The sequence below is a fragment of the Triticum aestivum genome, chromosome 2D (assembly GCF_018294505.1).
Source record: "Triticum aestivum cultivar Chinese Spring chromosome 2D, IWGSC CS RefSeq v2.1, whole genome shotgun sequence".
Classification (NCBI taxonomy): Eukaryota; Viridiplantae; Streptophyta; class Magnoliopsida; order Poales; family Poaceae; genus Triticum; species Triticum aestivum.
In genome coordinates this window covers 592,324,078-592,396,166 of record NC_057799.1, presented here as the reverse complement: position 1 = coordinate 592,396,166, position 72,089 = coordinate 592,324,078, and positions in this window count along the sequence as shown.

Genomic DNA, 72,089 nt, shown 5'->3' with positions numbered 1-72,089 from the left:
CACTGTTTCCATCGACTTTCCTCATTGGCTATATATATATATATATATATATATATATATATGATTTTATGTCCTCTACAGCATTCACTTATGGCTAATTCTGCAAGTTGCTTTTTTCTGCTATGTGAATGTGATCGGACCCTTCCCCCTCTATGCTATACTCAACCCAATCTATTCACAAATTCTTCATGTGCGTTCTATTTGAAACTCGTTCAAAATCTTCACTGTGTCCTTGTCAGGGGCACGTTCGTCCAAAATCTTCGGGCGTACAGTTTTTCACCGTGGCTATAAATACCCCCTCCCCTTCCTCACTTCCTTTACTCCGCTCGACCTCTCTCCAGCTCGAGCTTCTCAAACCCTAGTGCCGCTGCTACTTCATCGTCGCCGGTGAGGAAGAGTTTCATTGCCTCGACCTCGTCGCCGTCGTACTCGCACTGGCCGCGGAAATCTTCACTCTGCCGCCGCCGTAGCTGTCTTCCTCCGCCGAGTTAGGGCATGGAAGATCTGCACAGATGAACTTCACTTCTCCACCTCACAGTTCGTCGTGTTCTTCGTTCAGGGTAATTAAAAGTTACTTTTACTGCCCTCTTTGATTCAAATGATTTCTGCAAAATCTTCAAAGGTGTTTATTCTTCAAATTCTTCACACACTAAACACCTCACATGTCATCTGTTCTTGATTCGTTTCTATAAGCAATAATTTTCCTCAAGATTCCTCAATTGTGTGGATCTTCGATCTATACAACTCTGGAACCTAAGACAAAGAACGCTTAGTGAACTTCTTCAAGACTCATCTGGTCAAATTCCTCAAACTTGTTCTTTTTGAAAAACCTTTTGAGAACGCATATGACCTCTCCAAATTCCTCGCAACTATACTCTGTTCATAGGTACTCATGTCCGCTGTTGAATCTCTAGGTTCTCATCAACTTAACTCATTTGCAGTGTTCCTCGAAGAAAAGTTGCATACTTCTTCAGAGAATTCAATTGTTCAAATTCCTCATCTGAAGAAAATGACTGATGGAAAGAAGCCACAGAAAGGAGGAAAGAGGCCTGAGGTCAACACTGCATTTGAAATCCCCGAGGACATCTATGCTGGGTACTGCACACCCCCTGAGGAAGATAAAAATCAGCGCAAGGTGCGCATTCAGAAGATAGAGAGGAGATGGGCAAGAGAGTGGAGGGAGTACAGGTATGTGACTCCCAAGTACATGAAGAAATTCGCACTCAATCCTCCATGCTCAAGACCTCCGTTGGCACCTGGCCAAGAAGCTGATCTCACCAGCCTCAAGCGTGGTGAGGATTATCCTGATGAATGGGCCAAGCGCCAGGCCAAGTTGGCTAGACAAGCCAGAGAAGCAGTGAGGAAATTCAATGAAGACTCTGCTGCTGCTGCTGCTGCTGAGGCCTCTGTCAAGCCAAAGAAATCCATGGCAAAGAAGCATGCGCGTAAGCCAAGTGCTTCACCTTCAATGCCCTCAAGGCCAAGTTCCTCAGAAATGCCCTCACGTCCAGATCAAAGCCCTCACGGTCAATTCCTCACGCCGCTCCTGCTCCGACAAAATCCTCAGCACCTGTGAATCTTGCCACGTGTCAAAGGACTACAGGCATCTCTATTGCCTCAGGAGCTTCAGCATATCCTCAGCTGCTCCAAATTCTTCAACAGGATCCTCTCTGCTGAAGACAAAGACCACTGCTGGACGAGGTTCTCGCCCAAGTCCTCACAAGAAGCAGGTCGCCTTCCAAGTGCCGTCTGAGGAAGATGAAGCTGATGATGAAGAACTTGCTGAAATCATCAAAGATAGGCAAGTCAGGGCCGCTAGAGCCAAGGGCACAAATGTGCCTCTTCTTTTGGATCCAAAGTTGATCCTCGATTACACTGATCTCTGGCACAAGGACCCAAACACTCCTATGCCTGACTTCAGCTGACTCCTGGCCAAAGTCATATGCTGACTTCCTTCATCCAAGAAGAGAAATGGAAATTTGAGAAGGCCAGGCAGATAAAAAAAGCGCAATACAGGAAGGAGAAATTCCTGAAGAACAACGTTGTCTCTATGACAACTGATGAACTTGTGAAGATCCAGTCTGAAATCAAAGTCCTCAACGATGATTTCAATGCTTACTATGCTGATTGGAATGGAGCCAAGGTCAGGTTTGTTAAACTGACTGAGAAGTTCACCTCAAATGTTGCAGCCCCATCGCAACAAGAAATTCCTCAGGCTGAAGCATCTGCTCAGCCAACTGAAGAACATGCCAGCACCGCTGATGATTTTCAGGCTGCTGAAGAAAATGTGAGTTCCAGGGCTGATGACTGCATTCCAGCCGCTGATGTAATTGCCAGGGCATCCACTAGTGGTGCGCCTGAAAAAATGAAGAGGTCAGGGCAACTGCATCAGTTGTGCCTGAAGAAAATCAACCACATTCCTCTGCTCCTCCTGCGCCTACCCCAACTCAAATTCTTCCATCTGCATCAGATGTGAAGAAGACCAAGGCTGCAGAGCGTGCAGCAGTGAAGAAAAGGAAAGCATTAGCTTCATCAGATTCTTCAGCTCTGAAGAAGATGAAGAAATTGACCAGCTCAGTTGCAAACCCCATTGATGTTGTTCGGATCTCAACCATGCCATCAAAGGACCTTGTTCCTTTTGATGAAGAATATGTGATCCCTAGCGGATCTGATGAAGATAATCCTACTGCTGCTTCATCAGAGCAGATGGATGAAGAAATTGAAGTGGATGAAATCCCTTCAACTCCAGCTGTTTCCTTGCCTATGCCTCAGTTTACTGCTGAAGAGGCCAGCGTTGAAGAAATAGAAGATGAAGACGTGGACATTGGCTGTACCACACCAGTGATGAATGATGACTTTTGGGAAAGTCAGCACCCCAACTCTCCACTCTTCACACCTTTACAACAAATTCCTCAGTCCCCTGCACATACTGTTCCATTGGGCTATGAAGAAACTCACCCCACTCCGTCTGTACATGAAGAAATTCCAGCCACTAGTGCTGAAGAAACTGCTACTGCTGAATCACTGAAGACACAGACTGCCACTGAAGAGGAACCAGAAATTCCTCAGCCTGAAGAACCTGAGATTGCGATTCCTGAGGTTGTAATGCAACTGACTGACACTCCTCTGCCCAAACCAAAGGATCCATTCTCAAGGAAGCAAAAATTCAAGGCTAATGATTTCTTCGGCGAGCACGTATTCTTCACTGATTACAACCCCTATGACTCTGCTCGCATTAGGAAGAGGCGTTTCTGGACTGCCAGCCAGGCAATTTTTTATTCCTCAGTGCTGTTCAACAAAGACAAAGTCTTCGATCATGAGCACATTCCCCATGTGGATATGGAATCTCTGCCGTGCTTCGTGCCAGTCCTCAGTGTTCTTCACGACGCTGGGCTGTTAAATTTCTGCACTGATATATGTGATTGGAATGTAGAGCTCATTCTTCAATTTTATGCAACTCTGCACATCACCGGAGACTCTGAAGATGTGAATTCATGGGTGCTGGACTGGATGTCTGAAAATACTCACTACAAGGCACCAGCTACTGAATTGCTTCGTGCTTTTTCTCTCAGTCCTCCCCTTGAAGCTGCTCGTTGCGTCTACAGTGAACCTGAGCTTACAGATCACTATATGCAAGTGCTGATGAAGCCATCGAAGCCAGGTCAGGCCCCAAGAACAAAATTCCTTGTGAAGGAATTGTTATATGTGCTTCGGACTGTCTATCGCATTCTGACGAAGACATTGAGTCCTATCAAGGGCCACGACTCGAATGAAGAAGAAGTCATTGGCATCATGAAGAATCTGCTTTTCAATATCATTCATGGCGTTCCCGTCAACTTCCATGATTTCTTCATGAGGACTCTGGCCAATGTCGCAATGTCACCGTTTGAGTTGAAGCCTTATGCTCCGTGGATTATGAGATTCATCAGAACAAGGTCTTCACTCAACTACAAAGCTGATACACTGAACCATTGCAGCTACTTGCCCCCGATTGAAGTCCTCAAACGGACATTTTCCTCAGCTAATGAAAAGGGCAAGGCTACTGCTGTTATTGATGAAGGCATTTGTCCATTGAATGGTCAATTTCGCAAGGCCGCATCCTACTCCACCAATGATGACTCTGCCACCCATGACTCTACCGCCAACGCAACCAAGCCAAATCCTCAAGGCACAACTCCCAGGGTGATGTCTGACCGTGAGCTTCTCCTCAGTCTTCACCAGAAGGTTGATCGCAATCACAAATGGGTCAAGCGTCAATTTGGTTCAATTCTCCAAACATGACTGCTACCCACAATGCAGTGAAGAAAAACCATTACTACCTCCATGAAACCTTCAACCGTACCTGGGCTGTTCTGTCTCACATTTATAGCGTGGAAGAACTGAAGAAAATGGGTCTCAAGGAAGATTTTGACTGGTCTGCTCCTCCACCGAAGAATTACAAGAAGGTCAAGGTTCCATCCTTGGTGGCCAGCTCCTATTCTTCATCGCGTGACACCGACAAGCATGAAGACTTGGATGACACTGCGGCAGGCCCTACATCAACAAACGACCCCAACAACGCTGGCGCTCCTTCATCAACTTGATATTCTTCAGGGGCGTTAGTCCTCATTTTCGAACCTTTTGGTCATTCGATGACAAAGGGGGAGAAATTTGAGTTAGTCTTCAAGCGGGTCTATCTTTTATGGGCGTTTTTTTAAGTTACAACTCTCGTTCTTCTTATGACTTTGTTGGATCGAGTTGTAAACTTAAAACTCTATGGTGGCCTGATACTTTTGCTGTTTCTTCTGCATGCTTATTCCTCGTTAATGTTATTGCACACATGCTGAATTACATCAGTCACCATATTTCATCATGCATTTCAAATTCTTCATATATTATGTCAAATGCGTGTATGAATTACAAGATATAGGGGGAGATCTCCATGATTCAACTCTTCAAGTGTGCATTGCTTCAAAAGAAAATTCCTCACTATGCACATCTTCAGGGGGAGTTCTTCTATATCTTGCAATCAAATTCCTCAATATCAGTATTTACACTTCATATGTTTATCCCCGTTGAAAACTTAACCTATATTGTCATCAATCACCAAAAAGGGGGAGATTGTAAGTGCATCTAGTGCCCCTTAATAATTTTGGTGTATTGAAGACTTATAGGTTAAGGGACTAATGTGTTTATGAGTGTCCACAGTTCTATAAGTCTATGAGGAGTTTGATATTTACAGAGAAAGTCGACCCCTAAAAATAAAGTTCTTCGACTGAAGACTTTGGATTTCCGAAGACTTTGAAAGTGAAGAAATTGGTGTGACCTTGAAGACTTGGTATTCATTTGAGGAACCTGAAGCGTGAAGACTTTTGTTTTCGTAGTTTCATTTTCTCTTTCTTGAGTCATAGGAAACACCGTACTGTTAAAGGGGGTCGAGGAAATACTAAGGAAAAATTTCCATGTGATGCTCAACTCAAAATCCTACACCTACCAATCCCTTCGAGTGAAGCCATTGGAAATCTCATATAGTTCAGTCATATTCTTCAGTGACAAAGACGAAGTTCTTCTGGTCTCTGAGGAATTTGTTCTGACTGAGGAGTTAGGAATTCGCCAGTGCGGATTGCCTACACAGTGAGGAACATGATAGCCCTGAGGAATTTGATACTCAAATTTCCGACCGTTGCTGTGCTATGCGCCAACTGTCCCAAAATATCTACCCACCTAACGGTCATATCATTGAAGGGCATTTATGTCTTATCATGTCAGGCTGCTCCCTAGGCTATAAATAGCCGCCCCCTACAACCACTAGCTGGTTGGTTGCTCCGAGAGAAACTGACACATTTTTCATTTGAGAGCATCCCATCCTCCGAGGACTTTGAGCGAAAATCATCAAGTGAGGAAAACCCAAACCCAAACACCTACAAACCCAAAGTGATTGAGCATCACCGAAGAGATTGATCCTGCGTGGATCCGACGGTTGTTACCTTTGAAGACTGTGCTTCTTCCAGACGGTTAGGCGTCATGGTCTAGAGCATCCAAGAGGAATTGTGGATCGCCGAGTGACCGAGTTTGTGAAGGTTCGGAAGTCACCTGAAGACTTACCACGAGTGATTGGACGAGGTCTGTGTGACCTTAGTTCAAGGAGAATACGGTGAGGACTGTGTGTCCTCAGGTTTAAATACCTAGCCGCTCCAACCAGATGTACAACTGAGACAGCAGTTGGAACTGGTCTACCAAATCATTGTCTTCACCAAGCTTACTGGTTCTATTTCCTCAACTCTTTCATTTCCTCATTACTGTGTTGTGTGCTTGTCATATCTGTGTTTGAAGACTTTGACTCAAGACTTTCTCAATTTCCTTAGTTCAATTTCCTCATTCTGTTTGTCTTCATCCTGTGTTATCCTGTGTTTACGCTTTCTGTACTCTGTGTTTGTCTTCATTTCATCATGATGACCATGCCTATGTTCTGCTATGCTTACTCTTGAGTACTTATTCCGCTGCAAGTAGTTCTTCGCTAAGGAATTTCTTCACCCGCAAATTCCTCAGTGAAGAATTCATAAAAATCGCCTATTCACCCCCCCTCTAGTCGATATAACGCACTTTCACCTAGGCCTTATCCTAGTAATTCCTCTAATAATTATGGTAATTCCTACAACAATTCTTATGGAAATTTCAAATAGATGCCCTCTGAATTTGAGACTAGTGTTAAGGAATTTATGAATTCGCAAAAGAATTTCAATGCTTTGCTTGAAGAAAAATTGCTTAAAGTTGATGAATTGGTTAGGAACGTTGATAGAATTTCTCTTGATGTTGATTACTTGAAACTTAGATCTATTCCACCTAAGCATGATATCAATGAGTCTCTCAAAGCCATGAGAATTTCCATTGATGAGTGCAAAGAAAGAACCGCTAGGATGCGTGCTAAGAAAGATTGCTTTATAAAAGCGTGTTCTTCCAATTTTTATGAAAACAAAGATGAAGATCTAAAAGTTATTGATGTGTCCCCTATTAAATCTTTGTTTTGCAATATGAATCTTGATAATGATGGGACTGAATATGATCCACCTTTACCTAGAAGGCGTTCCAGAAATTCGGAGTTTTTAGATCTTGATGCTAAAATTGATAAAAGAGGGATTGAAGAGATCAAAACATTAGATATTAATGAACCCGCTAATTTGGATTTCAAGGAATTTAATTATGATAGCTGCTCTTTGATAGATTATATTTCCTTGTTGCAATCCGTGCTCAATTCTCCTCATGCTTATAGTCAAAATAAAGCCTTTACCAAACATATCGTTGATGCTTTGATGCAATCTTACGAAGAAAAACTTGAGTTGGAAGTTTCTATCCCTAGAAAACTTTATGATGAGTGGGAACCTACTATAAAAATTAAGATTAGAGATCATGAATGCTATGCTTTGTGTGATTTGGGTGCTAGTGTTTCCACAATTCCAAAAACTTTGTGTGATTTGCTAGGTTTCCGTGATTTTGATGATTGCTCTTTAAACTTGCACCTTGCGGATTCCACTATTAAGAAACCTATGGGAAGAATTAATGATGTTCTTATTGTTGCAAATAGGAACTATGTGCCCGTAGATTTTATCGTTCTTGACATAGATTGCAATCCTTCATGTCCTATTATTCTTGGTAGACCTTTCCTTAGAATGATTGGTGCAATCATTGATATGAAGGAAGGGAATATTAGATTCCAATTTCCATTAAAGAAAGGCATGGAACACTTCCCTAGGAAGAAAATAAAATTACCATACGAATCTATTATGAGAGACACTTATGGATTGCCTACCAAAGATGGCAATACCTAGATCTATCCTTGTTATTATGCCTAGCTAAGGGTGTTAAACGATAGCGCTTGTTGGGAGGCAACCCAATTTTATTTTTAGTTTTTTTTGCTTTTTACTTCTGTTTAGGAATAAATATTTGTTCTAGCCTCTGGTTAGATGTGTTTTTATGTTTTAATTAGTGTTTGTGCCAAGTTAAACCTATAGGATCTTCTTGGATGATAGTTATTTGATCTTGCAGAAAATTCCAGAAACTTTCTGTTCACGAAAATAATTGTTAAAAATCACCAGAACGTGATAACATATTTATTCCAATTGCTGCTGATCAATAAACAAATTTTCTAGGTCTTCCTATTTTGGCTGATTTTTTGGAGTTCCATAAGTTTGCGTTAGTTACAGATTACTACAGACTGTTCTGTTTTTGACAGATTCTGTTTTTCGTGTGTTGTTTGCTTATTTTGATGAATCTATGGCTAGTAAAAGAGTTTATAAACCATAGAGAACTTGGAATACAGTAGGTTTAACACCAATATAAATAAAGAATGAGTTAATTACAGTACCTTGAAGTGGTCTTTTGTTTTCTTTCGCTAGCGGAGCTCACGAGATTTTCTGCTGAGTTTTGTGTTGTGAAGTTTTCAAGTTTTGGGTGAAAGATTTGATGGATTATGGAACAAGGAGTGGCAAGAGACTAAGCTTGGGGATGCCCATGGCACCCCCAAGATAATCTAAGGACACCTAAAAGCCAAAGCTTGGGGATGCCCCGGAAGGCATCCCCTCTTTCGTCTACTTCCATCGGTAACTTTAATTGGAGCTATATTTTTATTCACCACATGATATGTGTTTTGCTTGGAGTGTCTTGTATGATTTGAGTCTTTGCTTTTTAGTTTACCACAATCATCTTTGCTGTACACATCTTTTGAGAGAGACACACATGATTCGGAAATTATTAGAATACTCTATGTGCTTCACTTATATCTTTTGAGTTATATAGCTTTTGCTCTAGTACTTCACTTATATCTTTTAGAGCGCGGTGGTGGATTTGTTTTATAGAAACTATTGATCTCTCATGCTTCACTTAGATTATTTTGAGAGTCTTAAATAGCATGGTAATTGGCTTAAATAATCCTAATATGCTAGGTATTCAAGAATAGTAAAAACTTTCTTATGAGTGCGTTGAATACTAAGAGAAGTTTGATGCTTGATGATTGTTTTGAGACATGGAGGTAGTAATATTAAAGTTGTGCTATTCGAGTAGTTGTGAATTTGAGAAATACTTGTGTTGAAGTTTGCAAGTCCCGTAGCATGCACGTATGGTAAACGTTATGTAACAAATTTGAAACATGAGGTGTTCTTTGATTGTCCTCCTTATGAGTGGCGGTCGGGGATGAGCGATGGTCTTTTCCTACCAATCTATCCCCCTAGGAGCATGCGCGTAGTGCTTGGTTTTTGATGACTTGTAGATTTTTGCAATAAGTATGTGAGTTCTTTATGACTAATGTTGAGTCCATGGATTATACGCACTCTCACCTTTCCATCATTGCTAGCCTCTTCGGTACCGTGCATTGCCCTTTCTCACATTGAGAGTTGGTGCAAACTTCGCCAGTGCATCCAAACCCCGTGATATGATACACTCTTTCACACATGAACCTCCTTATATCTTCCTCAAAACAGCCACCATACCTACCTATTATGGCATTTCCATAGCCATTCCGAGATATATTGCCATGCAACTTTCCACCATTCCGTTTATCATGACACGTTCACCATTGTCATATTGCTTTGCATGATCATGTAGTTGACATAGTATTTGTGACAAAACCACCGTTCATAATTCTTTCATACATGTCACTCTTGGTTCATTGCCTATCCCGGTACACCGCCGAAGGCATTCATATAGAGTCATACTCTGTTCTAGTATCGAGTTGTAATCATTGAGTTGTAAATAAATAGAAGTGTGATGATCATCATTTTTTTAGAGCATTGTCCCAAGTGAGGAATAAAAAAAGAGAGAAAGGCCATAAAAAAAGAGAAGGCCCAAAAAATGAGAGAAAAAGAGAGAAGGGACAATGTTACTATCCTTTTACCACACTTGTGCTTCAAAGTAGCACCATGATCTTCATAATAGAGAGTCTCTTGTTTTGTCACTTTCATATACTAGTGGGAATTTTTCATTATAGAACTTGGCTTGTATATTCCAACAATGGGCCTCCTCAAGTGCCCTAGGTCTTCGTGAGCAAGCAAGTTGGATGCACACCCACTTAGTTTCTTTTGTTGAGCTTTCATATATTTATAGCTCTAGTGCATCCGTTGCATGGCAATCCCTACTCCTTGCATTAACATCAATTGATGGGCATCGCCATAGCTCATTGATTAGCCTCGTTGATGTGAGACTTTCTCCCTTTTTGTCTTCTCCACATGACCCCCATCATCATATTCTATTCCACCCATAGTGCTATATCCATAGCTCACGCTCATGTATTGCGTGAAGGTTGAAAAAGTTTGAGATTACTAAAGTATGAAACAATTGCTTGGCTTGTCATCGGGGTTGTGCATGATGAGAGCATTCTTGTGTGACGAAAATGGAGCATGACTAAACTATATGATTTTGTAGGGATGAACTTTCTTTGGCCATGTTATTTTGAGAGGACATAATTGTATAGTTAGTATGCTTGAAGTATTATTATTTTTATGTCAATATTAAACTTTTATCTTGAATCTTTCGGATATGTATATTCATACCACGATTAAGAAGAATTACATTGAAATTATGCCAAGTAGCATTCCACATCAAAAATTCTGTTTTTATCATTTACCTACTCGAGGACGAGCAGGAATTAAGCTTGGGGATGCTTGATACGTCTCCAACGTATCTATAATTTTTGATTGCTCCATGCAATATTATCTTCTGTTTTGGACATTATTGGGCTTTATTATACACTTTTATATTATTTTTTGGACTAACCTATTAACCGGAGGCCCAGCCCAGAATTGCTGTTTTTTTGCCTATTTAAGAGTTTCGCAGAAAAAGAATATCAAACGGAGTCCAAACGGAATGAAACCTTCGGGAACGTGATTTTCGGAACGAACGTGATCCAGAGGACTTGGACCCTACGTCAAGAAAGCTACCAGGAAGCCACGAAGTAGGGGGGCGCGCCCCTCCACCCTCGTGGGCCCCACGTTGCTCCACTGACGTACTCCTTCCTCCTATATATACCTACGTACCCCCAAACGACCAGAAACGGAGCCAAAAACCTAATTCCACCGCCGCAACCTTCTGTACCCGTGAGATCCCATCTTGGGGCCTGTTCCGGAGCTCCGCCGGAGGGGGCATCGATCACGGAGGGCTTCTACATCAACACCATAGCCTCTCCGATGAAGTGTGAGTAGTTTACCTCAGACCTTCGGGTCCATAGTTATTAGCTAGATGGCTTCCTCTCTCTTTTTGGATCTCAATACAATGTTCTCCCCCTCTCTTGTGGAGATCTATTCGATGTAATCTTCTTTTGCGGTGTGTTTGTTGAGACCGATGAATTGTGGGTTTATGATCAAGTTTATCTATGAACAATATTTGAATCTTCTGAATTTTTTTATGTATGATTGGTTATCTTTGCAAGTCTTTTCGAATTATCAGTTTGGTTTGGCCTACTAGATTGATCTTTCTTGCAATGGGAGAAGTGCTTAGCTTTGGGTTCAATCTTGCGGTGTCCTTTCCCAGTGACAGTAGGGGCAGCAAGGCACGTATTGTATTGTTGCCATCGAGGATAACAAGATGGGGTTTATATCATATTGCATGAGTTTATCCCTCTACATCATGTCATCTTGCTTAAAGCGTTACTCTGTTCTTATGAACTTAATACTCTAGATGCATGCTGGATAGCGGTCGATGTGTGGAGTAATAGTAGTAGATGCAGGTAGGAGTCGGTCTACTTGTCTCGGACGTAATGCCTATATACATGATCATACCTAGATTTTCTCATAACTATGCTCAATTCTGTCAATTGCTCAACAGTAATTTGTTCACCCACCGTAAATACTTATGCTCTCGAGAGAAGCCACTAGTGAAACCTATGCCCCCCGGGTCTAGTTTCCATCATATTAATCTTCCAACACTTAGCTATTTTCGTTGCCTTTTATTTTACTTTGCATCTTTATCACAAAAATACCAAAAATATTATCTTATCATATCTATCAGATCTCACTCTCGTAAGTGACCGTGTAGGGATTGACAACCCCTTATCGCGTTGGTTGCGAGGATTTATTTGTTTGTGTAGGTGCGAGGTACTCGTGTGTAGCCTCCTACTGGATTGATACCTTGGTTCTCAAAAACTGAGGAAATACTTACGCTACTTTGCTGCATCACCCTTTCCTCTTCAAGGGAAAACCAACGCAGTGCTCAAGAGGTAGCAAACTCAATCCTTAACCAATCGTCATTTTAACTTTGACAAGTTCAGGGTCTATGAGATTGACTTATCAAAGTTCGACGGGTCATGCCAGGTTTACCTGGACGGAGTGTCTTACTTAAGAAGGCAGGATAACCCGGGGTTTTAGGTGTATACACCAGGCTTCCAAGCCATGGCTTGATAGCCTATTACAAGTGTAGATTCATTGTTCATTGCGATAGCAAAGAATCCCCAAGCAATATTTTGAGCTGTGCTCAGTGGGTGCCTATGTTTGAGTTATTCTTTTGCAATACTCTCTTTGGCCCCTAAGTAGTTTTCTGGTGTAGCTATGGTTCGGACACGACCAAGCCCCCAAGTGATTTTTCTGGTGGCCTTGCGCCGATCAAGAGGTGTAGCTATGGTTCGATTATGACCAAGCCCCCAAGTGATTTCTCTGGTGGCCTTGCGCCGATCAAGAGGTGTAGCTATGGTTCGAATACGACCAAGCCCCCAAGTGATTATTGTGAGCTGTGCTCAAGGGGCACCTATGTTTGAGCTGTGCTTTTGCAACAGACTCTCTTTGGCCCCTGTAATTTTTACTGAGAACTCGAACTTGCGAGAGATTATTCTTTTTGAACCGGAAATTTTTAAACCAGATATTGAGAGCTTGAAAGCTTTGTGGGAGACAGCTTTCCCTTGAGTCAGATTTTAAACCGGAATCCTTTTTTTTAAGACGGAAAGTTTCTGACGGCCTTTAATCTTGCACCAATATGGCGGTTTAGGGTCCTGCATTAAATAACTTTGCAAGCTGCAGTAATTGCTCTTTTAAAGAAAACAATATGTAATATAAAAATACACTGGATGGATTTCACATGATATGTCAGGCCAGTTAATATCCACTGCAGGGTTGATGATCACCATGGTGAAGCTGAAATCAATCATGGCCGAGTCGGCCGCGGCAGCAGGCAGATGAGGCGGACACGACGTTTGTAAGGTATGTATCCATCAAGCATCACGACAGGAACAAGCACTAGTGCAAACGTGATGTTGGCGCGCACCCCTTACGCGACACATTTTTTGTAAGGAAGAATGGTCCTGTGGAAAATATTATAGACCAGAGTAATTGTTCTCAAACAATTTAATATGTACTAATAAAATACATAGAAAGGATAGCACCTGTTTCGTTTAAACGATGGATAATCCATATATAGCGCCATTTATAAGCCACTCTCTTCGTTTGAGGCAAAGCGGCAGCTGACTAGATACCGCAGAACCGGAGCTGGATGACTCTGAACAGATCCTTCGAGTTGTGTTGACCAATCCACGTTTTTTTCCAGTACTTTGTCCAGTTTGACTGTTCTGATGTCGTACTAGCACCCACCGGTCCTCCTTTGTCCTTTTTGTAATGAATGCATCAACAACCTCTATTGTTTTTCAGGTCAACTCCAAGGAAGTGGACCACCGCCACCACTGCTGTGTGTTAAATATGCGAGTACGTGCCCTGCTGTATTCTTTTTTCTCTCCTCAATGCTTTTTTGAAGGTTGCCTCTATATGTCTTCGTTAGTATTGAGCAAACTCACGATAGGTGCCACAACTTAAATATCATCAGCCTCATTATCTTTGCTTCAAAACAGCGGGCAAGTAATGTATGACAGTGTAGGAAACACAAAAAACTACAGTCTCGCTTGAACCTGCCTTGACAGTACTACTGAGATCATGCTGCTGCAGTATTCCGGCTTGTCAGATCAGTGAGGTATGGCTGCGGCGACTTGGCGGCGGATACGGGCGACTCGACACAGCGGCGGCAGAGGTGGAAACCGCGAGGGTAAGGTAGAGGCTTTGGGCGCAAACAATCCGGAACGACGGCTGAACCTGTAGCGACTCGTAGATGGTGGAACGAGACCGTGCCGGCGGCTCTAGTAGGGGCAGAGCGAGACGACTCTCGACGCGGCAACGGGTCAGAAACAGAGGCGGATCGAGGCCTAATCCGGACTGGAAATAAAGGGAGGCCAGACAGCTCTTGGCGCGGCGGCGACTTGGAAGCAGAGTCGAGCCAAAGAGGCCGACGAACTGAGGATGCATCCACGACCACAGCGCAGATGCATGCGTAGTAGATTAGAGCCAGTGACTTGGAAGCACGTCCGCAACGGCGAAACGGCTCAAGGCCATGCAGGTCGCGGACGAGGCGGACGGCGGGTCAAGGCACGCTCCAAAGAGATGAGCTATTGCTGTCGCGAGGTGATAAACCGGCGACGTCGACCACGGCCGTGGTGGCGGTTCATGGATTAAGGCCGGCGCGGCGGAGGTGATCCGGCCAGGGCGGCTCAGTGTGGCCACGGCGGAAGTGGGTTGACCCGAGGTGGTTTAAAAAACCCGTGGCCGCGGCGGTTTAGCGGCGCAGCGGCAGGTAGTGGAGCATGGCGGTAGGCGGCCGCGGCGACTTGCAGCAGAGGCGAGGAGACCTGGCGGCTGTCGATGATTGAATCAGCCCCGACGGCGGGAGCGGCGATTCGCAGGTGAGGCGGAACCCTTGGCGACTCACGGCAGTAGTTGGGCAGGCCGGGTCACGGCCTCTGTGAATCGACCGGGCCTCTCGAGGTGAAGGGCGGAGGCGAAACAGTGTTTGAGGTGCGTTATGCTCGACGGCAGCGGGGCCGTGGAGGCAGAGCTAAACCGGCGGGTCACTCGGTGGCGGTTCACTCACGAGATAGCGGCGACTTGCAGGGGCACAATGCCGGCGGAGGTAGCGGGCGGTTCAAAAACTGCCGGTTCAGAGGCGGAGTCACATGGCGGGAGGGCGGCTCGAGACAAGGCCGGGCGTGGCTCGGTGTTGACCCCGAGCGAGGGACGGCCTGAGGCGGCAGGGCCAGCTTAACCCGGCGGCGGAGAACGCCCGCGAAGTGAGGTCACAGCAGAGGTTGCTTCCAAATCGTAACCGGTTGAACAGACCGGGTCGTGGCCATGGCGGAGACGGCCGTGAAGCCGGACCAGCTTGAGATGCGGCGGGACAGGCCAACGCGAAGATGGCCGCGAGGCAGGGCCATCTTGAAGAGCATCGGCGCAAGCGGAGGGTCACTGGGCCCAGGCGGGCTTCGTAGAAGAAGCAAGGTGAAAGAGAACCTTACGGCGACTCGAGGCACAGCTACAACGGCAGGAGCCAGAACAAGTCACGGCATCGCCGTCTCAACGCGGCGGCGATTTAAAGGCGCGGGCCACGGCGAGTCTCAGTAGTAGCGGCGAGTTAACTTGGCGGTTTAACCAATCCGAGTTATTGACCACATCAGTTTCCGGGTTGTTCCTGTTTTCCGGGTCGCAGCCATATGTTTGCTGGACGGAGGCGACGGGCGGTTCAACAACAGCGAAGCTGGCGATTTGTGGCTCTTTATGATGTGAGCAGAAACAACTGCGGCTCTCCTGCAGAGATAACTCGGAGCAGAAACAACGGCTTGCTGATCGCGGCGATTTGCGGCCCGAGGTGCAGTGATCCAGAGATAGAGCGACTCAAATCCGGAGCGGCTCAGCAGGCGACGATTCGGATCCGAGCAGCAATTCCAGCGGCTCGTAGGCGGCTCGTGGCCATGGCTCGGGGTCAAACCCGCTGCAACTCGGCGACACGAATCCGGGTTGTGGCCGTGGTCGTTTTTTACCAAGTGACATCTGTGACTTCCTCCGGGTTGTGTCCCCTCTGTATATATTTTTTAAATTGCCTTCCTTTCCATTAATTCCCTTGACTCCGATTTGCAATCAGCACACAATGACTAGGCCAGGGTCAAACCTTCGGCTCCTTATACTTCAATTTGGTTTTACTGCAGATCGGATCGAACCGGTGACTTCTATTCCTCTTTCCGTAGATATGGCGACTTGACAGCCATGACAAACCTAGAAACAACTGTAGATCGTCCATGGCGACTTGACAATATTTCCCTGATTTCAAAATTGATGCCAATCCTTCCATGCTGAATCTTTTTCCACTTGAGAAATTACGAACTTCTCATCCGGAAGATTGTAAACTCTCGATCCCTAGGAGAGATCCCTCCAAGAACTCAACACCGCCGTGTGCAGGCCCCATGGTGGGCGCCAACTGTCGTGGAATTGTCACGGCAGATGTCCTAGTGTGAGGACTTAGTCATGAGGCCAACGCATCTATGTGGTAGCTTGAGAGGGGTTGAGCGGAATCGAGTGACGCAACACAAGACAAGGATTTAGACAGCTTCGGGCCCCGGGAAACATCATCCGGTAACAACCCTACATGCTGTTTGTGGCTAGGTCTCATTATCATCTCGAGGGAGTCGCCGTAAACCGGCTCTCCCAGTTATGTCTAGCCCTAAGATTTTTTTTCTTCCCCTCTTGGGGTGCCCTGCCCCTCCTTATATATGTTAAAGGGGCGGGTTACATGTAGAGTCCAACTCGGATTAAAACTTAAACTATTTTGACTTCTCTTCATGGGCTTTCTTAACGTCTTGGGCTTCATAACGTCTCGGGCTTCATAACTCCAGGCGACTCTATCTGCCGAGTTATGACTGTCAACCAGTTATCATTGTCTGTCGGGTTATGACTGTCAACCAGTTATCACTGTCTGCCGGTTTATGATTGTCCGCCCTGTTATGACTGTCAACCAGTTATCACTGTCTGCCGGTTTATGATGGTCTGCCGGTTTATGATGGTCTGCCGGTTTATGAACTGACTTAATATCTGCCGGGTTATCATCTGACTTAACACCTGCCGGGTTATCATCTGACTTAACTCCTGCCGGTTTACCACCAGCCGGTGTTTACCGTCTGTCTTAGCCATCTGTCTTAACTGTCTGTCTTAACTGTCCGCCGGTTTACCAAGTCCCAGCCGGGTTATAACTCCGACTGGGTCATACCGCGGGGTATATCCCCGACAGTTCTTGCTAAGCCCGTAGCAGCCACGTAATACTTGCAACAACAAAGTAGAGGACGTCTAACTTGTTTTTGCAGGGCATGTTGTGATGTGATATGGTCAAGATGTGATGATATATAAATTATTGTATGAGATGATCATGTTTTGTAAAAGTTATCGGCAACTGGCAGGAGCCTTATGGTTGTCGCTTTATTGTATGAAATGCAATCGCCGTGTAATTGCTTTACTTTATCACTAAGCGGTAGCGATAGTTGTAGAAGCAATAGTTGGCGAGACGACAACGATGCTTCGATGGATATCAAGGTGTCAAGCCGGTGACGATGGTGATCATGACGGTGCTTTGGAGATGGAGATCAAAGGCACAAGATGATGATGGCCATATCATATCACTTATATTGATTGCATGTGATGTTTATCCTTTATGCATCTTATTTTGCTTAGTACGGCGGTAGCATTATAAGATGATCTCTCACTAAATTTCAAGGTATAAGTGAGTATGCACCGTTGCGACAGTTCTTCGTGCTGAGACACCACGTGATGATCGGGTGTGATAAGCTCTACGTTCACATACAACGGGTGCAAGCCAGTTTTGCACACGCAGAATACTCGGGTTAAACTTGACGAGCCTAGCATATGCAGATATGGTCTCGGAACACTGAGACCGAAAGGTCGAGCGTGAATCATATAGTAGATATGATCAACATAGTGATGTTCACCATTGAAAACTACTCCATCTCACGTGATGATCGGACATGGTTTAGTTGATATGGATCACGTGATCATTTAGATGACTCGAGGGATGTCTATCTAAGTGGAGTTCTTAAGTAATATGATTAATTGAACTTTAGTTTATCATGAACTTAGTCCTGATAGTATTTGCATATCTATGTTGTAGATCAATAGCTCATGTTTAGCTCCCCTGTTTTATTTTTGATATGTTCCTAGAGAAAACTAAGTTGAAAGATGATAGTAGCAATGATGCGGACTGGGTCCGTGGTCTGAGGATTATCCTCATTGCTGCACAGAAAAATTATGTCCTTGATGCACCGTAGGTGACAGACCTATTCACTACAAAAAAAAGACACATCCGTGACATTTTGGGCCGAACGAATTTTTTTCTGTTATACATATGACACTTCTATGACGATAATTGTGACAAAACCCGGTATCATCATAGATGTGGTGGGCTCCTACTTCTATGACAAAAAATCATGACAGAAAATGGGCTTTTCATCCTGGGCGGGCCGGAGACGCAGCTGCATGACATTCTTTGGTCCGTCCATGACGGAAAAAACCGTGGTAGAAGCGAGGGAGAGGAAAATTTCGGGGAGTTCCCGGTTACGGTGAGAGGTCGGGGGCCGAGCGATGCGCGTTTCTCTCGTACACGTACGCGCGTGTGTGCGAGGCGTTGACTCTAACTGAACCCGAGCGAGGCGTTGGGATCTAACTGAACCCGAACGATTGCACTGCAGGCTACGCGTTACTAAACCCGAGCGATCGATCGATGGCTGTTAACTGAACCCGAGTGAGCGATTCCTTCACTACTGCTGCTAACTGAAGCCGATCGATGCTGCCTCTGGGATGAACAGTGAGCGTTGCGGGGGGGGGGGGCCTTTGGATGAACAGTGAGCGGTGGCATTGCCTCTGGATGAACAGGACCCCGTGGTGTGGTGGAGGGCTGGATGAACAGTAGACGGTGGAGGGGTGCCCGTGGAGGGGTGGTTGAATAGGACCCCGTGGTGTGGAGGGCTGGATGAACAGTAGACGGTGGAGGGGTGCCTGTGGAGAGGTGGTTGAACAGGACCCCGTGGTGTGGAGGGCTGGATGAACAGTAGACGGTGGAGATGAACAGTATCCCGTGGAGTCCCGTTTTGCGGTACGCCACACCCCTCCCGATGAACAGGACCCCCGTTTCGACCGTAGGAGGTCCGTTTCGTCCGTTTTGCGGTACGCCACACCCCTCCCGATCAACAGGACCCCCGTTTCGACCGTAGGAGGTCCGTTTCGTCCGTTTTGCGGTACGCCACACCCCTCCCGATCAACAGGACCCCGTTTCGACCGTAGGAGGTCCGTTTCCTTCGTTTTGCGGTACGCCACACCCCTCCCGATCAACAGGACCCCGTTCCGAACGTAGGAGGTCCGTTTCCTCCGTTGTGCGGTACGCCAGGCCTCGTTTCCATCGCCTGTTCCGTCCAAGCCCTCCCGATGAACACGACCACGCATTCCGTTCCGACCCAGCCGGTTGGCTCCCACGCGTTCCGTTGCCTCTCGATGAACACGACGCATTTCGTTGCCTCCCCATGAACACGACGCATTTCGTTGCCTCCCCATGAACACGACGATGACGCTGTTTCTCCGTTCCGACCCAGCCATGTCAATGAGCCCTCGCCATACGTATGCGCGAGTAGGCGTTCGAGACCCCGCCCGTATGTACACATACGTGGCCGTATTTTCTTTCTTGCACCCTGGCCGCTGTACGTACGTCTACATGCTACGTGCGCGCCTCTACTACGACACGTGCGCGCCTCTACATCCACCAGTATATATGTACGTACACGTTCGTGACCAGAATGACAACGCTACGTACGCTTCGACCAGGTGGGTCCCAACTGTCAGGCACTTCCTTGCGTGCGAAGATGTAGCTGGTGGGTCCCAGCAGTCAGGGGGGCGAATCGTTTTGTTTTCTTGCCCGGATGCACTTCCTTGCGTGCGAAGGTGTAACTGGTGGGTCCCAGCAATCAGGGGAAAACGTTTTTTTCGCGAAATACGGTGGCCCGTCCGGTAGGTCCCCGTTGTCAGGTGGAGGAATAATTATTTTGCACGTAATAAGGAGGCACTTCCTTGCTGCGGCCGTGGACCCAGCTTTCAGCGTCTCCACGCACAGTACTCTTCCGACGGAAGTCGGTCGTTGACCACATTGACCACGCCGTGCCGAGAGCACCACGGCGGTGGACGACGGCAAGGCCTAGGAAGGTGACGACACGGAGGTAGGGAAGACTCGGCAGTTGTTTCCCACGCGGAAGGGAGTACAACTGTACGAGGGTTTACTGGTTCGTCTGCCGTCGCCGGAGAATAACAGCAGGTGTGGGTGAGTAGAGGGATGGCTAGGCCAGCGATGGGAGTACGGTGGGGCGGTGAGGTCTGCGCGGCAGCACAGCCGGCCGCGGGGAGGAGGGAGCAGGCAGTCCCGCCGGCGCTTGTTTGAGCGGCTGGAGCAGGAAGAGCAGAGATTGAAGAAGCACGACGACCGTTGGATGGACATCCAACAGTCAGTGCTTGTGCGTCAACCCTTTTTTTAGAAAAGCCTCAAATCTGTGGAAAACAGCATACATCCCATCTGCCATTATTTCTAATAATTTACAGCCCATTTGCTAATTCTTAAGGTTTTTTTGGAGCCCATATTCTTTTTGTTAGCATTACAGCCCATATTGTGGCCACGGTTAGAAAATTATACGAAATTTTGCATATTTCGGTGCGGTCCAAACTGTTTTTAATCCCGAAATTTCGACTCACATTCAAACTGATTTTAAAAATAAATGTATATCAATATAAAATCCAACAAATTCTCCACGCATAAAAATTAATGTAATTTAAAATCTTGAAATGAAAAAAAGATATTTGAAACTAATTGCCGGTTTGATGTGTTTTAAAAATGTACAGCCCATTTCTCATTACTGATGGGCCATTTTCTCGGCCAGCCGAATGAAAGCTCTCCTCGTCTTGAAAGATTTGCAGCCCAACATGCCTGACAAAGCGACTTACTTGGCAAATCACAAAAAAACTAGGCTGTGGCCGTGGACCCAGCTGTCAGCCTCTCCACGTACAGTACTCTTCCGATGGAAGTCGTTCCTTGACCACGTTGACCACGCCGCGCGGAGAGCACCACGGCGGTGGACGACGGCAAGGCCTAGGAAGGGGACGACGTGGAGCCGGGGAAGACGCGGCAGTGGAAGCCCGCGTGGAGAGGAGTACGAGGGTTCACTGGTTCGGCTGCGGTGTGAGGCTGCCGTCGCCGCAGGGCCTGGCCAGCGGTGGGAATAGTAGGGGGCGGTGAGGCCTCTGTGGCAGCACAGCCGGCCACGGGAGGCAGGAGCATGCGGCACGACCGGCGCTGCTTTGGGCGGCTGGAGTAAGAAGACCAGAGGTTGAAGAAGCACTACGGCTGTTGGATGGACATCGTACGGTCACTGGAGCTAGAATCGTTCATATTGACTAAGCTGACAAAGCCCTTCGTCCCCGTCAACTTAGTAGGCCCACAAGTCAGCCTCCCACCAAGGTGGGTCCCAGCTAGCCGGGGGAGTATTCATTTTTTTGTGCGTAATAAGGAGGCACTTCCGGTGGGGCCGAGCTGACAGCGGGGGGGACGTTTTTTTTCGCGAAATACGGTGGCCCGTCCGGTGGGTCCTAGCACTGAGGGGGAAACGATTTTTTTCGCAAAATACTGGTGGCCCATCCGGTGGGTCCCCGCTGTCAGGTGGAGGAATAATTATTTTGCGCATAATAAGGAGGCACTTCCTTGTGGCCGCCGTGGACCGAGCTATCAGCCTCTCCACGTACAGTACTCTTCCGATGGAAGTTGGTCGTTGACCATGTTGACCACGCCGCGCCGAGAGCACCAGGGCGGTGGACGACGGCGAGGCCTAGGAAGGGGACGACGCGGAGCCGGGGAAGACGCAGCAGTGGAAGCCCGCGCAGAGAGGAGTACGAGGGTTCACTGGTTCGGCTGCGGTGTGAGGCTGCCGTCGCCGCAGAATAACAGGGGGTGTGGGTGAGTGGAGGGATGGCCTGGCCAGCGGTGGGAGTAGTATGGGGGCGGTGAGGCCTCCGCGGCAGCACAGCCGGCCACGGGAGGCAGGAGCAGGCGGCACGACCGGCGCTGCTTTGGGCGGCACGACCGGCGCTGCTTTGGGCGGCTGGACCAAGAAGACCAGAGGTTGAAGAAGCACTACGGCCGTTGGATGGACATCGTACGGTCACTGAAGCTAGAATCGTTTATATTGACTAAGTTGATAAATCCCTTGGTACGCTCCAACTTAGTAGGCCCACAGGTCAGCCTCCGAAACGGTGCGCCCCAGATGTCAGGGGGAGGAATCATTTTTTGGGCGGCCGAAGCTAAGAATATCCGAGATTGAAGAAAAAGCACGACATCAGTTGGATAGACATCCAACGGCCACTGCTGCTAGAACCGTGTGTTGACTATAATAAGTTGACAAAGCCTTGCATACGCGTCAACTTATTTTTTTAGGGGACGCGTTACTTAGTAGGCCCACAAGTGTGTGGTAGAGAACTTATAGCCCATTTGCGTTTTGTAAGAATGTACAACCCATTTTTGAATTCTAATGGAATTTACAACAACCCATTTACAGTTTGTTAAAAGTACAACCCATTTTCTAGCTAGGACAATGATTAATAATTTCAGCCAACCGTTGAAGACAGAATTCAATAAAATTTCCCACATTTTGATGGGATCCGAATATTTTTTATCCCGAAATTTCTAGTCAGATTAAATATAAATTTGTATTACGTAAAAATCCAACGAAACATTGCGCGCGCAACAATGAAAATTTAAGATTTTCAAAATCCATAAATAATATTTTATAAACTAATTTCGTGTTTGGTGCATTTTTTTATAGTTACTGCCCAGTTTTTATAATTACATCCCATTTATTATTTTTAAAGCCCATTTTCCTGTTAAGCCTAATGCATCCCTCCTAGGAAAGATTTGCAGCCCAGCGGGGCGGAGGATAACAAGTTGACCTTGCCTGGGTATTCCTCAAAAAGACGTATAGCTGGGCTAGCCATTTTCATCTTGAAAAAATTAGTATCTGGGCTGGATATCTGGCCTGGGCTAGACGGGCCACAGCCCGCCCAGTTAATACCCTGCTCTCCTCTGAACAACAACGAAATCATCGCCAAGAAAAACTCTGCAGTGCTCACGCCTCAAAAACACAAATACTGCTCGAGCTGCTTGGTCCCAGCTGTCGGCCGCACCTTGTGCAATTCTCTCGTTTATATTGACTACATAGGTTGACAATGGTGTGGGACCGTGATGTCAGGAAACCAGGAGAAAGCAACAAAAAAATAGTTGTACATAATAAGGAGGCACTTGCGTACGTACGGCTATGGCCCTAGTGGGTCCCTAGTGTCATCTAGTCAAAATAAAGTCATCTCCTGAATCCTCATGTTCGTTGACGATGTTAACAATGCTCGGCGCCACGGCGAGCGCAACAACTCGAAGGACAACGGAGAGGGCCTCGCGGGCCCTACGGATGGTCTGATACAACGCTCGCTGCTCATTCAGGAAGCCAGGATCATCGGACACCTATGAGCACCTTCGAGAAATTGAGACGACATGAAACGGTAAGGCCGCACTTGGGAGCTCTGGTTTATTTCAAACCTATATTAACATACAAGTGTAATTTACTCGTCGTCGGAAACAACGCGTAAAATACAGGCGTACTGAAACCGAGGGCCCGAGGTCTGTAAGTAAAACCGCCGGGTTACGCGTGTAATTTAAGAGACCAGTGTATATTTTACGAGCACTGCTATATGGACGACATTACCAGACGATACATGCACGACGTGCGTATTATGCCACCCATGGGCAAGGCTGAAACAATAGCTAACGGCTGGATTAGCAATCGTCCGAGTGTCGTTCAACGTTTTTATCGTGTGTGAAGTACTTCCGATATTTTACTAGTCGAAATCGACCAACCAAGCGCCTTCGCCCGAGACCATCTGCTTTAATTTACAAGCGTCAGTTTTACAAGCGGTTTTGGTTGGAAAACAACGATCCAATCATGGCCTAATATCATGAGTTGGTCGGAAGATCATATGGTTTCACGTCTAACCTACCCGACTTGTCGTATAGGCTATGAATGAAACATCAGACGGTGAACTTCTTAAGCACGGAAACAACAGAAGAGGATGATCTTCTTAACAAGCAAATCACTGGCATTAGATCGACATGCAAAACAATACGAAGCATTATTCTCAGGAGGCACGGTGAACAGCTCGTGATGCCGCATGCCACAACATTCCAAGCTCAACTTTGCAATCAAACACAAGGCCTGGCATTACATAGACAATATTCAGAATAAACTCTTAACACAAGAATATCTCAACAGAGTAACTATTTACTTCTAAACTGAACATAGGAATAGGAAAAAACACTCGACGCTGCTCACAGCAAGGGCGTCCCACTCAAAAATATCAAATGCATGACTTCTGGCTAACATCAATGAGCAAATTTTGACAAGGTTTTCCAATTCCAATATATTAAACTAACGTCTTCTTGCTAAAATCAATGATTAAACTTTGACAAGCTTTTCCCATTCAAAATATGTAATGCCTATGATCGTGGAGTCCTGTCGTAGCTTCTTGTACTTGTTTGGGCACTTTTTGCCCAGGGCACTCCACGTGTTGTTAAATTGCCAAAGGTCTCTGCAGACTAGTCATGTCACCGGTGTCTAATAATACTCTGTAAAGCTTCTCGGTCATTCCTTCTGTAATGTAGCGCAAACAGTGACTGCTTCTTTCTGCAAAGTGGAACGACCAACTGGACCTAGTAATGCAGCAGTTTGCCTTGGACACATTGGCTCCTTTTGTGCAGTTCAACTAAAATCGAAGTCGGAATAAAATCGAGCTTTAATTTTGATATCCCTGTAAGCAACAATAGGTATAAGGGAAACAATTACTGAGAAATAACGGTTGATGACTTGTACTCCCAGAAGAAAAGCATCTACTGATCTACTTTATCTTAATGGGAAACAAAGCAGGAGAGTAGCAATTCTCCATCAGTGTGATTCATTTATATTGACTGAGACATTATCTTAACAATGCCTTGTTTCAACATGTATAAAGAACGACAAAGCAGAAAAGTACCATTCCTAAAACAATGCAACAGATTCATTTTAACAGAGACATTATCTTAGCAATACCTTGGTTAAACATGTAGAAAGAACTACAAAGCAGGATAGTACCATTCCTAACAAGTGTTGCAGTTTTGAACTAAGATTCAGTAGTTAATTAATTCTTAGAGTGGCATTGCTTAATTTTACCAGCGTCATTAGATTAACGAAAAGCATAAACAGTTCCAGGGGAGAGTGGGCGCAACAACAGTATGTGCTTCCATCTACTTATAAAGGGGGTGATGCAGAGTTTGTTGTAACAAAGCAACAAGCATCATGTCTGGGTTGGTCCCATTTTTGTTCACTACTTAATGGGAAAAGACAGCAATACAATAGCTTCAATTCAACATTTATTTAAAACAGTACCAATACAAGTAGCACAACATCTCAAAGCACACTGCACAATCATGTGGATGAAGGCCTGTACTGACCTTTCATGAGACCGACAAAGGTAAAATACGAATCTCGATCTCCTTTTGTGCAGTTCCACCAAAATTAAGCAAAGTCACCGGTGTGACATTGAAGTTGAACTGCACAAAACACTCTTAAAACATAAGTGTTTCGAGTAGCGAAGCAAAATGTCGCAATAGCAACAAGTTGAATCGATAGCCCTGTTTTAACAGAGGCAAAAAAGGAAACAATTACTTGCCGATAAAGGAGGATGAAACAAACGGTGACAGAAAGAAGCATCTAACTTATCTTGGATGGAAAACAAAGTAGGACAGTAGCATTTCTAAAACGGTTGCATTGATTCATATTAACAGAGACATTCTCTTGAAACAACATTCGTTAAAAAATGTAATTTACTTTTAACAGTGGCATTGCTTCAATTTTCCGGCGGCATTCTTAGATTAACAACAGCAAAATAGTTGTATGGGACATGCCAGCACCATGTGCGTCCACACGTATAAATGGGTGATGCAGAGTATGTAGCCAAGCAGCATATATGCGCTGGTCCCATATTTGTTCTCTTTGAACCTTCTTCCTATGTGAGGGCAGCAAATCTAGTGCTGCACAAACTACCCGACCCCCCAGTTTCTTTCCCTTTTCAACAAAGAGATCGGTTCCTTACAGATGTGTGTACTGGGTTACCCCCTTTTTCCCTTTTCGACCTACAAAGCGGCTGGATAGCTAGTCTATACTACTTTCCGCCCCTCCTTTCCTCATTGAACCACGTCCTAGATTCTTGCTCCAGCCCACCGCACCCTTCTTTCCTCTTTGAACCAAGACCTAGATTCGACTACAGATCGAAAAAGATCCACATGCAGCTAGAGCAACGATGGTTTCAAAGAAACTTATACCTTAGGGTCGTCGGGATGTGGCAAGGCGTGCGGCGGGAGGCCGGATCTGCCCACACTACGTACGGCAGCGAGGAAGAAGGGGTCGGTTGCCCTCCCGCACAGGCGCTGGGTGAAAGAGAACAACGCAGCCGGCAGTGGATTGCCTCCCTCGCCGAAGGCGATAGAGTGACCGCTGCACCTCCTCCCCTTCCCGGTGCGATGGGATACAGACGCCTCCTTCACTAGCTGTGAGGGGGGAGAGAGAGACAAGAGGCCAACGCAGTCTTGTTTAGATCTGGTGAAGAGAGGGTGAGAGACTGTGAATATAGCAAACCCTAGCAAATGAACACTGAGCCTCCAGCGTGTAACATATATGTAGTGCGGCGAGCGTGTGGAGAGTGCAAACCCTAGCGAACAAGCGCTGAGGCTCCCGCTTATATATGTACTACTGTAGTATGGACTGAGCTCCGGTGCCTTCACTGCACCTGCTTTTGGCTGTATGACAGGTGAGCCAGCCACATTTTGGGCCCACCTGTCATAAATCCAAAGGCAGGTGCACTAAGTCAATGAAGCTGCGTCCATATAGTACTCTCGTGTATACGACTAATATATAGTGGAGTGGTTTTCTTATTCTCTCCATAACAATCGTTTTAAATTGTGTAAGTACGAAACAGAACTCTTTATTTAATGTACAGTGAAGAAAACTAGTACTACTTCCGATGAACTAACGATCCACGCCCACGCGTCCTGGTCGCACTTCCTGTCCTTCGCGTGTGGTACACTACCCTCCCTTAAGTGAACAACCACACATGCGCCAAATTATCGGAAACGTGTGAGAGTGTGTACAAATAAAGAATCTTAATTTGAATTATCGGAAAGGTTTGAGAGTATTACAAAGTTTGACTTCAGTCAAATCTAATATGCGGAGTAAATAAAAATGGAGGGCTACTACGTCCATCCGGGTTTTAGTCCACACCATTTTTTAAATCAAAGTTAATAGCTGGACAAATAAAATTACAGGGGAGCTGGAGACAAAGTTGTGAGAAGGCTTAGAAATCAATACAAAACTTATGCTCTTAGTACCAACATCGATCCTTCTTCGAGGAAACATTTGGTTCATAGCCAATTGTGTGATAAAATTGCACCAACGTGAAAGACGAATGCGTCTCCAACGCAACCAAGGTGAACTGACAAAGGATATCATCTTTGTGCGTAACAAGCAAAGAGCACTGATGGAAGATAGGTTGTTTTTCATTGAAAATCGATCAGCTTCACCAGCCGACGCAACCATGAGCATCGATAGGTCATCGTGGTGATGCATCATCTATTTGGCATCAAGTTTGGGTGAGGCACCTATGAAGTTCGACAAATCCTCACTGTGGTCTGTTTCTTCTCAGTAATCAAGCTCGAGGAAGGAAGAACCACATGGCAGAGGACAGTGAGGCGGAACAACAATGTGTTGGGGAACGTAGTAATTTCAAAAAAAATCCTACGCACACGCAAGATCATGGTGATGCATAGCAACGAGAGGGGAGAGTGTTGTCCACGTACCCTCGTAGACCGACAGCGGAAGCGTTATCACAACGCGGTTGATGTAGTCGTACGTCTTCATGATCCGATCGATCAAGTACCGAACGCACGGCACCTCCGAGTTCTACACACGTTCAGCTCGATGACGTCCCTCGAACTCCGATCCAGCCGAGTGTTGAGGGAGAGTTTCGTCAGCACGACGGCGTGGTGACGATGATGATGTTCTACCGACGCAGGGCTTCGCCTAAGCTCCGCAATGATATTATCGAGGTGTAATTTGGTGGAAGGGGGGCACCGCACACGGCTAAAAGATCTCAAGGATCAATTGTTGTGTCTCTGGGGTGCCCCCTGCCCCCGTATATAAAGGAGCAAGGGAGGAGGAGGCCGGCCCTAGGAGGGGGCGCACCAAGTGTGGAGTCCTACTAGGACTCCCTAGTCCTAGTAGGATTCCACCTCCCATATGGAATAGGAAAAGAGGAAGGGAAAAAGAGAAGGAAGGAAGGGGGCGCCCCCCTTCCCTAGTCCAATTCGGACCAGACCAAGGGGAGGGGTGCGGCCACCCTTGAGGCCCTTTTTCTTCTTTCCCGTATGGCCCCATAAGGCCCAATACGTGTTCCCGTAACTCTCCGGTACTCCGAAAAATACCCGAATCACTCGGAACCTTTCCGAAGTCCGAATATAGTCGTCCAATATATCGATCTTTACGTCTCGACCATTTCGAGACTCCTCGTCATGTCCCCGATCTCATCCGGGACTCCAAACTCCTTCGGTACATCAACATACATAAACTCATAATAAAACTGGCATCGTAACTTTAAGCGTGCGGACCCTACGGGTTCGAGAACTATGTAGACATGACCGAGACACGTCTCCGGTCAATAACCAATAGCGGGACCTGGATGCCCATATTGGCTCCCACATATTCTACGAAGATCTTTATCGGTCAGACCGCATAACAACATACGTTGTTCCCTTTGTCATCAGTATGTTACTTGCCCGAGATTCGATCGTCGGTATCTCGATACCTAGTTCAATCTCGTTACCGGCAAGTCTCTTTACTCGTTCCGTAACACATCATCCCGCAACTAACTTATTAGTCACAATGCTTGCAAGGCTTATAGTGATGTGCATTACCGAGTGGGCCCAGAGATACCTCTCCGACAATCGGAGTGACAAATCCTAATCTCGAAATACGCCAACCCAACAAGTACCTTTGGAGACACCTGTAGAGCACCTTTATAATCACCCATTTACGTTGTGACGTTTGGTAGCATACAAAGTGTTCCTCCGGTAAACGGGAGTTGCATAATCTCATAGTCAGAGGAACATGTATAAGTCATGAAGAAAGCAATAGCAACATACTAAACGATCGGGTGCTAAGCTAACGGAATGGGTCAAGTCAATCACGTCATTCTCCTAATGAGGTGATCTCGTTAATCAAATGACAACTTATGTCTATGGCTAGGAAACATAACCATCTTTGATTAACGAGCTAGTCAAGTAGAGGCATACTAGTGACACTCTGTTTGTCTATGTATTCATACATGTATTATGTTTCCGGTTAATACAATTCTAGCATGAATAATAAACATTTATCATGATATAAGGAAATAAATAATAACTTTATTATTGCCTCTAGGGCATATTTCCTTCACAATGGCCATCCAATTTTGTGCAGTTCCACTAAAATTGAGGAAGACATGCCCGGGTATGGAGACACGCATCGCTGTTTCCAAAAATATAAAAAAGGCTTAGCAACGACATCTCAATTGTCAATAAGAATTAATGAAAAGTACACCAACAAACAGAAGCATCATAATTATCTTGATGGGAACTAAACCAGGGTACCTGAGAAAAAAAGCATTTCTTCATTTAACCAGTGATAGTACTACCACCATATGGACAATGACCGCACAACCACCATGTACTTTTTGTCGAAACAACATGTATACCTCCACCGAGGCATAAATCAGGATAACTTTTTGAGTGGCATTTCCTCTATAATAGTACTAGTAGGTGATGTTGGATCAGCCGACGAACCCTAGCTACTATGCATGGGGAGCTGGGGAGTAGTCGCATAGAAGAAAACCCGCACGCAGCGACCTGGGGAGCTGGACCAGTACAAGAAGTTATACCTCAGGTGGGCGAGATGTCGTTTAGGCGGGCGGGCGGGATCTGCCCACACGACGGCAGCGAACAAGGGCGCGGAGGATCTTCGTCCGCGCCAGCGCCGGCTCCGAGAGGATGGTGCGCATCGGCTTCCTCCGTCGCCGACGGCGACAACGTCAATGCTGCACCTCCTCACCTCCCGCAGCGGACGGGATTCGGCTGGATCTGTGACCACCGGTGAGGAGAGAGATAGAGTGGACACTGTCATCTTGTTTTGATATGAAGAGGGTGAGAGAGCGAGACGCGAGAAACTCTATCAAACAAGAGGCTATAATGGAGTAAAAAATCTCTCCATAGCAGTGGTTTTAAATAGAATACGCGCGTTTCCGGAAAAAAGAAACGAAAACTGGCGAACAATTTTTCTAACGTACCAAGAAAGAAAACTCGATCAAAAACACGCCCCCGCTTCCAGGTCGCGAGAGTCGTCGCGCACACACACATAGACATAGACATGCATATCCGTGTTTACGTAAAATTCCATTTCCATCTCCATCTCCAATCATATTTGTCCAACTGGCACATTATTTATGTTGTTAATTATATATGCAGCAATATTAACGTACAACATCTCTTGTTTGCGCACGTCCGGACCGCTGCCACGGCCGGTCCTGACCAACCCGAACCCTCTTCATCACCCGCGCGTGCTTCCCGCCCGAAACGGTCAGTGCCGCATTCATGCCCGGCCAGAGCGGACGCGACCTCTCACTGGCGCCGGCATTGAAGCGGCGCACCGGCCGAGAGAGCGTCGCCCATGCCGCTTCCGGGGGCACGCGGCTGCTCCGCGTTCAAAGGTCGCAATAGCCGGCTACAACATGCATGTAAAAAGTTCTTGGGAGTCCGTGCTACAGCTTGCTGTCCTCCCCCAACTCGTCAATCTCTTCCAGTAGTGCTAGTACTCCATGGCGCGATCCATCGACAAGCAGGCGGGAAAGTTATTGTATACTCGGTTTGCGGTGAGTGGCATGCCGAGCGACCGTGTGGGGTCGAGCCGTGGAGGAGGGTGAGACACGAACACGACAGACGTGATTTAAACGTTGGTTTTGCTCGATGGCGCAATCCAACGAAACGAAACGTTGGTTTCTCTCCGTTTCCTTTTCTCCGAAAAACGGAAACTTTCCACTCCATTTTCATTCCTATTCCAAGGTTGCCCCGTTACAACATTCCATCAAATACAAAGGAAAACTAACACGCATGTTGATGCATCTCAATGATTCACAGATCATAGCCAATATTTACTTCACAACTAAAGAAAAAAGTTGTGAGAGCGTGTACGGAAGAAAAACTAGTGATGGGGTCACTACGACTTAAACCCTAAACCCTAAACATGATTTAATTTCCTGGCCAGGTAGAACCCGTCGAAGGAAAGACGGCTGGCACCCTCGGATCATACGATGCTTTTGTGCAGTTCCACTAAAATCGACCTGAGCATCCCTGACGGCAAATATATTGAAGAAGTGTGATTAGAATAATAGTACTGGCACTAGTTCATGAGACATAAACTCATCACAAGTAGAAGCCGGTAGAAGTAGAGAAAGATCGACATGGAGATGGAGCTACGACAGTGGAGCAAGCCGGCTCCAAAAGGAAGATGGACTACCTGGGACGTCGGGCTGTAGCTAGAAGGGCGGTTGGGTTTACACAGACTTATGGAGAAGCCTGTGTTTTTCAAGAAAGTGAGTGGGAGCTCTGTAGCATTTCTCTTATTATATGTGGATGACATACTACTGATGGGAAATGATATAGAATTCTTGGAAAGTATAAAGGCCTACTTGAATAAGTGTTTTTCAATGAAGGACCTTGGAGAAGCTACTTATATATTAGGCATCAAGATCTATAGAGATAGATCAAGACGCCTCATTGGTCTTTCACAGAGTACGTACCTTGACAAGATATTGAAGAAGTTCAATATGTATCAGTCCAAGAAGGGGTTCTTGCCTGTATTGCAAGGTGTGCAATTGAGCACGGCTCAATGCCCGACCACGGCAGAAGATAGAGAAAAGATGCGTGTCATCCCCTATGCCTCGGCCATAGGGTCTATTATGTATGCCATGCTGTGTACCAGACCTGATGTAAACCTTAAGTTTGGTAGGAAGGTACCAAAGTAATCCCGGCATGGAACACTGGACAGCGGTCAAGAATATCCTGAAGTACCTGAAGAGGACTAAGGATATGTTTCTCGATTATGGAGGTGACGAAGAGCTCGTCGTAAAGGGTTACGTCGACGCTAGCTTCGACACAGATCTGGATGACTCGAAGTCACAAACCGGATACGTGTATATTTTGAATGGAGGGGCAGTTAGCTGGTGCAGTTGCAAGCAAAGCGTCGTGGCGGGATCTACATGTGAAGTGGAGTACATGGCAGCCTCAGAGGCAGCGCAAGAAGCAATCTGGATGAAGGAGTTCATTACCGATCTAGGGGTGATTCCCAATGCGTCGGGCCCGATGACTCTCTTCTGTGACAACACTGGAGCTATTGCCCTTGCTAAGGAGCCCAGGTTTCACAGGAAGACCAGGCATATCAAGCGTCGCTTCAACTCCATTCGTGAAAGTGTTCAAAATAGAGACATAGATATTTGTAAAGTACATATGGACCTGAATGTAGCAGATCCGTTGACTAAACCTCTCCCTAGAGCAAAACATGATCAACACCAGAACTCTATGGGTGTTCGATTCATTACAATGTAATTAGATTATTGACACTAGTGCAAGTGGGAGACTGTTGGAAATATGCCCTAGAGGCAATAATAAATGGTTATTATTATATTTCCTTGTTCATGATAATTGTCTATTATTCATGCTATAATTGTGTTATCCGGAAATCGTAATACATGTGTGAATACATAGACCACAACGTGTCCCTAGTAAGCCTCTAGTTGACTAGCTCGTTGATCAACAGATAGTCATGGTTTCCTGACTATGGACATTGGATGTCATTGATAACGGGATCACATCATTAGGAGAATGATGTGATGGACAAGACCCAATCCTAAGCATAGCATAAAAGATCGTGTAGTTCGTTTGCTAGAGCTTTTCCAATGTCAAGTATCATTTCCTTAGACCATGAGATCGTGCAACTCCCGGATACCGTAGGAGTGCTTTTGGGTGTCCCAAACGTCACAACGTAACTGGGTGACTATAAAGGTACACTACGGGTATCTCCGAAAGTGTCTGTTGAGTTGGCACGGATCGAGACTGGGATTTGTCACTCCGTGTGACGGAGAGGTATCTCTGTGCCCACTCGGTAATGCATCATCATAATGAGCTCAATGTGACTAAGGAGTTAGCCACGGGATCATGCATTACGGTACGAGTAAAGTGACTTGCCGGTAACGAGATTGAACAAGGTATTGGGATACCGACGATCGAATCTCGGGCAAGTAACATACCGATTGACAAAGGGAATTGTATACGGGATTGATTGAATCCTCGACATCGTGGTTCATCCGATGAGATCATCGTGGAACGTGTGGGAGCCAACATGGGTATCCAGATCCCGCTGTTGGTTATTGACCGGAGAGGCGTCTCGGTCATGTCTGCATGTCTCCCGAACCCGTAGGGTCTACACACTTAAGGTTCGGTGACGCTAGGGTTGTAGAGATATTAGTATGCGGAAACACGAAAGTTGTTCGGAGTCCCGGATGAGATCCCGGACATCACGAGGAGTTCCGGAATGGTCCGGAGGTGAAGAATTATATATAGGAAGTCCAGTTTCGGTCACCGGGAAAGTTTCGGGGGTTATCGGTATTGTACCGGGACCATCGGAAGGGTCCTGGGGGTCCACCGGGTGGGGCCACCTATCCCGGAGGGCCCCATGGGCTGAAGTGGGAAGGGAACCAGCCCTTAGTGGGCTGGGGCGCCCCCCTTGGGCCTCCCCTTGCGCCTAGGGTTGGAAACCCTATGGGTGGGGGCGCCCCACTTGCCTTGGGGGGCAAGGCACCCCCTTGGCCGCCGCCCCCCCTCAGATGGGATCTCCAGGGTGGCCAGCGCCCCCCCAGGACCCCTATAAATAGTGGGGGGAGGGAGGGCAGCAACAACACAACCCCTGGCGCCTCCCTCTCCCCCTGCAACACCTCTCCCTCCCGCTTGCGCTTGGCGAAGCCCTGCCGGGATCCCCGCTACTTCCACCACCACGCCGTCGTGCTGCTGGATCTCCATCAACCTCTCCTTCCCCCTTGCTGGATCAAGAAGGAGGAGACGTCGCTGCTCCGTACGTGTGTTGAACGCGGAGGTGCCGTCCGTTCGGCACTCGGTCATCAGTGATTTGGATCACGGCGAGTACGACTCCATCAACCCCGTTCACTTGAACGCTTCCGCTCGCGATCTACAAGGGTATGTAGATGCACTCCTTTCCCCTCGTTGCTAGTATACTCCATAGATGGATCTTGGTGATGCGTAGGAAATTTTAAAATTCGGCTACGATCCCCAACAGTGGCATCATGAGCCAGGCCTATGCGTAGTTACTATGCACGAGTAGAACACAAAGCAGTTGTGGGCGTAGATGTTGTCAATTTTTCTTGCCACTACTAGTCTTATCTTGTTTCGGCGGTATTGTGGGATGAAGCGGCCCGGACCGACCTTACACGTACGCTTACGTGAGACAGGTTCCACCGACTGACATGCACTAGTTGCATAAGGTGGCTAGCGGGTGTCTGTCTCTCCCACTTTAGTCGGAACGGATTCGATGAAAAGGGTCCTTATGAAGGGTAAATAGAAATTGGCATATCACGTTGTGGTTTTACGTAGGTAAGAAACGTTCTTGCTAGAAACCTATACAAGCCACGTAAAAACTTGCAACAACAATTAGAGGACGTCTAACTTGTTTTTGCAGCATGTGCCTTGTGATGTGATATGGCCAGAAGATGTGATGAACGATATATGTGATGTATGAGATTGATCATATTCTTGTAATAGGAATCACGACTTGCATGTCGATGAGTATGACAACCGGCAGGAGCCATAGGAGTTGTCTTTATTTTTTGTATGACCTGCGTGTCATTGTATAACGCCATGTAAATTACTTTACTTTATTGCTAAACGCGTTAGCCATAGAAGTAGAAGTAATCGTTGGCGTGATAACTTCATGAAGACACGATGATGGAGATCATGGTGTCATGCCGGTGACAAAGATGATCATGGCGCCCCGAAGATGGAGATCAAAGGAGCAAAATGATATTGGCCATATCATGTCACTATTTGATTACATGTGATGTTTATCATGTTTTGCATCTTATTTGCTTAGAACGACGGTAGTAAGTAAGATGATCCCTTATAATAATTTCAAGAAAGTGTTCCCCCTAACTGTGCATCGTTGCGAAGGTTCGTTGTTTCGAAGCACCACGTGATGATCGGGTGTGATAGATTCTAACGTTCGCATACAACAGGTGTTGACGAGCCTAGCATGTACAGACATGGCCTTGGAACACACGCAATACACTTAGGTTGACTTGACGAGCCTAGCATGTACAGACATGGCCTCGGAACAGGGAAGACCGAAAGGTCGAGCATGAGTCGTATAGAAGATACGATCAACATGGAGATGTTCACCGATCTTGACTAGTCCGTCTCACGTGATGATCGGACGTGGCCTAGTTAACTCGGATCATGTTTCACTTAGATGACTAGAGGGATGTCTATCTGAGTGGGAGTTCATTGAGTAATTTGATTAGATGAACTTAATTATGATGAACTTAGTCTAAAATCTTTACAATATGTCTTGTAGATCAAATGGCCCATGTTGTCCTCAACTTCAACGTGTTCCTAGAGAAAACCAAGCTGAAAGATGATGGCAGCAACTATACGGACTGGGTCCGGAACCTGAGGATCATCCTCATAGCTGCCAAGAAAGATTATGTCCTAGAAGCACCGCTAGGTGAAGCACCCATCCCAGAGAACCAAGACGTTATGAACGCTTGGCAATCACGTGCTGATGATTACTCCCTCGTTCAGTGCGGCATGCTTTACAGCTTAGAACCGGGGCTCCAAAAGCGTTTTGAGAAACATGGAGCATATGAGATGTTCGAAGAGCTGAAAATGGTTTTCCAAGCTCATGCCCGGGTCGAGAGATATGAAGTCTCCGACAAGTTCTTCAGTTGTAAAATGGAGGAAAATAGTTCTGTTAGTGAGCACATACTCAGAATGTCTGGGTTACACAACCGCTTGTCTCAGCTGGGAGTTAATCTCCCGGATGACGCGGTCATTGACAGAATCCTTCAGTCGCTTCCACCAAGCTACAAGAGCTTTGTGATGAACTTCAATATGCAGGGGATGGAAAAGACCATTCCTGAGGTATATTCAATGCTGAAATCAGCGGAGGTGGAGATCAAAAAGGAACATCAAGTGTTGATGGTGAATAAAACCACTAAGTTCAAGAAAGGCAAGGGTAAGAAGAACTTCAAGAAGGACGGCAAGGGAGTTGCCGCGCCCGGTAAGCCAGTTACCAGGAAGAAGTCAAAGAATGGACCCAAGCCTGAGACTGAGTGCTTTTATTGCAAGGGAAGTGGTCACTGGAAGCGGAACTGCCCCAAATACTTAGCGGACAAGAAGGCCGGCAACACCAAAGGTATATGTGATATACATGTAATTGATGTGTACCTTACCAGTACTCGTACTAGCTCCTGGGTATTTGATACCGGTGCGGTTGCTCATATTTGTAACTCAAAACAGGAACTGCGGAATAAACGGAGACTGGCGAAGGACGAGGTGACGATGCGCGTCGGGAATGGTTCCAAGGTCGATGTGATCGCCGTCGGCACGCTACCTCTGCATTTACCTACGGGATTAGTTTTAAACCTCAATAATTGTTATTTAGTGCCAGCTTTGAGCATGAACATTGTATCTGGATCTCGTTTAATTCGAGATGGCTACTCATTTAAATCCGAGAATAATGGTTGTTCTATTTATATGAGAGATATGTTTTATGGTCATGCCCCGCTGGTCAATGGTTTATTCTTGATGAATCTCGAACATGATGTTACACATATTCAGAGTGTGAATACCAAAAGATGTAAAGTTGATAACGATAGTCCCACATACTTGTGGCACTGCCGCCTTGGTCACATTGGTGTCAAGCGCATAAAAAAGCTGCATGCAGATGGACTTTTGGAGTCTCTTGATTACGAATCATTTGACACGTGCGAACCATGCCTCATGGGTAAGATGACCAAGACTCCGTTCTCCGGAACAATGGAGCGAGCCACCAACTTATTGGAAATCATACATACTGATGTGTGCGGTCCAATGAGTGTTGAGGCTCGCGGAGGATATCGTTATGTTCTCACTCTCACTGATGATTTAAGTAGATATGGGTATGTCTACCTAATGAAACACAAGTCTGAAACCTTTGAAAAGTTCAAGGAATTTTAGAGTGAGGTTGAGAATCAACGTGACAGGAAAATAAAGTTCTTACGATCAGATCGTGGTGGAGAATATTTAAGTCACGAATTTGGTACGCACTTAAGGAAATGTGGAATCGTTTCATAACTCACGCCGCCTGGAACACCTCAGCGAAACGGTGTGTCCGAACATCGTAATCGCACTCTATTGGATATGGTGCGATCTATGATGTCTCTTACCGATCTACTGCTCTCATTTTGGGGCTATGCTTTAGAGACTGTCGCATTCACTTTAAATAGGGCTCCGTCGAAATCCGTTGAGACGACACCGTATGAATTATGGTTTGGGAAGAAACCTAAGCTGTCGTTTCTAAAAGTTTGGGGATGCGATGCTTATGTCAAGAAACTTCAACCTGAAAAGCTCGAACCCAAGTCGGAAAAATGCGTCTTCATAGGATACCCTAAGGAAACCATTGGGTATACCTTCTACCTCAGATCCGAAGGCAAGATCTTTGTTGCCAAGAACGGGTCCTTTCTGGAGAAAGAGTTTCTCTCGAAAGAATTAAGTGGGAGGAAAGTGGAACTTGATGAGGTGATAGTCGCCCTTTCCGAACCGGAAAGTAGCGCAGCGTGGGACGATGTTCCTATGGTGCATACACCGACTGGGGAGGAAGTTAATGATGATGATCATGAAGCTTCGGATCAAGTTACTGCTGAACTTCGAAGGTCCACAAGGACACGTTCCGCACCAGAGTGGTACGGCAACCTTGTCCTCGAAATCATGTTGTTGGACAACGGTGAACCTTCGAACTATGAAGAAGCGATGGCGGGCCCGGATTTCGACAAATGGCTAGAAGCCATGAAATCCGAGATAGGATCCATGTATGAAAATGAAGTATGGACTTTGACTGACTTGCCCGATGATCGGCGAGCCATAGAAAATAAATGGATCTTTAAGAAGAAGACAACCGCGGATGGTAATGTGACCATCTATAAGGCTCGACTTGTCGCTAAGGGTTATCGACATGTTCAAGGGGTTGACTACGATGAGACTTTCTCACCCGTAGCGAAGCTGAAGTCCGTCCAAATCATGTTAGCAATTGCCGCATTCTATGATATGGCAAATGGACGTCAAAACGGCATTCCTTAACGGCTTTCTTAAGGAAGAAATTTATATGATGCAGCCAGAAGGTTTTGTCGATCCTAAGAATGCTAACAAGGTATGCAAGCTCCAGCGCTCCATCTATGGGCTGGTGCAAGCATCTCGGAGTTGGAACATTCGTTTTGATGAGATGATCAAAGCGTTTGGGTTTACACAGACTTATGGAGAAGCCTGTGTTTACAAGAAAGTGAGTGGGAGCTCTGTAGCATTTCTCTTATTATATGTGGATGACATACTACTGATGGGAAATGATATAGAATTCTTGGAAAGTATAAAGGCCTACTTGAATAAGTGTTTTTCAATGAAGGAACTTGGAGAAGCTGCTTATATATTAGGCATCAAGATCTATAGAGATAGATCAAGACGCCTCATTGGTCTTTCACAGAGTACGTACCTTGACAAGATATTGAAGAAGTTCAATATGGATCAGTCCAACAAGGGTTTCTTGCCTGTATTGCAAGGTGTGCAATTGAGCACGGCTCAATGCCCGACCACGGCAGAAGATAGAGAAAAGATGAGTGTCATCCCCTATGCCTCGGCCATAGGGTCTATTATGTATGCCATGCTGTGTACCAGACCTGATGTAAACCTTGCCGTAAGTTTGGTAGGAAGGTACCAAAGTAATCCCGGCATGGAACACTGGACAACGGTCAAGAATATCCTGAAGTACCTGAAGAGGACTAAGGATATGTTTCTCGATTATGGAGGTGACGAAGAGCTCGTCGTAAAGGGTTACGTCGACGCTAGCTTCGACACAGATCTGGATGACTCGAAGTCACAAACCGGATACGTGTATATTTTGAATGGAGGGGCAGTTAGCTGGTGCAGTTGCAAGCAAAGCGTCGTGGCGGGATCTACATGTGAAGTGGAGTACATGGCAGCCTCAGAGGCAGCGCAAGAAGCAATCTGGATGAAGGAGTTCATTACCGATCTAGGGGTGATTCCCAATGCGTCGGGCCCGATGACTCTCTTCTGTGACAACACTGGAGCTATTGCCCTTGCTAAGGAGCCCAGGTTTCACAGGAAGACCAGGCATATCAAGCGTCGCTTCAACTCCATTCGTGAAAGTGTTCAAAATAGAGACATAGATATTTGTAAAGTACATATGGACCTGAATGTAGCAGATCCGTTGACTAAACCTCTCCCTAGAGCAAAACATGATCAACACCAGAACTCTATGGGTGTTCGATTCATTACAATGTAATTAGATTATTGACACTAGTGCAAGTGGGAGACTATTGGAAATATGCCCTAGAGGCAATAATAAATGGTTATTATTATATTTCCTTGTTCATGATAATTGTCTATTATTCATGCTATAATTGTGTTATCCGGAAATCGTAATACATGTGTGAATACATAGACCACAACGTGTCCCTAGTAAGCCTCTAGTTGACTAGCTCGTTGATCAACAGATAGTCATGGTTTCCTGACAATGGACATTGGATGTCATTGATAACGGGATCACATCATTAGGAGAATGATGTGATGGACAAGACCCAATCCTAAGCATAGCATAAAAGATCGTGTAGTTCGTTTGCTAGAGCTTTTCCAATGTCAAGTATCATTTCCTTAGACCATGAGATCGTGCAACTCCCGGATACCGTAGGAGTGCTTTGGGTGTACCAAACGTCACAACGTAACTGGGTGACTATAAAGGTACACTACGGGTATCTCCGAAAGTGTCTGTTGAGTTGGCACGGATCGAGACTGGGATTTGTCACTTCGTATGACGGAGAGGTATCTCTGGGCCCACTCGGTAATGCATCATCATAATGAGCTCAATGTGACTAAGGAGTTAGCCACGGGATCATGCATTACGATACGAGTAAAGTGACTTGCCGGTAACGAGATTGAACAAGGTATTGGGATACCGACGATCGAATCTCGGGCAAGTAACGTACCAATTGACAAAGGGAATTGTATACGGGATTGATTGAATCCTCGACATCGTGATTCATCCGATGAGATCATCGTGGAACATGTGGGAGCCAACATGGGTATCCAGATCCCGCTGTTGGTTATTGACCAGAGAGGCGTCTCGGTCATGTCTGCATGTCTCCCGAACCCATAGGGTCTACACACTTAAGGTTTGGTGACGCTAGGGTTGTAGAGATATTAGTATGCGGAAACCCGAAAGTTGTTCGGAGTCCCGGATGAGATCCCGGACGTCACGAGGAGTTCCGGAATGGTCCGGAGGTGAAGAATTATATATAGGAAGTCCAGTTTCGGTCACCGGGAAAGTTTCGGGGGTTATCGGTATTGTACCGGGATCACCGGAAGGGTCCCGGGGGTCCATCGGGTGGGGCCACCTATCCCGGAGGGCCCCATGGGCTGAAGTGGGAAGGGAACCAGCCCTTAGTGGGCTGGGGCGCCCCCCTTGGGCCTCCCCCTGCGCCTAGGGTTGGAAACCCTAGGGGTGGGGTGCGCCCCACTTGCCTTGGGGGGCAAGGCACCCCCTTGGCCGCCGCCCCCCTCAGATGGGATCTCCAGGGTGGCCAGCCCCCCCAGGACCCCTATAAATAGTGGGGGAGGGAGGGCAGCAACAACACAGCCCCTGGCGCCTCCCTCTCCCCCTGCAACACCTCTCCCTCCCGCTTGCGCTTGGCGAAGCCCTGCCGGGATCCCCGCTACTTCCACCACCACGCCGTCGTGCTGCTGGATCTCCATCAACCTCTCCTTCCCCCTTGCTGGATCAAGAAGGAGGAGACGTCGCTGCTCCATACGTGTGTTGAACGCAGAGGTGCCGTCCGTTCGGCACTCGGTCATCGGTGATTTGGATCACGGCGAGTACGACTCCATCAACCCCGTTCACTTGAACGCTTCCGCTCGCGATCTACAAGGGTATGTAGATGCACTCCTTTCCCCTCGTTGCTAGTATACTCCATAGATGGATCTTGGTGATGCGTAGGAAATTTTAAAATTGTGCTACGATCCCCAACAGTATGCTCTAACTTGGCACGGTTATACTGCTCATATCATGCATACGGTGTCTTGCATTGCATAGTTTAGACATCATATACACAATATTCAACACCATATTCTTAGTTCAGACATCATATCGAATGCCCTCTGTTTAGCATATAAATCACATATGTGAATTAAATGATGCGATCCTGATTACTTAGATAACATGTAGGTGAATTATGTCGTGCGATCCTGTTTAGTTATTCATCATATCTTTGAATTATGCTATGCTATGCTATCCAGTTTAGATAGACATCATATATGTGAAATTATGTCATGTTATCCATTTTAGTTAAACAATATACATGTCAACTATTTCAGGCCCTCTTTTTTCTACACTATCTATTGCATCTGTCTCTCATACAATGTGTGTACATTCAACTATGTTTCCTGTTTATCAGCCATTTGAATTGGAGCGGGTGATGCCAGTATCTAGCGGACTAAAAACACGGTCTTCAAATAAAACAGTGCTACCTCTTGGTGGAGATAGCACCCCGGTTGTACATGCACAAGAACCAGCCCTACCACACATAACCCAAACTCTCGCAGATTGTACCCCTACTGCGATGGACAGAGAACCAGCTTCACCCAATCTAACCCCAACCCCAGCCGATAGTAACCCAGTTCCTGTTGACACAACACCATCTCCACCACAGAGCTCCCAAACAAGAGCAGTTAGTAAGGCAGCTCTAGTGCCCAAAGGGCCAGTACTATCATGGCGAACCCCAACTCCACCAGTTAGTACGCCTATTCGTGTGGAGGAAGCACAACCAGCTAGTCGTACTTTAGCATCTATCGCATTTAATGTTGTTAAATCGTATGTGCGTATCTTCCCATCTTGGAAATATTATACTGAAGATGAAGGAAAATGCCAGTTGCAGGTGTTTGTCCAGGAGTTATGTGTATGTAATGTTATTCATGGCAATTACTTTGCTTCGTCCCATACATCCTACCTCCATGATGGTTATAATACAGCAAATTTTCCCATTTTTCTCTATAGAGAAGGACCGATTTGGAAACTCAGGATGAGGTAACCTGTGCTAATACCTCTGCTATCTTCAAGAATGCTTGGTGTCAGTAACGGAATTACCTGAAGAAAATGTACTTCACCGGCAAAGAAACTCATCAAATTCCCTTACGTTCTCCTGAGACACATTTACTGGACGATGACTGGGAATGCCTTGTTCTATACTGGTCCCGAACTAAGAATGTGGTAAGGTCTACAAGCTCATTTTCTATTTTTTAGTATTATATTCTTGCGTCTTACTGTACTCTGTTCATGTAGAACAAGTGCCTAAACCTGAAGAACAACTGTTCTAATTTAAGATTCCATTGCTATCATAGTTCAAAAAAGCGCGCTAGGCGTTAATTGCGCGTTTTGCCACCGCCTTGCGCTTTACTGACCAAAGCGCATGCTTATGCCCAGTTATGCACAGATTATGCGTAGTTATGCGCAATGTGTTTTGCCAACGCCTAGAGCCTAGGCGCGCTTAGGCGCACCTTTTTTAACTATGATTGCTTTGCTCTTGTATCACTGTATTTACTCATACAAACTTATTTTTTAAATTGAAGGATCCAATCGAAACTCCAATGGCACAACAGGTATGTTCACGCATGTTTCTTTAACAGGTTTGCTCTTATCAATAGCTCTGTTGATTTCAATTTCAATTGTGTATACAGTTGACTTTCATATCATGCACATTACTAGCATCACAACAGAGCCAATAGTGTTGTTGTACATGTAGACCCATGGTACCCATCTGAAATCTTGTTGTGCCGTGTAGTTTCCCACGCTTTGTATTCTTTCACTACTACTTTGTCTTGAACTGATATGATTTGAACCGTGTCTCTATTTTGATTTGGCAAGACAATGCAGTGACCATAGGACATAGATATATGTTTGTTGATGCTTTTATTATGTACTAGTACTTGGCAATAGAAGACTTGGTAGTTTAATCCTGTCCACCTTACTAATGAACTGGTTCACCGAAATGAGTTTCATATACTAGTACACGCTAAACTTGTTATGTGTCTGCTTGTTTCTTCTTTTAGAATGCTGACAGAATATTGGGGAAGAGTGCCTTATTAAGCAATGGTAAAGGAAGTAATGCAGATAAGGTTCAGGATAGTGACACATCCTTGTTGGTCTCCAACAAAGCTGATAAAACAGCTAAGGAAGACTATCTTGAAGACAGCAAGACAACCCCAAAGTCCTGTCTTGGTTTAGTGTTCGAGTTACTGGCCACTACCGCTTGCACAAGCTATTCAAACTCACTGTCTGAATCAGTTCGGTTTCTTGAGTCTCAACTACAAGCTGAAAGACATCGATCAGTTGTGCTGCGACAAGAAGCGGAAGGACTGTGGAAGTCTCTGGAGCATTCAGATGCATACTTTCTGGTGCAACAGCAAGCGTTGGAGGATTTTAGCGCCAAAGAGGACAAAGCTAATCAACTTGCTAAGCTTATTGCCAGCATGGTGGATACCCAGGATAACGTTTCTTGAGCTCTTCTGAAGTTGTTTCAGTTATGCTCTTGTTTTCTGCCGCGTTTATTTGCACTGGTGGCCAATTTTGACGGCCAGTGTATGTAATATGCTGCTTTGTTCCCTATATTTGCACTGGTGGCGAACTTTGATGCCCCGTGGATGTAATATGTGTAATAGCGGTAATAGGCTAGCGTTAATTTCTTGCTTATTTATTTCCTTATTGTCTTGTTTAGTTGTTTGCTTGTAGTCACTGCAGTTCTTTTTCTATTTTTTTCTAGTGGCCACAATAGCCTATTTTTGGTAACTAGGCCAAAATAATCGTGGCAACACACGAACTGTTGTAACCATGGGCCTCCTGCAGGCCGTATGATCCATGGGCCTTCGTCCGGCCGTAGGATCCATCGGCCTTCTATACGGGCCTTAGGGTCCATGGGCCTTCTACGGGCCGTAGGGTCCATGGGCCTTCTACGGGTCGTATGATCCATGGGCCTTCTACGGGCTGTACTATCCATGGGCCTCATACGGGCTGTAGGATCCATGGGCCTTCTACGGGGCGTATCATCATTTCGCCAATCATGGGTCGTACTATTCGTGGACCATAACGGGCCGTTAATAGGCCGTATTTGATAACTCTTTGAAAACAGCCCAACGGGTTTTTTGACATGAAAACGGCGCAACGTAGTAACGGTCCGCAAACGGGCCGACTGTAATGACGGGCTGAATTTGGCCCACAAGCAGAAAATGACAGTAACGAGCCGTATGTAACCAAATGCTGCAAATGAACCGAAGAATCAATGGGCCCTGAGAAGGCCGAAAGATAACTTGGGCTGGAAACAGCCCAATGGAATAACGGGCCGTTAATGGGTATAAAGTGATACACTGTTCATTACGGGCCAGTTTCACCACGGGCCGTCAATGGGCCAAGAGTTACAAAGGTCCTCATATGGGCCGAAAGAAGTCATGGGCCACACATGGGCCGGAAGTTAAAACGGGCTGAATCATATTGGACGTCCCAGATGACGCTACTGGGCCTAATTCGGATAGGGCGTAACGGGCCCTGGGTTAGCGGGCTGTAAATGGGCTATATGCGAACAGGCCGTTAACAGGCTTTCCGTGGGCCGGCCCGCCACCTTTTGACCAAGTCAAATGGGCCGGCCTTTTCACAGGAATGGGCCTCTGTTGGGCCATGCCACGTGTCTCCGTATCATAGGCGCCTTCGATCCAATGAGCGGATGACATCTGTCCCAACGGTGAGCCGACACGTGTTTCCTCCAGCCAATGATGATTTTACACGTGGAAAATCCCCATTGGTCGGGGCTGTTAACGGGTTATCGGATCCAAAACCCGACCCGATAGCTTAACGGCGTTCCGTTACGGTGGATGCCACGTGTCGGTCACCCTTGACGAAAGCACTTCTGTGACGCGCGATTTATCGTCATGGAAGTGGACACTTCCGTGATGATAATTTTGGTAATGTCATGGAACACTTCTACGGCAGCATAGGTATGACTATCTTGATTTTGTCATAAATTTTTCATGGATGTACATGCATGACAAAAAACGCGACCTACTGTCACAAACACGTATCATCACGGAAGTGTATTTTTTTGTAGTGATTGCAGGAGCAGATGCAGACGTTATGAACGTTTGACAATGCTCGGTATGATGACTACTTGATAGTTTAGTGCACCATGCTTTACAGCTTAGAACCGGGACTTCAAAAATGTTTTGAATGCCACGGAGCATATGAGATGTTCCAAGAGCTAAAATTGGTATTTCAGACTCATGCACGTGTTAAGAGGTATGAGACCCCTGACAAAGCACTTTGCCTACAAGATGGAGGAGAATAGCTCAGCTAGCGAGCATGTGCTCAGAATGTCTGAGTACTACCATCACTTGAATCAAGTGGGAGTTAGTCTTCCAGATAAGATCGTGATTGACAGAGTTCTCTAGTCACTATCACCAAGTTACTAGATCTTTGTGATGAACTATAATATGCAAGGGATAACGGAAACGATTCCCAAGCTCTTCGCGTTGCTGAAATCGGCAAAGGTAGAAATCAAGAAAAAAACATCAAGTGTTGATGGTTGACAAGACCACTATTTTCAAGTAAAAGGGCAAGGGAAAGAAATGGAACTTCAAGAAGAATGGCAAGCAAGTTGCCACTCCTGTGAAGAAGCCCAAAGCTAGACCCAAGCCTGGAACTGAGTGCTTCTACTACAAATGAAATGGTCACTGGAAGCGGAACTACCCCAAATACTTGACAGATAAGAAGGATGGCAAAGTGAACAAAAGTATATATGATATACATGTTATTGATGTGTACTTTACTAGTGTTCATAGTAGCCCCTGGTTATTTGATACTGGTTCAGTTGCTATGATTAGCAACTTGAAACAAGAGTTACAAAATGAGCAGAGACTACTTGAGGGTGAAGTGACGATGTGTGTTGGAAATGATTCCAAGGTTGATAAGATCACCATCGCATACTCCCTCTACCTTCGGGATTAGTATTGGAACTAAATAAATGTTATTTGGTGTTTGCGTTGAGCATAAATATGATTGAATCATGTTTATTGCGATACAGTTATTCATGTAAGTCAAAGAATAATTGTTGTTCTGTTTACGTGAATAAAACCTTCTATGGTCTTACATCCAATGTAAATGGTTTACTGAATCTCGATCACAGTGATACACATAATATTGATACCAAAAGATGCAAAGTTAATAATGATAGTGCAACTTATTTGTGGCACTGTCGTTTAGGTCATATTGGTGTAAAGCGCATGAAGAAACTCCATGCTGATGGGCTTTTGGAATCACTTGATAATGAATCACTTGATGCTTGCGAACCATGCCTCATGGGCAAGATGACTAAGACTCCGTTCTTTGGAACAATGGAGCAAGCCATTGACTTATTGGAAATAATACATACTGATGTATGCAGTCCGATGAGTGTTGAGGCTCGCGACGGGTATCGTTATTTTCTGACCTTCACAGATAATTTGAGCAGATATGAGTATATCTACTTAATGAAACACAAGTCTGAAATGTTTGAAAAGTTCAAAGAATTTCAGAGTGAAGTGGAGAATCATCGTAACAAGAAAATAAAATTTCTACGATCTGATCGCAGAGGCGGATATTTGAGTTACGAGTTTGGCCTTCATTTAAAGAAATGTGGAATAGTTTCACAACTCACGCCACCTGGAACACCACAGTGTAATGGTGTGTCTGAACATCGTGACCGTACTTTATTAGATATAGTGCGATCTATGATGTCTCTTACCGATTTACCACTATCGTTTTGGGGTTATGCATTAGAGACACCTGCATTCACGTTAAATAGGGCACCATCTAATCCGTTGAGACGACACCGTATGAACTATGGTTTGGCAAGAAACCTAAGCTGTCGTTTCTTAAAGTTTGGGACTACGATGCTTATGTGAAAAAGATTCAAACCTGATAAGCTCGAACCCAAATCGGAGAAGTGCGTCTTCATAGGGTATCCAAAAGAAATTGTTGGGTACACCTTCTATCACAGACCCGAAGGCAAGATCTTTGTTGCTAAGAATGGATCCTTTCTAGAGAAGGAGTTTCTCTCGAAAGAAGTGAGTGGGAGGAAAGTAAACTTGAGGTAGTTGTACCTTCTCCCGAATTGGAAAGTAGTTCATCACAGAAATTAGTTCTAGTGATTCCTACACCAATTAGTGAGGAAGCTAATGATGATGATCACGAAACTTCAGATCAAGTTACTACCAAACCTCGTAGGTCAACCAGAGTATGGTCCGCACCAGAGTGGTACAGTAATTGATGTCTACTACACAACCTTCTTCTTGTAGACGTTGTTGGGCCTCCAAGTGCAGAGGTTTGTAGGACAGTAGCAAATTTCCCTCAAGTGGATGACCTAAGGTTTATCAATCCGTGGGAGGCGTAGGATGAAGATGGTCTCTCTCAAGCAACCCTGCAACCAAATAACAAAGAGTCTCTTGTGTCCCCAACACACCCAATACAATGGTAAATTGTATAGGTGCACTAGTTCGGCGAAGAGATGGTGATACAAGTGTAATATGGACAAGAAGAAGAAGAAGGGCCAAGAACAAGTCAAGAATTCGGCCAATATTGTTTGCTTCAAGTGCAAAATTGAAGGGCATCATGTGAGATCTTGCCCATCGAAGAAGAAGACCATTAGTGACAAGCAACAAGGGAAGCGGCCACAAGTTCAATCTCATGCTCTACCACAAGTTGAAGAAATGCCTCTTCCCAAGAAAACTCGAGCTAATGCTTCTCAAGTTGAGAAATCAAGTGAGAAGAAAGTGAAGAGTAGACGTTGCTACCTATGTCATGAGAAAGGTCACCTCGCTTCTTCATGCACTAGTGGCAACTTATCCAACCCAATTATTATTGATGATATCTGTTCTCTTGGGGAGGATAAGGTTGGCAATGTGTTTGCCAAGTTTGTTGGTACTCAAAGTGGTGTCAAGAAAAGAACCATTTGGGTTGCCAAGCCTATTGTGACTAACCTCTTAGGACCCAACTTGGTTGGGGACCAACAAGCTCAAACTTGATCAATAGGTGTTGTTGGAGGGCATTTGAGACTTGGCTACATGATGAAGAATTAAGGGGACTTCATCATTCTTAGTGTCTCAAGCCAAGTTAATTGGGTTATCAAGTTTCTATACTATATCCAATGTGCCTCCTTCCGGTAACTTGTACTTAAATTATTTACATTGATAGTTACTTGCCCCTCTGCATGTTTTGGTTTTGTTCCTTGCATGTGTTTGTATATGTTGTGCCTCCAATTGCTTATCTTGAGTAATCAAGTATGTGTGTGTTGGTTTGCACATCATGTATATGTGTGTCGTATGTTGAGCCTTTATGCATCTTGTTTGTATCTTAGTTGGCTCTTGTGAGAGATTAATGGAATATCCCATTATGGGGGAGTGATGTGCTTTGTACACCTCACAATCCTATAAATGTGTGTACATGAGGAATACCATCTAGTATTGATATTACAAGATTATCTATTCGCTATGTGGTATGTCTTCTCATGAGAAATTCAAATTCTAAATTGTCCATTAATTATCTCTTGTTGGATCCTTATTTTGCCTCTTGTTTATCTTTAATTGGTATCACATTATGGGGGAGTAATATGCTATGTGTATATTACTAGCCTAGAAAATGTGTACATTTGAGATATTGTCACCTAGAATTGATATTGTAAATTATCTTGTTCCTAGGTGGCATGTTAGCTCTACAAGTTGCAATTTGCTTGTGTTTGGTGTGAAGATGATGTCGGATATCCTTGCTATCTACCACCGGGAATTATTTCCAAACACTTCTTGTCTTTTGACAATTGGTACTCATTTATGTGTGGTAGAAATTATTGATCATCTTCACGTTGGCGTTTGCTTTTTATTTGCCACATCTCTTGCCAAGTTTGTGTCAACCCCCATTGCCTTCCGTGCGAATTGAGGATCTTATTGTTTTGTTGATCTTGTCTAGTGTTTTCCTTGATATAGTGAACGTGGTGATCCTACCTTGTGCATTTTGTATTCAAATGCAAATTCTCTATAATGCACAACTCGTGGGGGAGCTATCCTATTTTCTATAAAACACTAAACTTGTGGTCCATTTTAAGTGTGTGTTGGTGGACGGCAAGCCGTTTCTTTTTGGTAATTGTGCCATCATGAAACTTTGTAGAGAGCTTGGTTTGTTTGGAACCATGCTCTCTTTTGGGAGTTTGATATCATTTTTTGGGTTCCAATGGATATCTCATTCCTTGATGTATCTTTTAATGATATCTTCCAAGTGATGATTTCTCCATTTGGTATTCTTTTCACTTGGTATTTCCTTGTATTTTGGTATCGGTTCTTGAAAGTCTTGAGCATGCATATTAACTTCATGTAGTTTCCTTGGCATGCTTTCTCTCTTTGACCCAATATACAAGTGAAACTCCACCAAGTCTCAAATTGGATGAGATGTGCATGAATTTCATTTCCATATCTATATGCACATATTTATGTGGAGTTTGTCCTATGTATTGTTGGTGTTTCTAACTCTTTGGTCCCAATGAGTTTGGGTACCATTTTGTTTGTGTTGTTGTTCTAGGAAAAAATTGGAGATGCATTGGATGCTCGGCTCACTCACAAGGAAGGTGGTGTCATCACGTGCTTATTGGAGTCAAGCTAGGATGCTCAATGAACTACTATCGATTACCTTTAATTGGTTTCTTCTACATCCTTCCAATAATATCTCGGTAACAAGTATCTATTCATGCATTCTTTTCTTGCATTCAACCTTGTGTAGGTTGCATCTTGGCATGATAGTCATTCCATCTTGTGATACTTGTTTCCTTTCTCAAAGCATCTCAACGATGATCTCATGTTGCTAGTTGTGTTGTCTTTGATGGTTGTGTGGTAGGAATTGATCTTTTTACATTAAGACCATATCTAGCCATGTGCTATGCTTCCAAGCAAATATCTTATTGGTATATCTATGACTTCCTTTCGGATATCTTGTTCCTTCGTGTTGTAACTATTCCGGGTGTAGATCCTTCTTTGTAGATATATATCATCATGATTTCATCTACCTAGAATCTTATACACTTGAGAGAAGTTGCATATCTAGATGATATCTTTTCTTTCGCGTCCACCTTGTCTTTCTTTTGTTTTTTTCTTTGGTGGCTCCGTGAAAGCTTTTCCCTTGAGTGTGTGTCTTATCTCGTTGCATCTTGATGCACTCTTGTGTGGTGAAGATTATTTTCCTCATGCTTATCTCTACGAGGCTTTTGCCATCTTAATTGGTACTCCTCGTCTTGATGAGGCTTTCATCTTCTATCTTCACCATGGGTTGTAACAAGTGTTGGTTATTCATTTTGCATTTTTAGTGTGCTTGCGAACCCTTTTGCTTGGTGTGTGTGGGGAGGACATGTCATGCACCTTGTATCTCCACTATCCAAGACTATGTTGATGCTTAATGCTCATCCGTACATTAGTCTTCTCAAGTGCTTTGCCATGACTCACACATATCATTTTGGTTAAGACTACTCTTAAGTTGCCTCTTTTATATGTTGCTCAACCATTTGTTTGTTTCAAGTGCTAGGCTTTGTTTCCTATATGCTCACTTGCACTTGTTGTAAGTTTCTATTGATTTTGGGGGAGCTATGATCCTATTTTGTGCACTTTGTATCCAAATACAAATATTCTTATGTGTGCACAAATCATGGGGAGCTTCTCTAGTTTCTTTAGAACACTCCTTTGCTCATATCATAATATCCTTTATTCATGTGGCTCGTAGGATCTTTGGTCTAGTTGGTTCAATTGATATCCTTTGATTGCTTGCTACAATTGGTATCTTTTGATTGCTTGATTGCTTCTGTCTCTCTTTGTTATGTCCTTGTGGCATATCATTCTTTAGCAATCTTTGTGCCTCAATATAGTTTGTGTACCTACAAGTATTTACCTTTGGATATGTGTATGGCATTCCACTATCTTGTTGATAAATACACAATTTATGGAGGAACACTTTTTATATTGGCCTTCTAAGCTTTTCGCCAATTTTGGCAATCGATGCCAATGGGGGAGAAGTTTCAGAGAGTTTTGTGGAGAAGGTTTTCAGAGTCTTCTCCTTGCTTTGGTTTTGTTCCTAAGCATTTGCATCTCATTCTCCTGCATCATTGGTTGTTGCATTGCATGGTGATGCATAACTCCTTATATAAACTCTCTTGAAAGTGATTGTCATCAATTACCAAAATGGGGGAGATTGAAAGGACATGCGGTGCCCCCATGTGTGGTTTTGGTAATTGATGACATTCTCTATGAACTAATGGGTGCATTGAGTTATATTTGAAGGATTTGTCCAAAGACATTTCTTGAAGTACATGTGTTGGTTTCAAGGAGTTTATGAGTTGACCAAGCTGGTATTAAGGAATTATCCAAAGATTGGTCATAGAGTTGGAAAGAGTCAAGGTTGATCAAGACTAAGTAGAGAGAGTGATTCAGGTTGATCATCACACAAAGCGTAGAAGATACACCGAGTGGGATGAAGTGATCTCATGGTATGGTAAGCATTGTCCATTGTGCTTTGTGTACTAACCCATGGTCTATGTGAGAGTTCTATGTGGGGTTAGGTACGTGTTCATGGGCTTGCGTCAAGAGGAAGATATCACTCAACCAATGGAGAGGATGACATCAAGTGGTGATCGTCATAAAGAATTCCGTGCGCAAGTTCAAGTGGAGCATCACGAAGAGATCAAGTGCTTTATGCTTGCCGTCCATTGTGGTGTCAATGGTCTTGTGAAGATGTGCCGAAGAGTGGCTCACCCATAGTGGAGTATGGGGGAGCAATCATCTAGTCTTCATCGAGCCAACGCAATCAAGAAAGGTGGTCCAACTTGAGGGGGTCAAGATCGTCATCATCTAGCTCAAGTGGACCATGTGCAAGGCAAAGGTTTGCCCTTGATAGGTTTTCTATTTTACCAGTCTCATGGTGGTAGTTGGGAGACCGGGTTATAGGATCGTTTGTCGTACTATCAAGGGGGGCTCTCAAGTTGGTAGCTTGATCGTATCGTTAGTAGAGAGCTCAAACCATTGCATCCTTGCGTCATGTTTCTTGGTTCTTGTTTGGTTCTCTTTGTGAGTCTTAGAGCTTATGGTCATCTTGATGACAAGCTTGAGTTCATCAAAAACGGAGTTCGCATGCGTCTTCTATGATGTTTTCGGTGTTGGAGGTTTTACCGGTCTTATCCGAGGAAGGGTTCTCACCATTTTCTTATGGGCCTTTTCTCATTTGCTTCTTATTGATATTTTTATCAAGATTGTGTTAGCTCATGTCTTTAGCTTTCCAACAAACTTGGTTTCGTTGAATTCGGAGTCCGTTTGCAGAAGTTGTGGCTGTTTTTGGTAAAGGCCGCAGCGATACTACCGCGGCTAGAGCGGATGTAAATTTTTACTACCGCTCCAAAGCGGTACTACCGCGGCTCCTGAGCGGTAGTACCGCTCCAGAGCTGTACTACCGCGGCTCCTGAGCGGTAGTACCGCTCCGGACCAAAATCTCGTGTTTTGCTCAGCAGAGGTAGGCACAGAAGTATATTTTTAGTACCGCCCGCAAGCAGTAGTACCGCTACCATTTGCGGTAGTACCGCTATCCCTAGCGGTAGTACCGTGAGGACGAGCGGTAGTACCACTCTGGTGGTTCTACTGGCATTTTGCCTCCTCGCTATTGTTTTCGAAGGGGATCTACCGCCCTAGCGGTAGTACCGCTCCTTGGAGCGGTAGTACCGCTCTGTGCGGGCTGTGAGCATAACGGTTGGATTTTTCCCCACATATAAAAGGGGGTCTTCTTCCCCATTGAACCTTATCTTTGGAGCTCGTGTTCTTCCCCCATTGTTGACCTTATCCGAGCTTGCTAACTCTCAATCCCTCCATGGATTCTTGCTAGTTTTTGAGGGAAAAGAGAGAGGAGATCTAGATCCACATTTCCACCAATCACTTTCTCCTCTATGTGAGGGGAACCCCTTGGATCTAGATCCTGGAGTTCTTGGTGTTCTCCTTCTTGTTCTTCCTCTCATTTTCCTCCCTAGCATTAGTTGCTTCGGTGGGATTTGAGAGAGAAGGACTTGGGCACTCCGTGTGCCCTTGCCATTGCATTTGGTGCATCGGTTTGAGTTCTCCACGTGATACGTGGAAGTTACAAGTTGAGAAGCTTATTACTCTTGGGTGCTTGGTACCCTTGAGCTTGTTCCTGTTGGGTGCTTGGGCGCCCTAGACGGTTGGTGGTGTTCGGAGCTCAATCATTGTGGTGTAAAGCTCCGGGCAAGCGTCGGGGTCTCCAATTAGGTTGTGGAGATCGCCTCGAGCAATTTGACGGGTACCGGTGACCGCCCCCAAGGGTTGCCAAAGTGTACGGGTTCGGTAACCACCCCCAAGGGTTGCCATTTGTACGGGTTCGGTGACCGCCCTCAAGGGTCCTTTAGTGGAATCACGACATCTTGCATTGTGCGAGGACGTGAGGAGATTACGGTGGCCCTAGTGGCTTCTTGGGGAGCATTGTGCCTCCACACCGTTCCAAACGGAGATTAGCATCCGCAAGGGTGTGAACTTCGGGATACATCGTCGTCTCCGCGTGCCTCAGTTATCTCTTACCCGAGCCCTTTACTTATGCACTTTACTTTGTGATAGCCATATTGTTTCTTGTCATATGTCTTGCTATCACCTAGTAGTTTATCTTGCTTAGCATAAGTTGTTGGTGCACTTAGGTGAGCCTAGTTGTTGTAGGTTTTGTGCTTGACAAATTAACCGCTAGGTTTATTCCGCATTTGTTCAAGCCTAAACCGTAATTATTTAAAGCGCCTATTCACCCCCCCCTTCTAGGCGACATCCTCGATCTTTCAGTAGTAAAATAACATGAAGCTAGCTATTCTTTCCGTTCGATCTATCATAGAGTTCGTACTAGAATAACACCTTAAGACACAAATCAACCAAAACCCTAATGTCACCTAGATACTCCAATGTCACCTCAAGTATCCGCGGGTATGATTATACGATATGCATCACACAATCTCAGATTCATCTATTCAACCAACACAAAGAACTTCAAAGAGTGCCCCAAAGTTTCTACCGGAGAGTCAAGACGAAAACGTGTGCCAACCCCTATGCATAAGTTCACAAGGTCACTGAACCCGCAAGTTGATCACCAAAACATACATCAAGTAGATCACGTGAATATCCCATTGTCACCACAGATAAGCACATGCAAGACATACATGAAGTGTTCTCAAATCCTTAAAGACTCAATCCGATAAGATAACTTCAAAGGGAAAACTCAATCCATTACAAGAGAGTAGAGGGGAGGAACATCATAAGATCCAACTATAATAGCAAAGCTTGCGGTACATCAAGATCGTGCCAAATCAAAACACGAGAGAGAGAGAGAGAGATCAAACACATAGCTACTGGTACATACCCTCAGCCCCGAGGGTGAACTACTCCCTCCTCGTCATGGAGAGCGCTGGGATGATGAAGATGGCCACCGGTGAGGGATCCCGGCCCCCTCCGGCAGGGTGCCAGAACAGGGTCCCGATTGGTTTTTGGTGGCTACAGAGGCTTGCGGCGGCGGAACTCCCGATCTAGGTTATGTTCTGGAGGTTTCTGTATATATAAGAGGTTTTGGCGTCGGAAACAAGTCAGGGGGGTCTCCAGGCTGTCCACGAGATAGGGGCGCGCCCCCCACCCTCGTGGGCAGCCCGGGACTCTTCTGGCCCAACTCTTTTACTCCATGGCCTTCTTCTGGTCCAAAAATAAGCTCCGTGAAATTTCAGGTCAATTGGACCCCGTTTGATTTTCTTTTCTGCGATACTCAAAAACAAGGAAAAAACAAAAACTGGAACTGGGCTCTAGGTTAATAGGTTAGTCCCAAAAATCATATAAATGCATATAAAACATCTAAGATGGATAATATAATAGCATGGAACAATCAAAAATTATAGATACGTTGGAGACGTATCAGTAATCCTTTCTGGAAGTCATGTTACTAGACCATGACGAACCTACGAACTATGAGGAAGCGATGATCAGCCCAGATTCCGCCAAATGGCTTGAGGCCATGAAATCTGAGATGGGATCCAGTTATGAGAACAAAGTATGGACTTTGATTGACTTGCCCGATGATCGGCGAGCCATTGAGATTAAATGGATCTTCAAGAGGAAGACGGACGCTGATAGTAGTGTTACTATCTACAAAGCTCGAATTGTCGCAAAAAGGTTTTCGACAAGTTCAAGGTGTTGACTACGATGAGAGTTTCTCACTCGTAGCGATGCTTAAGTCTGTCTGAATCATGTTAGCAATTGCCACATTTTATGAAATCTGGCAAATGGATGTCAAAACTACATTCCTTAATGGATTTATTAAAGAAGAGTTGTATATGATGCAAGCAGAAGGTTTTGTCAATCCTAAAGGTGCTAACAAAATGAGCAAGCTCCAGTGAACCATCTATGGACTGGTGCAAGCATCTCGGAGTTGGAATATATGCCTTGATGAGTTGATCAAAGCATATAGTTTTATACAGACTTGCGGTGAAGCCTATATTTACAAGGAAGTGAGTGGGAGCACTACAGCCTTTCTGATTAGTATATGTAAATGACATATTGTTGATCGGAAATGATGTATAATTTTCTAGAAAGCATAATGGAGTATTTGAAAGGAGTTTTTCAAAGAAAGACCTCAGTGAAGCTGCTTACATATTGAGCATCAAGATCTATAGAGATAGATCAAGACGCTTGATAAATTTTTCAATGAGTACATACCTTAACAAGATTTTGAAGTAGTTCAAAATGGAACAGTCAAAGAAGGAGTTCTTGCCTGTGCTCCAAGGTGTGAAGTTGAGTAAAGACTCAAAACCCGACCACGGCAGAAAATAGAAAGAGAATGAAAAGTCATTCCCTATGCCTCAGTCATAGGTTCTATAAAGTATGCTATGCTATGTACTAGATCTATTGTGTACCTCACCATGAGTTTGGCAAGAGGCTACAATAGTGATCCAGGAGTGGATCACTGGACAGCGGTCAAAATTATCCTTAGTGGAATAAGGAAATATTTCTCGGTTATGGACGTGATAAAGAGTTTGTTGTAAAGAGTTACGTCGATGCAAGCTTTGACACCGATCTAGATGACTCTTAGTCTCGATCCGGTTACATATCGAAAGTGGGAGCATTTAGCTAGAGTATCTCCATGCAGAGCATTGTAGACATAGAAATTTGCAAAATACGTACGGATCTGAATGTTGCAGACCCATTGACTAAACCTCTCTCACAAGCAAAACATGATCACACCTTAGTACTCTTTGGGTGTTAATCACATGGCGATGTGAACTAGATTACTGACTCTAGTAAACCCTTTGAGTGTTGGTCACATGGCGATGTGAACTATGGGTGTTAATCACATGGTGATGTGAACTATTAGTGTTAAATCACATGGCGATGTGAACTAGATTATTGACTCTAGTGCAAGTGGGAGACTGAAGGAAATATGCCCTAGAGGCAATAATAAACTTATTATTTATTCTTTATTTAACGATAAATGTTTATTATTCATGCTAGAATTGTATTAACCAGAAACTTAGTACATGTGTGAATACATAGACAAAACAAAGTGTCCCTAGTATGCCTCTACTTGACTAGCTCGTTTATCAAAGATGGTTATGTTTCCTAACCATAGACATGTGTTGTCATTTGATGAACGGGATCACATCATTAGGAGAATGATGTGATGGACCAGACCCATTCGTTAGCTTAGCATTATGATTGTTACAGTTTCATTGCTACTGCTTTCTTCATGACTTATACATGTTCCTCAGACTATGAGATTATGCAACTCCCGAATACCGGAGGAACACCTTGTGTGCTATCAAACATCACAACATAACTGGGTGATTATAAAGATGCTCTACAGGTGTCTCCGAAGGTGTTTGTTGGGTTGGAATAGATCAAGATTAGGATTTGTCACTCCGTGTATCGGAGAGGTATCTCTGGGCCCTCTCGGTAATGCACATCACTATAAAACTTGCAAGCAATGTGACTAATGAGTTAGTCACGGGATGATGCACTACGGAACGAGTAAAGAGACTTGCCGGTAACGAGATTGAACTAGGTATGATGATACCGACGATCGAATCTCGGGCAAGTAACATACCGATGACAACGGGAACAACGTATGTTGTTATGCGGTTTGACCGATAAAGGTCTTCGTAGAATATGTAGGAGCCAATATGAACATCCAGGTTCCGCTATTGGTTATTGACCAGAGATGAGTCTCGGTCATGTCTACATAGTTCTCGAACCCGTAGGGTCCGCACGCTTAACGTTCGATGACGATCGGTATTATGAGTTTATGTGTTTTGATGTACCGAAGGTAGTTCGGAGTCCTAGATGAGATCATAGACATGACGAGGAATCTTGAAATGGTCGAGACATAAAGATTGATATATTGGAAGACTATATTCGGACACCGGAATAGTTCCGAGGTGTATCGGGTATTTTCCGGAGTACCGGGGGGTTACGGGAACCCCCCGGGGGTTATTGGGCCTCATGGGCCTATTGGTGGAAGAGAGGAGGCAGGCCAAGGTGGGGCATGCGCCCTCCCTAGCCCAAACCAAATTGGACTAGGGGGCCGGCCCCCCTTTCTTCTCTCCTCCCTCTCCTTCCTCCTTCTCCTTGTTGGAATAGGAAAGGGGGGCCGAATCCTACTTGGAGTAGGATTGCCCCCCCATGGCGCGCCTCCTCCCCTTGGCCGGCCTCCTCCTCCCTCCCCCCTTTATATACGTGGGAGGGGGCACCTCAAAGACACACAAGATTTGTCTTAGCCGTGTGCGGTGCCCCCCTCCACAGTTACACACCTCGGTCATATCGTCGTAGTGCTTAGGCGAAGCCCTGCGTCGGTAACTTCATCATCACTGTCACCACGCCGTCATGCTGACGGAACTCTCCCTCGGCCTCAACTAGATCGAGAGTACGAGGGACTTCATCGAGCTGAACGTGTGTTGAACACGGAGGTGCCGTACGTTCGGTGCTGAGATCGGTCGGATCGTGGAGACGTACGACTACATCAACCGCGTTGATATAACGCTTCCGCTTTCGGTCTACGAGGGTACATGGACATACTCTCCCCGCTCGTTTCTATGCTTCTCCTAGATAGATCTTGCGTGATCATAGGAAGTTTTTTGAAATTACTGCGTTCCCCAACACTATCATCATAAGTCAATCAATATAACGTGAAGAGTTAACGTATGCTTTAGTTCCTTAGACCATGAGAGTATCTTAGTCACTTCTTACCGTGGAATGGACTCTGGGTTGCTCAAACATCATCTGTAACACGGTGATCGTAATGACAACTTACAGGTTCATCGGAAAGTTTGACAAGGGGCTAGATAGCTCAAGAGTGGGATTTGCTCCTCCGACGAAGGAGAGATATTCTTAGGGCCCTCTCGGTGTCACGGCATCCATCATCGTTTGGCCAGACACGTGTGACTAGGTCACAGGGATGATGGAACTGTTGAAAACATGCCCTAAAGGCAATAATATATTAATATTTGTATTATTATATTTCCATATTCATAATTATAGAGTTTATATTCTATGCTATAACTGCTATGATCCTGGAATATGCGATTCAGTGGAAAACTCATATGCACATGTGGAATAATAAACGATTAAATAAAAGGTTCCTAGTCTAGCCTCTGGGAGTAGCTCAAATGTTGTCTGTGATCACGTTTTCCGTATCTTAAGATATCGTTAAGTGTAACGATAGTCCTAAAACAATATTGAGATTCTGACGTTAGAATAATGGTCATATTGAACGACCCAATCTTGTCTGTTATGAATTGGGTTAATATCGTCTGTAATCAATTGTAATAACACAGAGTGTTAACATGTGATTTTGCTTCTTAGACCATGAAAGTATCGTGGTCACTTCTTATTGTGCGGTGGGCTTTGGGGTTGCTCAAATGTGACCTATAACGCAGTGATCATAACGACAACTTAAGGGTTCATCGGAAAGTTTGTCAAGTGGCCGGATAGCTCGAGAGTGGATTTGTTCCTCCAACGATGGAAAGATATTCTTAGGGCCCTCTCGGTGTGATGTCATCCATCATCGTTTGGTCAGACACAGGTGACTACATCACAAGGATGCCGGAACACAATAACGGGAAAGAAGAACAAACCCGGTAACGAGGATTTCGTATAATGAGCATAATGATGAGTCAGGAGCATACTGGTGCATCCCGGGTTTTGTGAAGTATCACGAAGCAAAGGGGACATCACATGATAACCATAGGCTCACTCAAATATCATTCGTGTCCTCATAGGGATCGATATGGACGTCCATGATCCCGTTATCTGTCATTGATCAAACGGTTTCATTCATGTCTATGAGTTACCGAACCTACACGGTCACAAGCTGGAAATCACGATCTTCCGAGTGTTAGTAGGACGGAAGTGATAAGAATATATTTGTGGAATTGTTTCATTAATATTCGGAATAGTTCCGAGAGGATCCAGAAGTGTTTTGGGGTCACCTAAAAGGTTTCAGTGAATATCGGGTAATACCGGGTATTATCGATAAATGATATATAGGTGAAAAATGTTTCTGGGGATGTTAAATTATATATAAAATGGTCTGGAAGTATTTAGAACATTAATATTTAATTTAATATCAACGGGTCTAAAAAGGCCAAGAGGTGGAAGGTAACTTCGGCCAAAAAGGCCCAAGTGGGAAAGTGCCTCCTTCCCTCGAATTGGGAGAGGGGAAGGAGTCAGACTCCTCCTCCCTAGGATGGCGCACAGATAACCCACAAGTATAGGGGATTGCAACAGTTTTCGAGGGTAGAGTATTCAACCCAAATTTATAGATTCGACACAAAGGGAGCCAAAGAATATTTGTAGGTATTAGCAGCTGAGTTGTCAATTCAACCACACCTGGAGATTAATTATCTGCAGCAAAGTGATCAGTAGCAAACTAGTATGAAAGTTTTGATAGTAGTAGCAACAACAATTGTAACGGTAACAGTGATAGCAGTGATTTTGTAGCAAGTGCAACAATAACAATAGCAGTAGTAACTTAGCAAGAACAATATGTAGGAAAATCGTAGGCATTGGATCGGTGATTTGTTGGATGATATTCATCATGTGATAGTTATAACCTAGGGCGATACGGCACTAGCTCCAGTTCATAAATATAATGTAGGCATGTATTCCGTAAATAGACATACGTGCTTATGGAAAGAACTTGCATGCTGTCGTAGTTTTGTCACGGCAGATGTCCTAGAGAAAGGACTTAGTCGTGGAGCCATCGCTACGGGTTAGCTTAAAGGGGTTAAAGCGGACACGGGACGCAAGAGAGTTTATACTAGTTCAGCCCCTTACAATGAAGGTAAAAGCCTACGTCTAGTTGTGATGGAATTGATGGGGTTTCGGTGACCAGGGAGCGAATACGCTTTGCCTAAGTCTCGAGTTGTTGTCTGTTGTCCCTGAACCGCCGCCGGGTCGTCCCGTTATATACATGGATTGACGCCCGCCGGTTTACAGAATCCCGAGGCCGGCTCATAATCGTGTCCGGCTCGGTCTCTGCTACTTCTATCTTACAACACAAGTTTACATATCAATGCCGGTTTATGTCTACAGGCCTTAAACCGGCTTTGGGCCCTGGGCCTTCATGAAGCGTCACCGTCTGTCTTCATGGACTTCAGATACAGATGAACTACTTATGGGGTTAACCCGGCCTCTCCTGGCCGGTTTACGCCCAGTGGTAACATCCCCAACACATGCCATCTTTTGTCCTACCCTCCCGTGGTAGCGGGGTCCTATTGGAAACTAAGGGATATTAAGGACTCCTTTTAATAGAGAACCGGGACACAACATTAGCACACGGTGAATACATGAACTCCTCAAACTACGGTCATCACCGGGAAGTGTCCCGACTATTGTCACTCCGGGGTTGCCGGATCATAACACGTAGTAGGTGACTATAACTTGCAAGATCGGATCTAGAACATAGATATAATGGTGATAACATAAATGGTTCATATGTGAAATCATGGCACCCGGGCCCAAAGTGACAAGCATTTAGCATGGCAAAGTCATAGCAACATCAATCTCAGAACATAATGGATACTAGGGATCAGGCCCTAACAAAACTAACTCGATTACATGATGAATCTCATCCAACTCCTCACCGACCAGCTAGCCTACGAAGGAATTACTCACTCCCGATGGGGAGCTGATGACCCACAAGTATAGGGGATCTATCATAGTCCTTTCGATAAGTAAGAGTGTCGAACTCAACGAGGAGCAGAAGGAAATGACAAGTGGTTTTCAGTAAGGTATTCTCTGCCAGCACTGAAATTATCGGTAACAGATAGTTTTGTGATAAGGTAATTCATAACGGGTAACAAGTAACAAAAGTAAACAAGGTGCAGCAAGGTGGCCCAATCCTTTTTGTAGCAAAGGACAAGCCTGGCAAACTCTCATATAAAGTTCAGCGCTCCCGAGGACACATGGGAATTATCGTCAAGCTAGTTTTCATCATGCTCATATGATTCGCGTTCGTTACTTTGATAATTTGATATGTCGGTGGACCGGTGCTTGGGTACTGCCCTTCCTTGGACAAGCATCCCACTTATGATTAACCCCTCTCGCAAGCATCCGCAACTACGAAAGAAGAATTAAGATAAACCTAACCATAGCATGAAACATATGGATCCAAATCAGCCCCTTACGAAGCAACACATAAACTAGGGTTTAAGCTTCTCTCACTCTAGCAACCCATCATCTACTTATTACTTCCCAATGCCTTCCCCTAGGCCCAAATAATGGTGAAGTGTCATGTAGTCGACGTTCACATAACACCACTAGAGGAAAGACAACATACATCTCATCAAAATATCGAACGAATACCAAATTCACATGACTACTTATAACAAGACTTCTCCCATGTCCTCGGGAACAAACGTAACTAATCACAAATCATATTCATGTTCATAATCAGAGGGGTATTAATGTGCATAAAGGATCTGAACATATAATCTTCCACCGAATAAACCAACTAGCATCAATTACAAGGAGTAATCAACACTACTAGCAACCCACAGGTACCAATATGAGGTTTTGAGACAAAGATCGGATACAAGAGGTGAACTACGGTTTGAGAGGAGATGGTGCTGGTGAAGATGTTGATGGAGATTGACCCCCTCCTGATGAGAGGATCGATGGTGGTGACGATGGTGACGATTTCCCCCTCCCGGAGGGATGTTTCCCCGACAGAACAGCTCCGCTGGAGCCCTAGATTGTTTCCGCCAAGGTTCCGCCTCGAGACGGCGACGCTTTGTCCCGAAAGCTTCCTTCTGATTTTTTCCAGGGCAAAAGCACCTTATACCAGAAGATGGGCATCGGGGGGCTTCCAGGTGGCCCACGTGGCAGGGGGGCGCGCCCCCACCCTCGTGGCCAGGGTGTGGGCCCCCTTCGGTTTTAGGACTTTTGGAGTTGTGCAGAATAGGTCTCTAATATTGCTCCTTTTCCAGCACAGAATTCCAGTTGCCGGCATTCTCCCTCTTCATGTAAACCTTGTAAAATAAGAGAGAAAAGGCACAAGTATTTGACATAATGTGTAATAACAGCCCATAATGCAATAAATATCGATATAAAAGCATGATGCAAAATGGACGTATCAACTCCCCCAAGCTTAGACCTCGCTTGTCCTCAAGCGGAAGCCGATATCGAAAAATATGTCCACATGTTTAGAGATAGAGGTGTCGATAAAATAAAATACGGACATGAGGGCATCATGATCATTCTTAGAATAGCAACACACACACACACATATATATATATATATTGTCATACGATTTCTTATGCTAAAGTAACAATCTATTCACAATGTAAAGTATGAAACAGAAACTTCATTGAAAAGCTGGCAAACTATAATCTCAGTCATTGAAGCAATTGCAATTTATCATAACATCGGAAAGAGTCAATATAAGAGCTTTTCAGCAAGTCCACATACTCAACTATCATTTAGTCTTTCACAATTGCTAACACTCACACAATACTTATGGGTATGAAGTTTTAATCGGACACAGAGAAAGATAGGGGCTTAAGTTTTGCCTCCCAACCATTTACCTCAAGGGTAATGTCAACAATAATGCTATACGAAAACCCACATCCAATTGGATATATATATATATATCAGGATCTTTCCAACACATGGTGCTTGCCAAAGGATAAAGTGTAAAAAGGAAAGGTGAAGATCACCATGACTCTTGTATAAGGTATAAGACAAAAATAAAAGATAGGCCCTTCGCAGAGGGATGCAGAGGTTCTCATGTGCTTTTATGGTTGGATGCACAAAATCTTAATGCAAAAGAACGTCACTTTATATTGCCACTTGTGATAGGGACCTTTATTATGCAGTCCGTCGCTTTTATTTCTTCCATATCACAAGCTCGTATAAAGCTTATTTTCTTCACACTAATAGATCACACATATTTAGAGAGCAATTTTTATTGCTTGCAACAATGACAACTTACTTGAAGGATCTTACTCAATCAATAGGTAGATATGGTGGACTCTCATGGCAAAACTGGGTTTAAACATATTTGGAAGCACAAGTAGTATCTCTACTTGGTGCAAAGAATTTGGCTAGCATGAGGGGGAAAGGCAAGTTCAACATGTTGGATGATCCATGACAATATAATTTATTTCGGATATAAGAAAACATAACCCATTCCGTTGCCTTCCTTGTCCAACATCAACTTTTTAGCATGTCATATTTTTATGAGTGCTCACAATCATAAAAGATGTCCAAGATAGTATATTTATATGTGAAAACCTCTCTTTCTTTATTACTTCCTATTAATTGCAACGACGACCAAAACTATGTTTGTCAACTCTCAACAACTTTTATTCCTCATACTCTTTATATGTGAAGTCATTACTCTCCACAAGGTCAATATGATCTCTTTAATTTTTTATTCTTTCTCCCCTTTTTTATTCCCTCAAGGTCATAGAAAGATAACCAAGCCCTCGACTCAAGACTAATCTTTATTATATATAGCTCACGGACTCGATTACATAGATAAAGATCAACACAAAAACTCAAAGGTAGATCATACTAAACTTTATTCTACTAGATTAAGATATAACCAAAAGGATCGAACTAAGAAAAGCGGTAAAGATAGAGGTGTGATGGTGATACGATACCGGGGCACCTCCCCCAAGCTTGGCAGTTGCCAAGGGGAGTTCCCATACCCATGTGTTTATGTCTCTTTCTTCGGAGGTGGTGATGTGATATTTTTGGCGATGATGCCCCTCAGGATACGGTTCTCTTCCTCGAGCTTATTGACTGATACGTCTCCAACATATCTATAATTTTTGATTGCTCCATGCTATATTATCTTCTGTTTTGGACATTATTGGGCTTTATTATACACTTTTATATTATTTTTGGACTAACCTATTAACCGGAGGCCCAGCCCAGAATTGCAGTTTTTTGCCTATTTCAGAGTTTCGCAGAAAAAGAATATCAAACAGAGTCCAAACGGAATGAAAACTTCGGGAACATGATTTTCGGAACGAACGTGATCCAGAGGACTTGGACCCTACGTCAAGAAAGCTACCAGGAAGCCACGAGGTAGGGGGCGCGCCCTCCACCCTCATGGGCCCCACGTTGCTCCACCGACGTACTCCTTCCTCCTATATATACCTACGTACCCCCAAACTACCAGATACGGAGCCAAAAACCTAATTCCACCGCCGCAACCTTCTGTACCCGTGAGATCCCATCTTGGGGCCTATTCCGGAGCTCCACCGGAGGGGGCATCGATCACGGAGGGCTTCTACATCAACACCATAGCCTCTCCGATGAAGTGTGAGTAGTTTACCTTAGACCTTCGGGTCCATAGTTATTAGCTAGATGGCTTCCTCTCTCTTTTTGGATCTCAATACAATGTTCTCCCCCTCTCTTGTGGAGATCTATTCGATGTAATCTTCTTTTGCGGTGTGTTTGTTGAGACCGATGAATTGTGGGTTTATGATCAAGTTTATCTACGAACAATATTCGAATCTTCTGAATTCTTTTATGTATGATTGGTTATCTTTGCAAGTATCTTTGAATTATCAGTTTGGTTTGGCCTACTAGATTGATCTTTCTTGCAATGGGAGAAGTGCTTAGCTTTGGGTTCAATCTTGCGGTGTCATTTCCCAGTGACAGTAGGGGCAGCAAGGCACGTATTGTATTGTTGCCATCGAGGATAACAAGATGGGGTTTATATCATATTGCATGAGTTTATCCCTCTACATCATGTCATCTTGCTTAAAGTGTTACTCTGTTCTTATGAACTTAATACTCTAGATGCATGCTGGATAGCGGTCGATGTGTGGAGTAATAGTAGTAGATGCAGGCAGGAGTCGGTCTACTTGTTTCGGACGTGATGCCTATATACATGATCATGCCTAGATATTCTCATAACTATGCTCAATTCTGTCAATTGCTCAATAGTAATTTGTTCACCCACCGTAAATACTTATGCTCTCGAGAGAAGCCACTAGTGAAACCTATGGCCCCCGGGTCTATTTTCCATCATATTAATCTTCCAACACTTAGCTATTTTCGTTGCCTTTTATTTTACTTTGCATCTTTATCACAAAAATACCAAAAAAATTATCTTATCATATCTATCAGATCTCACTCTCGTAAGTGACCGTGTAGGGATTGACAACCCCTTATCGCGTTGGTTGTGAGGATTTATTTGTTTGTGTAGGTGCGAGGGACTCGTGTGTAGCCTCATACTGGATTGATACCTTGGTTCTCAAAAACTGAGGGAAATACTTACGCTACTTTGCTGCATCACCCTTTCCTCTTCAAGGGAAAACCAACGCAGTGCTCAAGAGGTAGCAAGAAGGATTTCTGGTGCCGTTGCCGGGGAGGTCTACGCAAAAGTCAACATACCAAGTACCCATCACAAACCCTTATCTCCCACATTACATTATTTGCCATTTGCCTCTCGTTTTCTTCTCCCCCACTTCACCCTTGCCGTTTTATTCGCCCTCTCTTTTCCGTTCGCCTCTTTTTCGCTTGCTTCTTGTTTGCTCGTGTGTTGGATTGCTTGCTTGTCACGATGGCTCAAGATAATGCCAAATTATGTGACTTTACCAATACCAACAATAATGATTTCCTTAGCACTCCGATTGCTCCTCTTACCGATACTAAATCTTGTGAAATCAATGCTGCTTTGTTGAATCTTGTTATGAAAGATCAATTCGCCGGCCTTCCTAGTGAAGATGCCGCTACTCATCTAAATAGCTTCGTTGATTTGTGTGATATGCAAAAGAAGAAAGATGTTGACAATGATATTGTTAAATTGAAGCTATTTCCTTTTTCGCTTAGAGATCGTGCTAAAGCTTGGTTTTTGTCTTTGCCTAAAAATAGTATTGATTCTTGGAATAAGTGCAAAGATGCTTTTATCTCTAAGTATTTTCCTCCCGCTAAGATTATCTCTCTTAGAAACGATATTATGAATTTTAAGCAACTTGATCATGAACATGTTGCACAAGCTTGGGAGAGGATGAAATTAATGATACGTAATTGCCCCCACCATGGTTTGAATTTGTGGATGATTATACAAAAATTTTATGCCGGATTGAATTTTGCTTCTAGAAATCTTTTAGATTCGGCCGCGGGAGGCACTTTTATGGAAATCACTTTAGGAGAAGCTACTAAACTCCTAGATAATATTATGGTTAATTATTCTCAATGGCACACTGAAAGATCTACTAATAAAAAAGTGCATGCGATAGAAGAAATTAATGTTTTGAGTGGAAAGATGGATGAACTTATGAAATTATTTGCTACTAAGAGTGTTTCTTCTGATCCTAATGATATGCCTTTGTCTACTTTGATTGAGAATAATAATGAATCTATGGATGTGAATTTTGTTGGTAGGAATAATTTTGGTAACAACGCGTATAGAGGAAACTTTAATCCTAGGCCTTATCCTAGTAATTCCTCTAATAATTATGGTAATTCCTACAACAATTCTTATGGAAATTTTAATAAGATGCCCTCTGAATTTGAGACTAGTGTTAAGGAATTTATGAATTCGCAAAAGAATTTCAATGCTTTGCTTGAAGAAAAATTGCTTAAAGTTGATGAATTGGCTAGGAACGTTGATAGAATTTCTCTTGATGTTGATTCCTTGAAACTTAGATCTATTCCACCTAAGCATGATATCAATGAGTCTCTCAAAGCCATGAGAATTTCCATTGATGAGTGCAAAGAAAGAACCGCTAGGATGCGTGCTAAGAAAGATTGCTTTATAAAAGCGTGTTCTTCTAATTTTTATGAAAACAAAGATGAAGATCTAAAAGTTATTGATGTGTCCCCTATTAAATCTTTGTTTTGCAATATGAATCTTGATAATGATGGGACTGAATATGATCCACCTTTACCTAGAAGGCGTTCCAGAAATTCGGAGTTTTTAGATCTTGATGCTAAAATTGATAAAAGTGGGATTGAAGAGATCAAAACATTAGATATTAATGAACCCACTATTTTGGATTTCAAGGAATTTAATTATGATAGCTGCTCTTTGATAGATTGTATTTCCTTGTTGCAATCCGTGCTAAATTCTCCTCATGCTTATAGTCAAAATAAAGCCTTTACCAAACATATCGTTGATGCTTTGATGCAATCTTATGAAGAAAAACTTGAGTTGGAAGTTTCTATCCCTAGAAAACTTTATAATGAGTGGGAACCTACTATCAAAATTAAAATTAAAGATCATGAATGCTATGCTTTGTGTGATTTGGGTGCTAGTGTTTCCACGATTCCAAAAACTTTGTGTGATTTGCTAGGTTTCCGTGATTTTGATGATTGCTCTTTAAACTTGCACCTTGCGGATTCCACTATTAAGAAACCTATGGGAAGAATTAATGATGTTCTTATTGTTGCAAATAGGAACTATGTGCCCGTAGATTTTATCGTTCTTGACATAGATTGCAATCCTTCATGTCCTATTATTCTTGGTAGACCTTTCCTTAGAACGATTGGTGCAATCATTGATATGAAGGAAGGGAATATTAGATTCCAATTTCCATTAAAGAAAGGCATGGAACACTTCCCTAGGAAGAAAATAAAATTACCATATGAATCTATTATGAGAGCCACTTATGGATTGCCTACCAAAGATGGCAATACCTAGATCTATCCTTGCTTTTATGCCTAGCTAGGGGCGTTAAACGATAGCGCTTGTTGGGAGGCAACCCAATTTTATTTTTAGTTTTTTGCTTTTTGCTTCTGTTTAGGAATAAATATTTGTTCTAGCCTCTGGTTAGATGTGTTTTTATGTTTTAATTAGTGTTTGTGCCAAGTTAAACCTATAGGATCTTCTTGGATGATAGTTATTTGATCTTGCAGAAAATTCCAGAAACTTTCTGTTCACGAAAATAATTGTTAAAAATCACCAGAACGTGATAAAATATTGATTCCAATTGCTGCTGATCAATAAACAAATTTCTAGGTCGTCCTATTTTGGCTGATTTTTTGGAGTTCCAGAAGTTTGCGTTAGTTACAGATTACTACAGACTGTTCTGTTTTTGACAGATTCTGTTTTTCGTGTGTTGTTTGCTTATTTTGATGAATCTATGGCTAGTAAAATAGTTTATAAACCATAGAGAAGTTGGAATACATTAGGTTTAACACCAATATGAATAAATAATGAGTTCATTACAGTACCTTGAAGTGGTCTTTTGTTTTCTTTCGCTAACGGAGCTCACGAGATTTTCTGCTGAGTTTTGTGTTGTGAAGTTTTCAAGTTTTGGGTGAAAGATTTGATGGATTATGGAACAAGGAGTGGCAAGAGCCTAAGCTTGGGATGCCCATGGCACCCCCAAGATAATCTAAGGACACCTAAAAGCCAAAGCTTGGGGATGCCCCGGAAGGCATCCCCTCTTTCATCTACTTCCATCGGTAACTTTACTTGGAGCTATATTTTTATTCACCACATGATATCTGTTTTGCTTGGAGCGTCTTGTATGATTTGAGTTTTTGCTTTTTAGTTTACCACAATCATCTTTGCTGTACGCACCTTTTGAGAGAGACACACATGATTCGGAAATTATTAGAATACTCTATGTGCTTCACTTATATCTTTTGAGTTATATAGTTTTTGCTCTAGTACTTCACTTATATCTTTTAGAGCACGGTGGTGGATTTGTTTTATAGAAACTATTGATCTCTCATGCTTCACTTAAGATTATTTTGAGAGTCTTAAATAGCATGGTAAGTTGCTTAAAAAATCCTAATATGCTAGGTATTCAAGATTAGTAAAAACTTTCTTATGAGTGCGTTGAATACTAAGAGATGTTTGATGCTTGATGGTTGTTTTCAGACATGGAGGTAGTAATATTAAAGTTGTGCTAGTTGAGTAGTTGTGAATTTGAGAAATACTTGTGTTGAAGTTTGCAAGTCCCGTAGCATGCACGTATGGTAAACGTTATGTAACAAATTTGAAACATGAGGTGTTCTTTGATTGTCCTCCTTATGAGTGGCGGTCGGGGACGAGCGATGGTCTTTTCCTACCAATCTATCCCCCTAGGAGCATGCGCGTAGTGCTTGGTTTTTGATGACTTGTAGATTTTTGCAATAAGTATGTGAGTTCTTTATGACTAATGTTGAGTCCATGGATTATACGCACTCTCACCTTTCCACCATTGCTAGCCTCTTCGGTACCGTGCATTGCCCTTTCTCACATTGAGAGTTGGTGCAAACTTCGCCGGTGCATCCAAACCCCGTGATATGATACGCTCTTTCACACATAAACCTCCTTATATCTTCCTCAAAACAGCCACCATACCTACCTATTATGGCATTTCCATAGCCATTCCGAGATATATTGCCATGCAACTTTCCACCATTCCGTTTATCATGACACGTTCATCATTGTCATATTGCTTTGCATGATCATGTAGTTGACATAGTATTTGTGGCAAAGCCACCGTTCATAATTATTTCATACATGTCACTCTTGGTTCATTGCATATCCCGGTACACTGCCAGAGGCATTCATATAGAGTCAAACTTTGTTCTAGTATCGAGTTGTAATCATTGAGTTGAAAATAAATAGAAGTGTGATGATCATCATTTTCTAGAGCATTGTCCCAAGTGAGGAATAAAAAAGAGAGAAAGGCCAAAAAAAAGGGGAAGGCCCAAAAAAATGAGAGAAAAAGAGAGAAGGGACAATGTTACTATCCTTTTACCACACTTGTGCTTCAAAGTAGCACCATGATCTTCATAATAGAGAGTCTCTTGTTTTGTCACTTTCATATACTAGTGGGAATTTTTCATTATAGAACTTGGCTTGTATATTCCAACAATGGGCCTCCTCAAGTGCCCTAGGTCTTCGTGAGCAAGCAAGTTGGATGGACACCCACTTAATTTCTTTTGTTGAGCTTTCATATATTTATAGCTCTAGTGCATCCGTTGCATGGCAATCCCTACTCCTTGCATTAACATCAATCGATGGGCATCTCCATAGCTCATTGATTAGCCTCGTTGATGTGAGACTTTCTCCTTTTTTGTCTTCTCCACATAACCCCCATCATCATATTCTATTCCACCCATAGTGCTATATCCATGGCTCACGCTCATGTATTGCGTGAAGGTTGAAAAAGTTTGAGATTACTAAAGTATGAAACAATTGCTTGGCTTGTCATCGGGGTTGTGCATGATGAGAGCATTCTTGTGTGACGAAAATGGAGCATGAATAAACTATATGATTTGTAGGGATGAACTTTCTTTGGCCATGTTATTTTGAGAGGACATAATTGCTTAGTTAGTATGCTTGAAGTATTATTATTTTTTGTCAATATTGAACTTTTATCTTGAATCTTTCGGATCTGAATATTCATACCACAATTAAGAAGAATTATATTGAAATTATGCCAAGTTGCATTCCACATCAAAAATTCTGTTTTTATCATTTACCTACTCGAGGACGAGCAGGAATTAAGCTTGGGGATGCTTGATACGTCTCCAATGTATCTATAATTTTTGATTGCTCCATGCTATATTATCTTCTGTTTTGGACATTATTGGGCTTTATTATACACTTTTATATTATTTTTGGGACTAACCTGTTAACCGGAGGCCTAGCCTAGAATTGCTGTTTTTTGCCTATTTCAGAGTTTCGCAGAAAAAGAATATCAAACGGAGTCCAAACGGAATGAAACCTCCGGGAACGTGATTTTCGGAACGAACGTGATCCAGAGGACTTGGACCCTATGTCAAGAAAGCTACCAGGAAGCCACGAGGTAGGGGGCGCGCCTACCCCCCTGGGCGCGCCCTCAACCCTCGTGGGCCCCACGTTGCTCCACCGACGTACTCCTTCCTCTTATATATACCTACGTACCCCCAAACTACCAGATACGGAGCCAAAAACCTAATTCCACCGCCGCAACCTTCTGTACCCGTGAGATCCCATCTTGGGGCCCGTTCCGGAGCTCCGCCGGAGGGGGCATCGATCACGGAGGGCTTCTACATCAACACCATAACCTCTGTGATGAAGTGTGAGTAGTTTACCTCAGACCTTCGGGTCCATAGTTATTAGCTAGATGGCTTCCTCTCTCTTTTTGGATCTTAATACAATGTTCTCCCCCTCTCTTGTGGAGATCTA